This window comes from Trifolium pratense, linkage group LG2 (genome assembly GCF_020283565.1).
Source record: "Trifolium pratense cultivar HEN17-A07 linkage group LG2, ARS_RC_1.1, whole genome shotgun sequence".
Taxonomy (NCBI): Eukaryota; Viridiplantae; Streptophyta; class Magnoliopsida; order Fabales; family Fabaceae; genus Trifolium; species Trifolium pratense.
In genome coordinates, this window is record NC_060060.1 from 54,090,645 (window position 1) to 54,162,733 (window position 72,089).

Below are 72,089 nucleotides of genomic sequence, written 5' to 3' on the forward strand. Positions count from 1 at the left end.
ATTTAATTTCAAGAGAATACATTGTTAAATGTGTTTTCTAATAGATTCCTATGATTTATTTTCATATTTTTACTAGATTACCATAAATGCTGCGATTTTAAACATATCGACTTGGATTTATTTAACGTGCATAAATCTAGCTTCAGTTATAGTTATCTATATATGTCTCTTACTTTATTGCAGTCCTATTTGTTCGCGAAAGCACGTGTCATGTTAAGTTGTTTTTTCTATCCATTCGTTAATCTATTTAACGAGAATATATACGAACAAGATCTGCCTATCTAATTCTGTCAATGTTGCAAGTGACTTTTGAATCTCAGACTAATGTTTATGAACTTTGTCTTCATTACAGAAGATGCACTAAATGCATTGAAGTCATCTCTGAATGTTTCGCCTAATCAGTTTACTAACTGGAACAAAAATCAAGTAAACCCTTGTACTTGGTCTTGGTCCAATGTTTACTGCGACCGGAATAGCAATGTTGTTCAAGTGTAAGGTTTATTTTGTACTTTTTAGTTATTTAATCTAGAAAAGATGTTCACAATCTTAACCTTATTGATGGCAAAATATTTTATGCCTGCTACTGTATAATTATATAAATTACTTACCAAGAATAGGAGCTCTCAAAAGTCTTACAACTCTGTAAGTATATATCAAGTATCTACATTCCACAATGTAGTTCCTAGTCTCATCATTCTTGGTGTTTTGGGTTATATATAGTGTTGTTAACTTGTTATGATGTGAATTGGTGAAATCATATGGATACTTTTTTTTTTGGCGTTAACCCTCTGGTTCATAGGGAAAAGGGGCCCCGGTAAGCTAGTGATCGGCCGTGAGGTAAGTAAAGTCTGACCAAGAATTGTTCCCACCAGGAATCGAACTCGGATTCTCCCAAACGATTCGTCCTAAGGGAAGCTCATTAACCACTTGAGCCCAATATCTTGGTTATCATATAGATACTTTTCAGTGTTATTTTTATGCCTCCACTGAATAGTTGACTATAGTATCTTCTGTGTTTGTCATACTCATGAGTGTAATCATTGATTAATGTTAGTCATATATTCATCACACAGTTCTTTACAAGGGAATAATATCAGTGGCGACATACCAAAAGAATTTGGAAATCTTACAAGCTAATTAGTGAGATTGGATCTGGATCACAACATATTAACCGGTGAAATACCATCTTCTCTTGGTAATCTTAAAAAGCTTCAATTCTTGTAAGTATGATAGTCTGTTTCTAGGTTTTACAGATATATGATAATTCCTAGCATCTATCATCCTTGTGTAATGTTTAAAATTGTCTAATTTTGGTCCGGCTAATAGGACATTAAGTCAAAACAATCTCAATGGGACTATTCCAGAATCACTTGGCAGTCTCCCAAACTTGAGCAATATGTATACGAACTACTCCTCGATGCTTTTTATTTTTCAACTTAGTACATTTCATTATCATTTAGCATCTAATGGATTGTTCTTACTTCTCTTTTGTAGTCTGCTAGACTCAAATGATCTCAGCGGACATATTCCAGAACAGTTATTCAATGTTCCTAATTAGGTATGTTATTGAACTTTGTATTTCAATTTTTTCTGAGAGTTTTCAACTTTGTTTCACTGCGTTTCTCATCGCAGTTTCACTGGAAATAAGTTGGATTGTGGTGTAAGTTATCAACATCTTTGCACATCTGATAATGCAAATCAAGGTTACATTTCTTTCCCTAATCCCTCCCCTCTTCTCAGGCAACAGGCAAACAACTAATTTTCCTTCACTTGGCAGGTTCATAACACAAATCAAAAGTAGGTCTCATAGTTGGAACAGTTATAGGTTTAATTGTTATTCTTTTCCTTGGCGGCCTTCTGTTTTTCTGGTGCAAACTGCAAACTGCACGAGTGTGAAGTTTTTGTAGATGTGGCAGGTTTGTATTCCATTTTTGGTGTGTGCAATGTTTTGTTGATTGTTATTTTTTTTTTCTCGTCTCTTTAGGCGAAGTTGATCGGCGAATTACATAGGGTCAAATAAAAAGTTTTTCCTGGAGAGAACTACAGATAGCTACATACAACTTCAGTGAGAGAAATGTTTTAGGACAGGGAGGATTCGGAAAGGTTTATAAAGGTGTTCTAGCTGATGGGACAAAAATTGCTGTCAAAAGGCTAACTGATTATGAAAGTCCCGGTGGTGATCAAGCTTTCCAGCGTGAAGTTGAGATGATAAGTGTTGCTGTCCATAGGAACCTTTTACGGCTCATTGGGTTTTGTATTTCTCCAACTGAACGTCTCTTAGTTTATCCCTTCATGCAGAACTTAAGTGTTGCCTCTCGACTACGAGGTATTATTTTTACTTTAAAATTTGGCATATTTTTCTGTGTTTGACCATGTTGAATACTGATGCAGAACTCAAACCTGGGGAATCTGTTTTGGATTGGGCTACAAGAAAACGAGTGGCTCTTGGAACAGCTCGTGGCCTTGAATATCTTCACGAGCAATGTGATCCCAAAATTATTCATAGAGATGTAAAGGCAGCTAATATATTACTAGATGGAGATTTTGAAGCAGTCGTCGGTGACTTTGGTTTGGCAAAATTGGTCGATGTTCGAAGGACTAATGTAACCACTCAAATTCGTGGGACAATGGGCCATATAGCTCCAGAATACTTGTCTACCGGAAAATCTTCAGAAAAGACAGATGTTTTTAGTTATGGGATTATGCTTTTGGAGCTTGTTACAGGTCAACGTGCAATTGACTTTTCACGTTTGGAAGATCAAGATGATGTGTTACTGCTTGACCATGTAATACAATCTCATTTTTGTCTCGTGACCTTGTTTATTCCTCTGCGTGTCTTTGTGGCTTTGTATTATGCAGTTAGTACTTATTCAGTTTCTAAAGAGATGTGATCTTGGTTACTGTTTTTATCTAAATAATCTGTCTCTTATGTAGGCAAAGAAGCTGCAACGGGAGAAAAGACTGGATGTTATTGTCGACCGCAATCTTGATAAAAATTACAACATAGAAGAAGTTGAAGTGATAGTACAAGTTGCATTACTGTGCACGCAAGCAACGCCAGAAGATCGTCCGGCAATGTCAGAGGTTGTAAGAATGTTGGAAGGAGAGGGGCTAGCTGAAAGGTGGGAAGAATGGAGGCATCTGGAGGTTACTCGGACGCAAGACTCTGAGAGACTGCAAAGAAGATTTGCGTGGGGAGATGATTCAATTCATAACCAAGATGCAATCGAGTTGTCGGGTGGAAGATGAGAGGGGCATACATTTATACCATCATTTTTTTTTTATGTTGTCACAAATATACCCTTTCTATTGATTGATTTGATCTAGAAATATGTAGGATAGGTATCTTCATTTTTTTGGCGCCTTAGACAAACTAAATGAATAATGTCTTTTTGGTTGAACTTCAAAATTAGCCAGTGATTCGTCTAATAGTTGATGATTCGTCTAATAGTTGTCAACAATGATCAATGTCAAATTAGAAAACAAACTGTCTCCTGTACTGGATAACATCCGGTGCAATATCTACCTTTGATATTTTTTTTTTTAATAATTGAAATTTATGCGCTAAAGGAAATGAGTGGATAAGATTGCACATGACATGAAATGTCATCGGAGAGAATCTCCACCCGTCAAATTATGACATATCTACAATTGACCATTGTGACAATTTTTGAAACCAGTGTTTTGGTTCATAAAACTCTAATCCTAATACTGGTTCAAGTCCAATATATCATTTTAAACCCTAAAAACCTCACACTCACAACGCTTATTGACTTAATTGTCAGAGTGTTTGCAAGTACACTCCTCACTTTTGGAACATAAGACATGTTGAAGATGTGAATCCAATTAAACATCACCGTTCAAATGTCCAAAGAGCCTCTTCTACCGGTCCGTCATCGCCATTGTTGTGAACATGAGTTTCAAATTGGAATGCATTGTATTCTTGAAGTGGGATTGTTGGTTGGTTCAATAGTTGTCATAATTCTTTTAGCTCCAGGCATGCAAGAAACATGTTCAAAATATCTGTGATCAATTAACTATCAAACTGTGTTTGAACATTGAATTCTAATTTTATTTAAATGTGATCAATTTGGAAATAGCTATAGATGTCATCATATATCATATAGTAAAAACAAACGTGAGACAACATCATTCAAAACAAAAAACAGGTTGTAATCAAATAAAATTGTACATTAACAAAAAGCAAATTGTATTAACAAGTTTGAGTCAATAATATCATTTGCTAATCAATTACATTTGTTGGGTAAGAATTAGTGACAAACTAAAAATGTTAGTGACAATGATAACATGTGCAGAAAGAACAAATTAAATTACAAAAAAATATAGACCAAAAAATAAATTACAAAAAATAAATAAATAAAGAACACATTAATTCCTAGGTTGTTTATATAATATGATTATGATTTATGATTATCCATGATAAGAAGAATCTCAGAAACTCTAAGATTAAGTTGAGTTTGATTGTTTGATGCAACAGCTTTAACCCATTCCCTCATCTTCAATTTCACCCACTCATCATCAGTCTCAGACTTAGCCTTTGGTGGCTTTATCTTCTCCTTGTAATCCACACCAATTGCCATTGCAAATGCTGAAACTTGATATTAACTTCTATCTATACCCTCACAAAACAAAATAAATTTAATTTATAATATTTAACAGCTTAGAGAAATAAATATAAACAAATGAAAAAATAATTTTGGTACAAAAAACATGAGGGTACGTACGTGCATTAATATATAGGGCAATGTTATAACATATGGTTCTTTTTTGGCTGCTAAAAGGTTAATTAAATAGTTCACGGGATTTTCATGTAAGTGAAAAAGAAAAGCATATATTATTCTTCATTTTGCTTTTTGATTCAACTTCAAATTTCTGACTCTCATCTCATCGCACGAGTGTTAATTTCTAGAGATGGACTATATATTCTCTGACCGCATGAACGGTATAGTTGGCTAATCACATTACCCACGCAAAGGGGCAATATTAGATGACATGTTTGACACAATTTACGCTGTGAATTTCGAACTTCTTGGTCAATCTCATCTCATAATAATAAGAGTAGAGTTTAATGACAACCAACACTAAACAATTCAAGCAATAAGAATTCTAACAACATAAGTGTGAACATATACCAACCAAGCTTGTAACAAAAAAAATATATACCAACCAAGCAAAAATAACAAGAAATGATAAAGAGGAACATAACACACGGAGGACTTGTTATTCAGTTTGGTCCAACAATCACCTACGTTTGGAAGGAAGAACAATTCTTCGATTCACTGTTTCATCAATGTTTACAAAAGATAAAATGAGTTACAAGAAATTAGCTAGCTCTACAAGTTCACTAACAAACCTAGCTAATAAGAGTAATTGTGTTAATTTCGAACAATGGACTAATCTCTACCCATTTCACCTACGTTTGGAAGGAAGAACAATTCTTCGATTCACTGTTTCATCAATGTTTACAAGAGATAAAATGAGTTACAAGAAATTAGCTAGCTCTACAAGTTCACTAACAAACCTAGCTAATAAGAGTAATTCTGTTAATTTCGAACAATGGACTAATCTCTACCCATTTCTCAATCTCTTCCCTTGAATAAGATATTCAACAAAATGTATCAAAAAATGCTCACAATTGCTCTCCAAGAGCAATATTAATTTTCTCTACTTTTTTCTCTTCTCTATATGTTACAAATAAAAAAAAATAAAGACCAAAATGTTAAAAAAAAATAAAAAACAAAGGGCCAAAATGTCACAAAAGAAAAAATAAAGACCAAAGTGTTAAAAAATAAAATAAAAGATCTGCAGTATAATTTTACAATTTTTTTGCATAAACGTAATTCTATTGGCAGTACAATGTATTATAAATGTATGGGCCAGAGTTCTAATCACGATCATCTACTTATCCTTGTGATTGCATAGTTGATCTCTCCTCCTTAATTGTCTTCCTCCGTGCTCCAAAATTCCAAGTCCTTGCAAGACAAATTTGACGACCGTATATATGTTTGCATTTGCATCACTGCCTCAATCATCAATCGTACGTCATTTAATTTGTCACATGATCTATTACTGTATTATTTAGGAGCCCCTTATGAAAAGAAAATGTCCACGCGTCAATCCTATATTCATTCTTCTCCCATATTGTTTTAACAATAAATAAATGATAAACGAATTAAATGATTTACATGAATTTTCGATTTTGAAAAAACCATTAAATGAATTGCCAATGCCAAAGTAAATTTGGAATTTGAAATAAATGAATTAAATGAATTTATCCTCTCCTCACAAATTTGAAACGCGCCTGTCACTCCTCACAAATTTATTAGTTTTATGAATATTATTATATTATGTCCAAAAAAATTCATTTAATTAAAAAAAAAACGACATGTGTGTCTAACTTATGTCCAAAAAAAAAAACATGTCTTATGTTATGGTGAGTTTGTTAATAAAAAATTTCCGCTACTAAAAAAAATTTGTGATTTATGTTATGGTGAATTTGTTAATAAAATTTTTTTATTGCTAAAAAAAATAAGGGTATTGTTGGTATTTTGAAAAGTCCACACCAAAAAATATTATTACATTATGTATAGAATAGATGAAGAGCAAAATTGGCAAATAAAAATCCACATTTAAAAATGGTTATGCATGCGGTTACCAATTCCTTGAATCAACCACTCATGTATGAGAGGGTAAAGTTGGAAATAAAAAAAATCCACACAAAAAAAAAAAGTATCCTCTTTATTATATGTATAGATATAGATGAATATTTATGAATATTATTATATTATCCATCATTTTATGGTGAGCACTCTGGTACACATATTATGTGGATGTGTACCGGTACATTGTTGATGTGTATAATTTTAATTGGTCCACATATAATGATAATTTAACAAACCATTTCAAGACTTCTTTAAATAGAAGATTTCTAAATTACTCTTTTAATTTACAAAAATTCCAAATTGGGGATTATTGTAATTTAGAAACCTTAAAACATGTTTTAATAATTTCAAAAGAAAGTCAAAATTCCTTAAACATGTCTCTTTCTCTCTCGTGTGTCTTTGTTCTCCTTTCTTTAATTTGGGATTTTTAGGGTTTTAATATGCGTATTTTTTTTTACATCAATTTCTTTTATTTTTTGAAAGTATAGCACCCCTTGAATTCATTCTGATGCCTTTTTTTAAGAACAAAAAATTCTGATGTCTTTCTTTCAATTTCTCGTAAAGTTTATATTTTTTTTCATATCTCAATTTCGTGTGAAATCTGGCACGCAGTGAACACAATGCTGCACAAGATGCTATAGCACACGTTGCAGCAAGACAGTCGCAGAACACAGTAAATAAATAAATAAATTGCAGAACAATAAATAAGACAGGAAATTGTTAACCCAGTTCAGTGCAACGTCACCTACTCTGGGGGATACCAATCCAGGAATGAATCCACTATAATAGCTCTAGTTCAAAGCCCTCAACCAACACCCGGTACTTGACTTATCACCTAGACACTACCCGTGCAATCCTACCTAAGAACCTCTTAGATAATGAGACCCTGTCCCAAATTCCCTCTAACAACACGTACTATGTTGCTGTCAATAATGATTGTAAGGATGGAGACACTCTCCTAGAAACTAAACAACACTCTTGCTTAAAAGCTTATGAGTGAATCACACAAACTAACTCCGTGCTTAAAAGCTTAGGAGCAGCTTACAATAAACAACACAAACCCAGTCCTAAACTTGCATCAAAACGACACAAGGAAGGCTCGCAAAAGACACACAACCAAAACCTTAAAAACACGCACGCTTTATGAAAGACAAGGTTTTGAATACATGAGTAGAATAGCTTGAGGCTTCACATATTTATAGTCTTCAATTGTCTTGATGGGCAAGCTAGGTCTTCAAACAAATACAGCTGTGAGAATTGCGGCCCAACCCTAAATTAATTTCAAAAATATAATTTGTTTGTTTCATGTTGTACCAAACAAAAAAAACGCCAAAAATATAATATAATTATATTTTTGTTTTTAAATAACTTTCCTTTGACCGACTTCAATAAAACTTGCTGAGTAGGGCTCGTCTTGCCTAGACGCACGTGCCTGAATATATAATTGAAGCAAATCTTGACTCAGATTTGAAATAAAAATTCTGCACGAAAACAGAGCTTCAGTATGCTGTACTATAATGCTACAGCATCTCAGTCCAGCATCTGACTGGTTGGCTTTTGCAAAATGTAGCCAATCAAAACACCAACAATCTCCCCCTTTGGCAAATTTTGGCTAAAACAACCTTAGGCCAGTGCATAGAGAGATACAGTCTAAACTTTCCTTCGAGTCAACATAAGCACACAACTAGGAAAGAAAGTAGAATGATGCTAAGCTATTTAAACTTTCCTTCGAGTCAACATACGCACACAACTAGGAAAGAGAGTAAATAAATTTATCAGATGAATAGATAGCTAGCACGTAAGCATCAGAGGCATGCAACAGCGGAACATAACACATCTTAGCCTCAAAGTACAGACAGAGAGAAATAAACTCTCATATAGTGGATTCAAGATCGGAGAAATAAACTCCTTAAAATTTAAGCAACGCCACAGAGAATAGGAAAAATAAATTCCTATATAAGCATGCATATTAAAAGTAGTAGAAAAATAAATTCTACCTACTCCCCCTCAATATATGCATAAACGTTCACTCCCCCTCAAAACATGCATATCACATAAAACATGCTATACTAGATGCTATAGCATTCTTCATCACATCATGCACATTACTCCCCCTTTTTAGCCATAAATTCTGACAAATAGGAGCATAGAATAGGAGCAAAACAAAGAACCATAGAATACCAAGTAGCACAAAGTCATAGGATGTCAAAGCATAAGGAACCACATAGTACATGTTACAAACCATAAGGGCTAAGCCTTCACAAAATAACATCCAAAATAAGAAAAAGTTACAGAAGGAAACATATCATATTGAGGGACTTTCATCAGAGGCCATCTCCTCTTCTACAGTGTCACCACCTGCAAGATCATCATCATGAGAAGCGCCATGGGAAGGACCAATTCCATCCTCATTTGCCTGTGACTGCTCAAGCTCCAAGGCTTGGATTACACCATCTACCAGCTCCTTCTTCTCACCTAGCATAAAGTTCTCACCATGAGTATACAAGATCCCATAATCACATGTACCATTCACATACTTCAAAATTCTTTTCACTTGAGCAAGATGACTCATCTTTGGCTCAGCTTGGTACCTAGCACATACTCCTACAGCAAAAGTAATATCAGGCCTGCTGGCTGTAAGGTATAATAAGCTTCCTATCATGCTTCTATAAAGACTTTGATCTACATCAACTCCCTTTTCATCTTTGGTAAGCTTTAAATGGGTTGCTGCAGGTGTTCTTTTATGAGCAGCACTTTCCATACCAAACTTTTTCACTATATTTCTTGCATACTTGCTTTGGGAGATAAAAATAGTATCTTCCATCTGCTTTACTTGGAGCCCAAAAAAGTAGGTTAGTTCACCTACAAGACTCATCTCAAACTCAGACTGCATTTGCTGCACGAAATGCTGTACCATCTCACTAGACATTCCTCCAAAGACAATGTCATCAACATAGATTTGTGCTATTAGAAATTTGCCTTGATCTTCTTTCACAAATAGAGTCTTGTCATTTCCTCCTTTCCTGTAGCCTTGACTAGTAAGGAACTCAGTCAATCTTTCATACCATGCTCGAGGTGCTTGTTTTAATCCATAAAGAGCTTTCTTTAATTTGTAAACATTATTTGGAAAGCTTGGATCAACAAACCCCTTTGGTTGTTCCACATATACTTCTTCATTTAAGTACCCATTGAGGAAGACACTTTTCACATCCATTTGGAATAACTTGAACTTTAGAATGCATGCCACTCCTAGAAGTAATCTAATGGATTCAAGACGAGCAACCGGAGCAAAAGTCTCATCAAAATCTATCCCTTCAATCTGTGAGTATCCTTGTGCAACCAGCCTTGCCTTGTTTCTGGTCACAGTTCCACTTTCATCAGACTTGTTCTTGTAGACCCATTTGGTACCAATTACATTTGCATTTTCAGGTCTAGGAACCAAGTCCCAAACTTCATTCCTCTTGAACTGATTTAGCTCTTCTTGCATAGCATTTATCCAGAACTCATCAGTCAGAGCTTCCTTCACATTTTTTGGCTCAAATTTAGACACAAAACAAGCATTAGAAACTAAGTCAAGTGTCCTTCTAGTAGTAATTCTTTGATTGGGATTACCAATAATCAGGTCTGTAGGATGATTCTTTTGAGTACGAGTAGAAGGTCCTTTCTTTGGAGTAGCAGAGATTTGATCAGATGCAGTAACCTCTGTATCATTCTTTGATTCATTAGTAGTTTCACAATCTACATCACCTGTTATAGATGCTGTAGCATCTTCAGCAGTTTCACTTGAGGTGTCATCTATTACCATATTTATAGACTCCATCATGGTTTTGGTTCTATTATTATATACTCTGTAGGCTCTACTATTTGTTGAGTATCCCAAGAATATGCCCTCATCACTTTTAGGATCCATTTTGGTTCTTGGTTCTCTATCAGACAAGATGTAGCATTTACTACCAAACACATGGAAGTGCTTAACAGTAGGTTTCCTCTCCTTCCATAATTCGTATAGAGTAGTTGTTGTTCCAGATCTCAGGGTGACACGATTATGAATATAGCAGGCAGTATTCATAGCTTCTGCCCAAAACCCATGTGAAAGCTTCTTTGCATGTAACATTACCCTTGCAGACTCTTGTATAGTTCTATTTTTCCTTTCTACTACACCATTTTGTTGTGGTGTAATGGGAGATGAGAATTCATGTATGATGCCTTCAGAGGCACAGAAGTCAGAGAAACTGGAGTTCTCAAACTCCTTACCATGATCACTTCTGATCCTTAATACCACATTGTTTTTCTCCCTTTGAAGTTGAATACATAGATCTTTGAACACATCAAAGGTTTCTGATTTCTTTCTAATAAAATTTATCCAGGTGTATCTAGAAAAGTCATCAACAACAACATATGCGTACCTTTTTCCTCCCAAGCTTTCAGTTTGCATAGGACCCATCAAGTCCATGTGTAGAAGTTCAAGAACTCTGGTAGTGGTAAGATGCTGCAGCTTTGGATGTGGCATCTTGGTTTGCTTTCCAATCTGACAATCTCCACATATGCTACCTTCTTCAATTTTGAGATTTGGCAGTCCTCTGATGGCTTCTTTAGATATTTCTTTCTTCATGCTTCTTAGATTAAGATGACCAAGCTTTTGGTGCCATAGTTTTACTTCATCTTCTTTAGTGATTAAGCATGTTGACATATTTGTTTCTTCTTGGGGAACCCATAGATAGCAGTTGTCTTTTGATCTGACACCTTTCATCAAAATCTCACCTTCGTTATTTGTAACCAGACATTCAGATTTGGTGAAGTTTACTTTCATTCCTTGGTCGCATAGTTGACTAATACTTATCAAATTTGCAGTCAATCCTCTTACTAACAACACATTGTTTAGTTTAGGCAAGCTATTACTTCTGAGCTCCCCTATCCCAACAATTTCTCCTTTTGCACCATCACCAAAGGTAACAAAGCTGGTTGAATAAGACTTTATACCGACAAGAAATTTACTTATTCCGGTCATGTGTCTTGAACACCCACTATCGAAGTACCAGTCTTCCATTGATGAAGCTCTAAGTGATGTGTGAGCAATCAGAGCAGTAATCTCTTCTTCAGGTTGAGTTGTATCACTTTTCTTCTCATTTTCACCTTTAGGTTTCCATTCTTGTTGAGTAGGAGCAGTTGTGGAAACAGGTTTGTGCTGAGGACGTCTGCTAGGGTACCCATATAGCTTGTAGCAGTAAGGCCTTATGTGCCCTTTTCTACCACAGTAATGACATCTCCAAGCATGGTGCTTTCTTCTATTTCTTGACATGGGATGCTGCTGATGATGCTGCGGCTTCTGATAAGGCATCCTTTGCTTTTGAGTTTCTTTAGGCTCCATGTACATGAGGTCAGGACTGTAATTTTTGAATTTGTTGACATTCTCATAGCTAAGCCCAATATTTCTAGGCTTTCGAACATTTTTCTCTAAGATTTCCTCCAGTTGTCCATCAGCCTTATGAAGTTTGTCAAGATGCTCATCATCTTTATACAACATGTCAGAGAATTTTCTCAGCCGCCAAATGTCAGTATTTAATTTTTCAATGACTTCTTTAGCTTCTTCAAGATCAGAGGATAGATAATTTACCTTCTTTTGAAGTTCCTCCATCTTTGAGATATTCTCAAATTTTTCTGCTTTTAACTCATTGATGGTTACCTTTTGTTTCTCAATAACCCTGCAGATCTCAAGATCAGAGGACAGAAAATTTACCTTCTTTTGAAGTTCCTCCATTTTTGAGATATTCTCAGATTTTTCTGCTTTTAACTCATTGATGGTTACCTTTTGTTTCTCAATAACCCTGCAGATTTCTTCACTTTTAAGACAAAGTTCCTTGTAGGATGCAGCAAGCTCTTCATAGGTTACCTCTCCATCATCAGATTCTGTATCAGATGTAACAATACCTGTTAAGACTGAGATATGTTTAGCAGTTACAGATGCTGTATCATCTTCTGAGTCATCATCTTCAGACCAACTGACAGTTAGCCCTTTCTTTGCTCTCTTCTGATATGTTGGACACTCAGGTCTGATGTGACCATATCCTTCACATTCATGACATCGAATGTTCCTGTTTAAGTTTGATTTTTCATCACCTTTTGGTTTTCCTTGATTTTCATTGCTGCGCATAGTGCCTGGAGCATTGTTTTTGAAATTTGATCTGGGTCTCTTATCCATTCGTTTCAGAACTTTGTTGAATTGTTTTCCCAATAACACCATGGCCTCAGAGATACTCTCATTAGATTCTTCTTCATCCTCCAGTTCTTCTTCATTATTTTTAGATGAGAAGGCAATGCTCTTATTTTTCTTTTCACTTCTTCCATTTGCAACACTTTCATAAGTTTGGAGTGATCCAACCAGTTCATCCAGCTTCATCTGAGATATGTTTTTGGCTTCTTCCATAGCTGTGACTTTCATATCAAATTTCTTTGGAAGTGATCTAAGCATTTTTCTTACTAACTTTTCTTCGGGAATTTTCTCCCCCAAGGCATCAAATTGATTATCATAGTCTAGAATAGTCATATGAAAATCTTGAATTGTTTCCTCCTCCTTCATATGTAAATTTTCAAACTGAGTAGTAAGAATCTGTAATTTAGACATTTTTACCTGAGGAGTACCTTCATGAACATTTTCAAGAATCTTCCAAGCTTCCTTTGCTGAGACACATTTTTTGATTAGTTTGAAGATGTGTTTGTCTACCCCATTGTATAATGCATATAGTGCTTTTGAGTTTCCCAAAGCAAGCTCATCCTCTTCTTTAGACCAGTCCTCCTCAGCTTTTAGTTTAGGTGTTGGCTTTCCATCCTTGTCCATGACCACAGGAGGGTCCCATCCTTTCAGAACAGCCTTCCAAGTTTTGCTATCCATAGATTTTAGGAAAGCAATCATGCGTGATTTCCAATAATCATAGTTGGAGACACCAACTAGAAGCGGTGGTCTGCTTACAAGCCCTCCTTCCTTTTCAATGTTGCCAGACATTTTCCCTGGAGCTCACCCTATAACCAGAAAGGGTGCCTGCTCTGATACCAATTGAAATCTGGCACGCAGTGAACACAATGCTGCACAAGATGCTATAGCACACGTTGCAGCAAGACAGTCGCAGAACACAGTAAATAAATAAATAAATTGCAGAACAATAAATAAGACAGGAAATTGTTAACCCAGTTCAGTGCAACGTCACCTACTCTGGGGGATACCAATCCAGGAATGAATCCACTATAATAGCTCTAGTTCAAAGCCCTCGACCAACACCCGGTACTTGACTTATCACCTAGACACTACCCGTGCAATCCTACCTAAGAACCTCTTAGATAATGAGACCCTGTCCCAAATTCCCTCTAACAACACGTACTATGTTGCTGTCAATAATGATTGTAAGGATGGAGACACTCTCCTAGAAACTAGACAACACTCTTGCTTAAAAGCTTATGAGTGAATCACACAAACTAACTCCGTGCTTAAAAGCTTAGGAGCAGCTTACAATAAACAACACAAACCCAGTCCTAAACTTGCATCAAAACGACACAAGGAAGGCTCGCAAAAGACACACAACCAAAACCTTAAAAACACGCACGCTTTATGAAAGACAAGGTTTTGAATACATGAGTAGAATAGCTTGAGGCTTCACATATTTATAGTCTTCAATTGTCTTGATGGGCAAGCTAGGTCTTCAGACAAATATAGCTGTGAGAATTGCGGCCCAACCCTAAATTAATTTCAAAAATATAATTTGTTTGTTTCATGTTGTACCAAACAAAAAAAACGCCAAAAATATAATATAATTATATTTTTGTTTTTAAATAACTTTCCTTTGACCGACTTCAATAAAACTTGCTGAGTAGGGCTCGTCTTGCCTAGACGCACGTGCCTGAATATATAATTGAAGCAAATCTTGACTCAGATTTGAAATAAAAATTCTGCACGAAAACAGAGCTTCAGTATGCTGTACTATAATGCTACAGCATCTCAGTCCAGCATCTGGCTGGTTGGCTTTTGCAAAATGTAGCCAATCAAAACACCAACGTCGTGGTTTTTCAATTTTTGGGTGTTGGATTTTTTTGTTTTAGGTTATTAGGGTTCATAGAAAATTGTCCTTATCTTTGTTATTTCTAGTGGGGTTACAGTGAAACACAAAACTGGAGAATTTTGGAACCGAAAATTAGAGAGAATGGAAATATCATGATAAATTTGAAGTGGGCAAGTGACTTGGTTTTAAGACAAAAATTTGAGAATAGAAACCGTATAATTTGTCATGATAATGCATTTTCTTCACTACACTGTATTTTGTTGTGTGAATTTGTATGACTGATATCATGATTATATATTGAACGGTTGCATTTTTGAAGAAAATAAAAGTTAAAAGATGTTGTTAATTTTTATTTAGAATGGTAGTATTTCTAAAGGAAAAAATTGAAGATGTTATTGATTTTTGCTTAGAATAATAGTATTTTAAAGGAAAAAAAAATCAAAGTTAAAAGATTTTATTGATTTTTGTTTATTGTGCGCGACGGCGGAATGACATTAGGGATCTTGTTTTAGTATTAGGTTTATGGTTTATTTATTTTTTTGACGCAAGGTTTATGCTTTTTTTTTAACAATATAAAATAAAACATTAATATAATATAATAACAAACAAATTTAATTTACAAAATATCATTTAATTTGTCTTGTTGGTAAGTTATATATTTTGTTAATTTACGGTCGTGGGTTCTAATCCCTCATGGGACAATTTTTATTTTACTTTTTTTTTTAAATAAATTTTTAATAAATTATTTTTGAGCTTATAAAAAATAACTTTTACAAATAAATAATGATTAAGGGTCTGTTTGGATCAGCTTATTTTTGAGTTTATACAAGCAGTTTATGCAATTTTTATGCATTATTATAAGTTTGTTAAGGTAGTTTATGATAAAATAGCTTATAAAATAACATAAAACATAATTTATATTGCATAAGCTGTTTGCATATGCTAAAAAATAAGCTAATTCAAACGGGACCTAAATCTCAACTAACTGAACCGGCTAAAATAACAAAAAAAAAAAAAAAAAAACTAATTGGACTAACAGTTACTTAAGAATCCCTCGTGGAAATCCACTTGGGTTGGTCTAGTGGTGTTGACTTGGGTCCTTGGAGTATGATCCTCTCAAGGTGTTAGGTTTGATTCCCTCGTGTGCCAATTTCGGTGGGATAGTCCATACAGAGCAAAAAAAACTATGGCTTTCTATGGGGCCCCGCAAGTCGGCGGTGAAATTGGTCGTCTCGGATTAGTCGGTCCTAGGATCAGATACCGAGTTTTTTTTATAAAAAAAGAATCACTCGTGGATCAATTTTTTTTCTCAAACAATCCAATACCACTTAATTGGAATGACACACATAGGATTCAAACTTTCGGCAAGATAATGGTTCAATATCAACTGGTTGGATTTCCCGTGACTCAAAAAACTTAGTTCATATATGACCTGACTATTAAGTCTCAACTAATAATGCCGACTGTGATTAAAGAAATCAAAATTTATAATTTATAGATCAAACTCTTCAACTTGAAACATAGTTCATATGAAAAACCTAACTAATTATACTTGTTTTTAATTAAGGAATTCAATTTTTCTCAATCAAGTCGTTCAATATAACCTAATTGAACTAACAAATACTTATGAATTAAATTTCGACAATCAAACATTTCTTTATTGATATAAAAATTTCATTTACAAAAACTTTAGTATTTTTTAAAATGAGATGAATTAAATATGAATTTAATAAATAAAAAAAAACAAGATAAAAGTAACGAATACTTTGACCTAAAAATTAAATTTTGAGCTCCTAATTTTTGGACAAACTTTTTATAATTCTCTATACATATTTTGCAAAATCATCATAAATACACATCGACGTAACAACATGATTAAAATTACATGCATACTAGGTTTGCTCTAGTATGTTAGAGATCGTGGGATCGATCCTAAGCTCTATTGTAAATATAAAAAAAACTACATGCATAAATATTTTGTGGAGATGAAAACATGACATTTTTTATGAAGAAAAAAAAATTAAATTCAGTAACTTTACAGCGATAAAATACTACAAATCACTAAAAATTAATAATTAATATTACGCAAAATTAACATAAATTATTATTTTTTGTAAAAAAAATAAATAAATGTATTTATATATATATATATATATATATATATATATATATATATATATATATATATATATATATATATATATATATATATATATTAATTGTTAAACGGTAAATAAATATTAATCTTTATAAACTAATAATATTAAAAATATTATTTTAAAAGGTAATAATATAGAAATATTAAAATCATCCACTCATAATAATAATTAAAAAATTTGTTAAAGTCATACGTTTCTTTCTTTAGAAAATACACAATACTAAAATCATATTATTTTATAGGATATTATAATAATTAAAAAAAATATTAAAATATTTGAATCTTGTTAAAAAAAAAAAGAAGTGAAAATTTGGGTTGGAAGATTTGATACATGCTTTGATTTATTGTGGAATATGATTGATGATTATATTTATGTGATGGATTTATTTGCAAATTTTAAAAAGTAGTGTTTAATATAAAAAATTTAATAAAGAAACAAAATCTGTATTAAATGTTTTCGATTTGTTAAACACATAAGCAATGTACCGGTACATTGCCACATAATTAATATGTGTACCGAAAAATTCACCTCATTGTATAGCAACAATGTTTAAAACTGTAATAATATAGTAATATTCTTTTTAACCAGTCATAATTTCCTTTCTCAGCAATAATGTTTAAAGCAATATAAGAAAGAATATATTTTTAATAAAAATGTGTGCATGAAGATTTTTTTTGTTCCAATTACAAGCTTAAATTAAGGAAATAATTGATAATGTTACTTGCTCTCTTTGGCTATAAATATTGCTTTTGAGTTTTACGATTTTCACACCATTATGAAATTCTGAAATTCTTCTGAAAATCTTTGTCTTTCTTTTTATTAAAACGATTTTTTTATTCTTATTTGTTACATGACTCTGATTCCAAAAACTAATTCAAGTTATGTCAATATATTTTAATATTTTAGTTATATATTTTTGTCAATATGATATTATGAGTTGAATTTAGTCATTTTTTATAATATTTTATTTGCAGACATATGAGAATGATTATTGGCACAGGTGTGTAGAAGAAATATATGACGTTAACGATTTTGAGACAAAAGATGAGCCCCATAAATTAAGGCAATTACATTGGCGCAGGTGTGTAGAAGCAATATATTTTTGGAAATGTTGAATATTGAATGAACCCCATAAATTAAGGCAACTAGAGTTAGTTAATATGTTACCAAGTTGGTTAGGAGATTAGAAAGTTAGTTTGGAGTTAGTTACTCCAAATAGTCTTATAAATAAACTACTTCATTATACATTTTACTCATTCTTTTATCAATCTATATTCATTCAATATGAATTTCTATGAGTATCTTTCTCATGAATACTCTTATGACCTCTATTTTGCCGATATTTATGATATTTATCCCTTCGATTCCATGATTCATAACATCAACAATGATCAATGTCAAATTAGAAAATAGATTGTCTCCCATACTAGACAACATCCTAGCCTGTGCAATATCTACCTTTGATATTTTTTTTAAATTGAAATTTATGTGATAAAGGAAATGGGTGGAAAGTGGATGAGATTCCACGGGACACGAAATGTCAACTGGGGAGAATCTCCACCCGTCAAATTATGACATCTACAATTGACCATTGTGATAATTTTCTAAACTAGTGTTTTGGTTCATAAAACTCTAATCCCCTACTATAAAACTTAACTAATGGTTCAAGTCCAAATATATCATTTTTATCCCTAAAAATCTCACACTAACGTCGTTTATATTAATTGTCAGAGTGTTTGCAGGTACACTTCAACTTTTGGGACATAAGACATGTCGAAGACGTGAATCCTACTAAACATCACCATCCAAATGTCCAAAGAGCCTCTTCTACCGGTCCGTCATCGGCAATTTCTTCTTCGACATTGGAGGTTGAGAACTCACCGCCATTGTTGTGAACATGAGTTCCAAATTGGAATGCATTATACTCTTGGAGTGGGATTGTTGGTTAGCTCTTAACATTATGTCATAATTCTTTGAGCTCCATGCATGCAGGAAACATGTTCAAAATATCCGTGATCTCGTTAACTATCAAACCATGTGTTTGAACATTGAATTCTAATTTTATTTCAATGTGATCAATTTGGAAATAGCTATAGATATCATCATCATATAGTAAAAACAAACGTGAGACAACATCATACAAAACAAAAAACCGGTTGTAATACTAATATCAAATAAATTTGTACATTAATAAAAAAAAACAAATTGTATTAACGAGTTTGAGTACTCAATGTATCATTTGCTAATCAATTACATTTGTTGGGTAAGGATTAGTGACAAAATAAAAATGTTAGTGACAATGATAACATGTGCAGAAAGAACAAATTAAATTACAAAAAAATATATTACAAAAAAATAAATTACAAAAAATAAATAAATAAAGAACACATTAATTCCTAGGTTGTTTATATAATATGATTATGATTTATGATTATCCATGATAAGAAGAATCTCAGAAACTCTAAGATTAACTTGAGTTTGATTGTTTGATGCAACAGCTTTAACCCATTCCCTCATCTTCAATTTCACCCACTCATCATCAGTCTCAGACTTAGCCTTTGGTGGCTTTATCTTCTCCTTGTAATCCACACCAATTGCCATTACAAATGCTTCAACTTGATATTGATTTCTATACTCTCACAAAATAAATTTAATTTATAATATTTAACAGCTTAGAGAAATAAATATAAACAAATGAAAAAATAATTTTGGTACAAAACATGAGGGTACGTACGTGCATGCATTATTATATATATAGGGCAATGTTATAACATATGGTTCTTTTTTGGCTGCTAAAAGGTTAATTAAATAGTTCACGGGATTTTCATGTAAGTGAAAAAGAAAAGCATATATTATTCTTCATTTTGCTTTTTGATTCAACTTCAAATTTCTGACTCTCATCGCACGAGTGTTAATTTCTAGAGATGGGCTATATATTCTCTGACCGCATGAACGGTATAGCTGGCTAATCACATTACCCAAGCAAAGGGGCAAATATTAGATGGTTTTTTTTTCCTTCTAAATCCATTTTAATTTGGGATATTTATCCAACAACCAATAAAAGCAAGATATATACATGTGAAGATAAAAAACAATTACAAGTTAATTATGCGTACCACATGTAAATTTAAGTATGTGGCTTGTTTTTATTGGTTGTTGAATAAATACATTTAAATTTTCGAAGGGCAAAGTAAGTTTCACCTATTATGTGATATTTACCAATGCCATTTCACATACGAGATGTGTTATATTATATGAACATCTAATATTGGGACAACAATTTGACATATTCTCTCTCTTACCAATACAATTTCACATACGAGATGTGTTATATTATATGAACATCAAATCTTGGGACAAAAATTTGACATATTCTCTCTCTTCACTCACATCATGAAACTCGAGACATGCAAAAAATATTTTAAAAAGCAACAAATATATAATTATTGTATATTTGTTAGATAATAGTATATTTGAATCTCTTGTTTAATTTAATAATAAGTAATAAAAATTCTAACAACCTTACCAACCAGACAAATAACAAGAAATGGTAAAGAGGAACAAAACACATGAAAAATTTGTTACCCAATTCGGTCCAACAATACTTACTTTTGGGAGGGAGAGAAACTCTCTGATTCACTAATTCATCAATGTTTACAAGAAATAAAATGAATTATATGAAATTAGCTCCACAAGTTACCAAGAACAAAGCTAATAAGAGCAATTGTGTTAATTTTTGGCGATGGACTAATCTCTACCCATTTCTCAATTCTACCCATTTCTCAATTTCTTGCCTTTGATAAGAGATTAAACAAAAAATATCAAGAAAATGCTCACAATTGCTCTCCAAGAGCAATACCCATTTTCTCTATGTTTTCCTCTTCATTCAAGAACAAAGATGAACAATAAATCACACTCCCAATGTATTTTCCAACCTTTGATCTACCGCAAAGAGCATTTAATCATTGAATCTTGATCACTCAATGATTTCGTACGAAATTCCTCATTTTTTTTCTTCAGCATTCTATGCGCCCCACATGTAGTGTCATGCCTCTCGCATGTTGTTTAGTCATGAGGGAACCCCGAGGGATCATTTACATGTAGTGTCATGCCTCTCGCGTGTGACACGATACCAATACAGTGATACAAGAAAATTTTTAAAATTCCCGATACGATACAGTCGCAATACGTTATTTAAAAATTAAATTTAAAATTAAATATACAAATGCACAATATATAAACATAACTAAAATCGAAAATGATAATAAATTAACATTAAAATTACTCAAATTGAGCAAACAAGTGACAATTACATATCTTAAGTTAAGTAAGTACTACCCAAAAAAAACATAACTAGTACTATCTCAAAGAAGACATAGTTGGCAATCCATACAGAACATCACACTCTAACATTCACTATTTTAGAAGAAACACAGATATTGATACTTGTCTGATATGTCCTGATATGTGTATTGGTAATTTTTTTAAAAAAATAATATTAATTACTCGATACTTCTCCGATACGAATATCGGAACATATCAGACGAGTATCGATATCGAACATTTATCGAACACTATACTTCGCGATTTTTGAAATATCGGGTCTTGATAGCCTCTCATGCTCCAAAATTCCAAGTCCTTGCAAGACAAATTTGGACAGGATATACGTACGTTTGCATTTACATCACTGCCTCAATCATCAACCGTACGTCATTTAATTTGTCACATGATTCATATTAATTAGCATAATTGAGAAGAGAATTTAAGAATAAGAGTGACTTGACTAGGAGGAATATTCGTGTGTGTCATCACGAGTAGTTGAACGCCTCTGTTTTGAACAATCCCATATATAGTATAGTATAATTCCTTGTTATCATGTTTGATTTTTACAAAACCAAGTCAAATGTTAGTATAATTCCTCTGTTTACACGGTTTCTCCTTTCTATATATATCTTTGATCTTTGAAGAATACCGTACAACAAAAAGCAATCAAAAGTACACATCTTTAATTTAAATTAAAGATGGTTTCTTTAGAAGCATTAGCAATGGCAGACGCAAATGGTGTCGAATGTAGCATGGACATTGAAGAATGGGAACGTAAAGATTTGGAGCAATACCCACCACCCCATTTACTAGCCCAAGAAGAAGATTATGATGATAAAAGTAGCATCAATGGAAACAAAAAGTACACTGATCAGGACAACAATTTAAATTATGGTCATCCTAGTACTAATAACAACATAAAGGAACATGGAAAAGAAGAATATGGTGTCATTGTCGCCAATCATGAAACAAAATGGAATAAAACTGTGGAAATTAGAAGGCCAGAAAAATGCTCCAGATTAATGACAAGAGCAATTGTAATTTTAATATCATTATCTTGTGTTATAAACACAAGAGATTAATTAGTGTTCTAATTTAGTAGGTTTTTGTAAATATATAGTTATCTATAGTTATTTATATATATCATATATGGTCATGAGACTAGACTAGGATACTTTGGTTGTAAATTTTGTTTACAAAGTTGTTCAGTTAAAATAATCTTTTTAGAATTGAGAGTTTGACTTAAGTCAATCCTACAAAATTAGCTTATAAGATGAAGATTGTCTCTTACTTATAAACTCAATAAAAACCTACTCTTATCACATTCCTTCTTAACTCTTTCACACCATAAACCATTTTACTTTCTTCTGCAGTGTTGAGACTCCAGAAACATCAGCATCAAAATTACATTTAATCAATCCAGGACAAACATCATAAATGACTAAGTGCTTGTTTGGATACACGTTCTAAAGCTCAATACGTGCGTTTGCTACAGTGAAACGTGATTTGACTCAAAATTAACATGTTTGGTTTCAATTGTGTTGAATTGATTTAAGCCTCAAACTCACGTTTAATTGAAGCTAGTATTTCAAGCTTCTGCATCAACCCAAACGCAATTTTCATAATTTACTTTTGCAAGGGTATAACAAATTGAATTTATGTTTCTATTCTCGGTTGATGCGTACCTATTTTTTATTGACGTGCTTGCTATTGTGTACTATCTACTATAGGGTTAAATATATTTCTATTCTATAGTTTCCTAGAATTTCGTTTTTAATCACCGAAGATTTTTTTTGCACTTTTTAGTCTCTGAAGTTTTTTCCATCAATGTTTTTAGTTCATACTTTTAATTAAAATTTTGTAAACTTCCACATTTTTTAATGGTTTTTGGTATTCATTTTTATAATTTTATAAGAACATTTCCGATAAAAATTTAGAATTTTTTAACATAAGATATTTATGAATTTTTATGTGCCAAAAATAAAAAATTCATTATGAACTAAACATGTTTCTGTTCGTATATTTTTTTAAAAAAACATTATTATTTACTATTTTTTTTTAGTTGTCTAATGGCTAGAAATTCCATATTATGTACTTCTACTAGCTACTTTATGAATTTCTAAAAATAAATTACAAATATTTTTTTTTTTGCCATGATCCAAGTACGAGTTTCTCTTCCTTTGATCACCGGTCTCAAGACCATCCTTTTCTGTTTTTGTTGATGCTGGCTGCAATTTGAATGGCCCAACTGTTTGGGGACTTGTGCTTAAAAATCATGACAGAATTACAACTTTCAGTGCATGCAAGTGTGATGACATTGCAGTGGATCCAATTATGGCTGAAGCGTTGGGTGTTCGCTGGGCAATCCAGTTTGTCCGAGAGCAAGGTTTGCACTCTGCTTGTATTTTTTCTGATGCAGAAAATGTGGTTAACTGCATATCTAACAAGGTGAAGATTGATGCCTTAGAATTTGGTTATAAATAATGACTGTTCGGATTATAAATGTTCACAAATTCTAACTCTGACCGCAACTGATAACTGCCTTAGAATCAATGCAAATTTCTAATTTCTAATTTGTCAAAAACCATTTCACTTTAAACTCAATCTTAACTAAAAATAACTTTACATCGTGTTTTAACAATTGAGTGTTATAAGGAGGACTTGATACCTAAAGTATATAAACTAAGAAGTAAAGTGATAAAAGATGAGTAGTATTATATGAACACAAAAAAGACTGGACAAAAATATGACACAACCTTTCTCCACTCACAGCACAATTATCGAGATGTACAAAAAATATTTAAAAAAGTATAAAGTGAAACTTTGTTATATTTTTGTTAGAATATTATGTTGAAATAACAATTCTCATAAAAGATTAGAGATTCGATTTCCAGACACACGCCAAAAACTAACATTACTAACTCTAACATTGATTTAAATTAAAGTAAAAATATGCATCAACAAACTTTTTCATGCTTCCCAAGTCCTATTTCTGTATGATAATGTGCAAGCTATGAATTGGCAAAGTGATAAAACTGGAGATGGTACAACCAAAATCACACTACAATAGACTACATGATATGATACAAATCTACTAATGGAATAATAGAACAAATATCCATATTGTGCAATATCTGAATCTGATGTGAAAATAAATGCTTACAAAACCCACAAGAAATCATTATATGTTGTGAAACTAACTAACTAGCTAGTTGGTAGAAAGTTCTACGATTTGATCCCTGCAACTGTGATTGAGAAAAGACTGAAACGACTTATGCTAGAACTGACCCCAAGAACCACATTAAACTGATGGTGAAAGCCAAACTAACTAACTAGCTACCATGAAATCCCAAAACTTCCTCCAAACAATAGTTATCAATACACCCAAAATCATCAAAAAATTCTTCATCCATACCCAAATCACTTTTCTCTTTCTCCACAATAGAATCTTCAATCTCTTCCACCACCATAACTTGTTTCCCTTTCTCCTCACATTCTTCCAAAACAACAGCAGGCATATGACCCTCAAACAAAGCAACATGTCCAAACAACTTATCCTTCCTAGAAAACGTTGTCCCACAACAACATTTCCACTTACACTCATCACCACACTGTTTCATATGACTCTTCAAATCCGAAACCACTGAATATTTCTTCTTATTACAACGGTTACACGAATACATTTTCGGACAATGACTTCTCTTGAAATGATTCTTAACACAAATAACCGATTTTAAAGCCTTGAATTTCTTATGCTTCTTGTTTCTGTTACATCCTTCAAACGGACAAGAGAATAGCGTCGTCGTTCGACGACGCTGTGTTCCGTCGTTTAAAGGCTTCGCTAATGCTTCCGGCGTCTTGAATTTGTTCCCGTGTGCTCTCATATGCATCCGGAGATTCGCATCGCGTTTGAATCCTTTCCCGCAAATCTCGCAGAAATGGAGATGTTCAGCTAGTAATTCGACAGCGTCGAGTTCCACGATTTCACAATCGTCGTCGATGAGGTAGTCGTCGCAGTCGTCAACTTCATCTTTAGCTGGTTCGATCTTTGAATCGAGCTTGGAGGAGGGCGGTGGGAAGATTGAGGATCCGGGAACGGTGAGATTTTGAGAGTAAGAAACGAGGGCGGCGGCGTTGACTATGGTGTGGTGGATGGCGGAGACGATCTGGTTGGAGACGACGGTTATTTGATCGTTGGTGATAGGAGTGTTTGTGTTGATGGATTGAGATAGGAAGGTTCGTAGAGAATCGATTCTGGTTCGAACCAAGGATAGGTTCCGAAGCGGAACTTGAGGGTCGGCGGTGTTGCTATTTGGATCTTGATGCGGGTGAAGTATCTGGGTCGGGTTATTGGAATTTGGGTTTGGATTAGACATGTCTATTGTTAGTGTAAGGAAGGATATTCAACGGAAGTCGCCAGGGAAGAATTTAGAGAGATAATGGATGCAGGTAAGTGAGTGGCAAGCTGCCAAGCACTCATGTCAAAGGATTTGTATCCTCTTCGACTTAAAAATGGAAGTGAATATCACGCGGTAATTGTGTGTGTCCGTTGTAGTGTATGCAAGCCGTCTGATATTTAAGGTTGAATTGCTCATAGACCTTCATTGTTTAAAATTTGTCACACAATTTATTTTGTGTGTCCATTTATCCTCCAAATAATTATCTATATGTTACAATAATAATGACTCCCAATAATAATGAAAGAAAGAAAAAAAAAAAAAGACAAATTACGAAAAGAACAATGAATAGATATATGCTCTTTCATATTTTGCTCTAATAAAATTGCTTACAAAAGGATATATCAATACTAAAAAATGAAAAAATGAAAAATTAAATTAAAGGGGACCAACTAAAATTAAATACTCCTAAAACAAAACGGAAATTTTTCATATAATTTGTGATTGTGTTAATCCTCTAGAACTTGAAAGAGCACAACTTTTCATATATAAAAAACGTTTACAAAATTAAACATATTTGTAGTTGAGTAGTATCCTGTGTAAATGTGCAATAACCTATCCACTTTCTCACATCATGCAATTGTAATACTCATTTTGTATGTTCACTAGTCTTTAGCCCGTGCTCTCGCACGGCTCATTAATTTTTTTTTTCTTTAAAAATGTTACATCGGAAATAAAAAAAAAAAACACAATTATATTTTTTACTATATAGCATAAAAAGAAATAACAAAAAGCTACTAAAAAATTGTAACCAAAAAAAAAAAGCTACTAAAAAATAAATTTACATAATAATCCTGAGAAGATAATAACTACAAAGATGCATTCTCACCACATTCCATAATATCACATACTCAAAAAACTCATTTTAATCGGCATAATAGAAATGAAACCCGAAAAGTATCATAAAAATCAAATAAAAAAGCAAGAAGAGGTTAAAAAACATTAACCAATAAAATAATAGTTGCACTTTATTTATATTCTTTGAAATACTTCAGGATATACAACATTTATAGTGGATGTTTTCGGCTTACCGCTATCATCAGTTATAAGTATTTTTAACCCACTCTGTGATTTTACTCTAGATAAAGCTACATATAATTGACCATGAGTAAATACCGGTCTAGGAAGATACAAACCAACATGTCCTAACGTTTGCCCTTGACTTTTATTAATACTCATAGCAAAACAAACACATAACGGGAACTGTCTTCGCTGAAAACTAATAGAGACATTTGCATCAGAAGGAAACAGCCTCATGCGATGAAGATGGACTACATGACCAATATTTGTCCCAGAAGCAATACGCACTCCAATAACATGTTCTCCAAGATAAGTTACAGTGAGACGTGTACCATTACAAAGACCAGACGAAACATCAACATTTCTCAGCAACATAACAGGAACACCAACCTTTAGAATCAAACTATGATTAGATAAACCAGAACACTTAATTTCATTTAAGAACTCAGTAGTAATCCAACGATGATCAACAATAGAATCAGTGTCACTCCTTGATATTGAATCACAGCTCAAATATTCCTTAGCTTTATCAGGAATCAATGACAACACATAATCATTTACTTGCTCAACAACTTCCAATGTTGGCGCAAGAATTGCCCGATCCTCAAAGAACTTTGAAAGAGACATATTCTTGAGAATATCAGGATAAATTGCATCAACAATGTCTCCAATAGGATTCATAACATTATGAACTAAAATATCATAAGGAATCTGAACAACTGCTTCACCATCATCAACATCACCAGCCTTTCCATCACCAACATCAAGAATCCATCTAGCAAAAAGAGCCAAATTTTTATTCTCAACCTCATCAGTTGAATATTGAAGTCTCATATTTCTTGATAGTTTCAACACTCTACACTTACGCCATAAATAAGAAGAATTAATAGTGGCGTGAACAATATCACCACGAGTACCCTTGGGAACAACTGGTAATATTTGTCTAAAATCTCCACAAAAAACAACAGTTTTCCCCCCAAATAATAAATGTGAATTCCTAACATCAATATCACTCATCACATCTTGTAGTGTTCTTTCAAAGGCCTCAAAAGCAAATTTATTAATCATTGGAGCTTCATCCCAAATAATCAAACTCGCCATCATTAACAACCCAGCTTTATCACTCTTCTTTTTTATCTTGCAACACGCTTCTTTCGTTAAAACTTCTTTCGTTAAAACTAATGGCAATCCAAATTGGGAATGAGCTGTCCTACCTCCAGGAAGAAGAATAGATGCAATGCCACTAGAAGCAACATTCAAAACAATTTTACCTTCAGAACGGAGTTTATATGAAATTGTCTTCCACAAATACGTTTTACCAGTTCCACCATAACCATCAACAAAAAACATGGAACCAACACCGTTATCAACAACACTAATAATTTCTCGAAATGCAAACATTTGTTCATCATTCAAATTAGAAACGTGCTCTTCAAACAATCTCTTCATCTCATCAAGATCATATTTTAATTCATTTTCAATCAATATATTATTGAAACGACCATTATTTGAGATACGAAGTTTTGGCAAACATGTATAATCCTGGAGACTTTTTCCATTTTCCCGAAGAAAATTATCAATATCAAGCAGACAGAGTTGTTCTATATCTTCAGGTGAAATCACAAGTTCTAGAAGAAAAAAAAAAGAGTTAGATTTAAAAAAAAAAAAACCATTTTCGGATACAAAAAACATAAAACACATGAATGAACCTATCAGGATCATTTAATAGCCTCCGTTTCTGATATAAAATTCCATCCATCAAAATATCTTTCAACTTAACCCATACATTAAATGGATCACTCATTGTATTTGACGCTACTAAATTAGCAAACATCTGCCTAACAGATGATCCAGAACAAAGAAATGCAACCTCCTTAACTGCTTCTACAAACTCAAGATCATCATCCAATAAATGTAAAGCACCACAAGCTTCCCTAAATGAATCATAAACACGACCATTAACAGTTCTCAAATCATCATAGCTTGTACAACCAGTTTTAACATTCAAGAGCAACCTCAAGTAAAATAAATCTCGATTACTATGAGGCACAAAAGTCAAACGACCAATTGAAGAACCTCTCTGTCGTGGTTTCCAAAATCGTCCATCAGAATCATATGTAAACGCAGACGAAAACTGACTATAAGTTAGATGTCGACCCTGCAGATATCTTTTATTAGCCTCCATCCATGCCAGAAACATAGTAGGCCTGTTTTTATTATTTCTCAAAATGGAATTTAAATCGGAAGAGTCGCGAAAAATAATTGGTTGTTTCTGTTCCTCATGAAAAGTTAATCTAACCACCGGAGGATATCTATTATGAATACTATATCGAAAAATTCTCCATATTGATTCTGATGGACTCAAAAATCGACAATCATAATACTGCTGTATCTCATCAACACATTCATCATCCCGAAAATGTAACCTTGTGATAAGTGCCCAATTTTAGTTATATTGTATCATGAATTATGAGCACTTACCAATACTTTTATAAAGAAATCTTGATTAAAACCCCTTTTGGTGTAAATATAACATTAAATCAAAGAGGAATTAATCCCAAGGCATTTTTGTTAGGAATGGATAGAAAAGCAGGTTTTGAAGCCTTCGCTCAGCGAAGCCATAGCGAGCTACAGCGAACTAAACCAGTGGGTTAAGGGTCCATGGCGAGCTTCAGCGAGATTCAGCGAACAGGACAGCAAACTCAACGTTCGCTCAGCGAAAGTTAGCGAGAGATGGCGAGCACAACCCGGGAGGAAGGGTCTGTTAGCGAGACATAGCGAGCATCGGCGAACAAAGTGATGAGTCAAGCCTTTTGCTACGTGTCAAGAAACCCCTTGCTTAAGTAACTAGTTCGCTCAGCGAACATCATTTCGCTTAGCGAACTCCTCTGTCCTGAAAATCTATAAATAGAACTCAGAAGCCATTTTCTTAGATATATAGTTTTGTAATAGTTCAGAGATACGAGTAATATTAGTTTTAAGAGTTCTTGAAGGTGGATTCATCATTGTACTTGAGAAATCAAGAGATGTTCTTCATCCCTTTTTCTTGTAAGTTTACTTTTATCATGTCTAGCTAAATTCCTTTGTTGTTGGGATTAGATGTAGTTATTTTGTGAACATGTAGTCAATTTAATCTTAATATATGTGTTTTCTTTATCAATCATTATAAAGTGTTATCTTGTTTTGATTGTCTATTTCTAAAAGATTTGAACAACATAGACATATATTGTTTGAATCAAGAGTAAAAGATAATCACTTATTAAACTTCAATGTTTAGACATAGATGTCGAGTTTAGTAATCGCGTCAAATATCAGATCTTAATGCTATTATGTCGATTAATGATTCGAGACATCGAATGTTGATAGATATAATAGATTTCACGGCGTAATCCGGACACGGATACGTTCGATGTGTGATATGTGATAATAATGATTGGTAAATGAAATATATATAGTGAGGTTGATTGATACATGCTAGCAAGATAATGAATCTAGTTCCGACAACTTTTTATTATCCGAAAGTTTAAATCCTTTTATCCAATCGCACTTTTATGTTCTCAAAACAAATCTTACAAAAACCCATACTTAAAATCATGGAAATTGCAAATCAATCTTTGATATCACACTAGTCTCTGTGGATACGATATAACGAAAATACTTGCTTTTGTACTTTCATCAAATGGCGCCGTTGCCGGGGACTGGCGTTTGATATTGATAATTTTGATTATGATTTCTGTCGTTTTAAGCAATTTTGTACTTTTTTATTATTTATTATCCTTTGTGCACGCTAACTTGTCTGGTTAGATTGTTGTCCTGTTTATGCGAGGAAAGATTTCTGCAGAGAATTTACTTTTTGATCCAGAAATCGAAAGAACAGCAAGGAGAAAACAGCTAGCCAAACAAAAGAAGCTGCAAGAAGGAACTTCAACTTCTATTTCTTCAGCATCCTCAATCTCCGAAGAGATGGCTGACGATCCACCACGTAACGAAGGTGCCGGTATAAGGCCATGTCACAACAGTCCACGGAGACTTGCTCATCTTGCAAGGCCTCCAAGAGGTGCAAGACAAACGGAGATGAAAACCGGACTCTTGCAATTGTTATATGCTAACCCTTTTACAGGTTTGTCACATGAAGATCCGTACAACCATTTGGTCAAATTCTATGAAATTGCCGGTTCACTTGGTGCTCCTGAAGCGGAGGAGGAAGCGGTGTTCATGAGAATGTTTCCACATTCATTGATAGGAAAGGCCAAAGATTGGTACCTTGATTTACCAGCTCAAGTTATGACAAATTGGAATACCTTGGAAGAGAAGTTTCTTGATCGGTTCTTTCCACATCATAAATTCATGGAGTCAAAGACATCAATCGCGGTGTTTTCTCAAGGCTCCAATGAGACTCTATGTGAAGCATGGGATCGATACAAAGCAATGCTGCGTAAATGCCCTAATCATGGATTTGATGAACTAACCCAAATTCATATTTTTAGAAATGGTCTTTTGCAGGATTCAAAGCTCCTTTTAGATGCAACAGCAGGTGGTTCTCTTTTATCATTAAGTGCTGCAGATGCTACGACTATCATTAAGAAAATGTCACTTAGTGATCGACAAAGTGAACGCAGCAAAACTCAAAGGAAGCCTGGGATTCTTGAACTTGATCCGTCAGATGCTGTATTGGCTCAAAATAAACTTCTTACCAACACAGTGGAGGAGTTATCCAAACAAATGTCAAAATTGATGACTCTTCAAGAAGTGTCAACTAAAGCTAAACAGGTTGCAGCGTGTGAATTGTGTACCGGAGATCATCCTACAGGTCATTGTCCTCCGACTAATGAGGAAGTGAATTTCATGGGAGCTCAACAAAGGCAAGGTCAGTACCAAAATACTGGCTATCAAAGAGGTAACAATTCAAACTATGGCCAAGGTTGGAGACAAGATGTTGGTTCATCAAATAGGCAAAGACAGTATGAAAATTACAGTCAACCACCTCCACAACAGTCTCAACAAGCAAACTTAGAAGAGACTTTGAAATCGTTCATAGAGATGCAGACAAAGCATAACCAACAACAACACCAACAAATGCAGACATACCAACGAGGGAATGACGCGGTGTTAAGAAATCTTGAAACTCAGATTGGTCAAATAGCAAGAGAAATGGCCAATAACAAGAATCAAGGAGGATCATTTGCAGCAAATACCGAACCAAATCCAAAAGAGCAATGTAAGTCTGTCACAACTCGAAGTGGTAAGGAGGTAGGCAAGGGAATCGGTGACAATTTGAAAACTGAAGAGGAGGTCTTGACAAGAAAAGAAAAAGAGGGAGTAGAAGTAAGTGAGAAGGAAGTTGAAGAAAATAATGAGGGAGATTTAGTTGAAAATCAAAAAAATGAAAAAAATGAAAAAGAAGAAGAGCTTGAGGGAGAAGTAAGTGAGGAGAAGAGGAAAAAGAAACAAAAGGCAAGAGAAGAGAAAAGTATTCAGAAAAATCCACCTGTTCAACACTTACCATATCCACATGCTCCATCAAAGAAAGACAAGGAAAGGCAATATGCAAGGTTTCTCGACATATTAAAAAGATTGACACAAAAAGAAAGAAAAAGAAAAATTTGAAAGAAAAAAAAGTGTCATTGTAAAGAAAGAAAAGAATCACCAATGAAATAGGGGAGAAAGGAAAGAAAGGGAGTAAATGAATGCGAAATTTTAGATGAATTTGAAGTTCTGTAAGCTTTGTTATTGCTCTCTTATCCTTAAGGCCTTTTGAAATCCAAAGAAAAACAATGATTTTTTGTAGCCCAGCCCCGTTACAAGCTTAATAAAGTCCTTAGTGATCCACGATTGACGACATGTTTTGTGACATTGCTCTGATAAATGTTTGAATTGAATTGCTGCATGCACTTTGTTTGGATTGAGTGAAACACTTACCTTTGAGTGATATATTGGTGAGAAATTTTTGATAACACTTGAGTCTTGATTGTTTGATAAAAATGTGGAGAATTTTGCTTAGACATAGCAATCAATTCATGATCATGCTTTGTTCTTTTGAAAGTTTTAAAGAATAGTCTTGAGTAGGCATTGTTTTGCTCATGCTTAGGAAAAGAAATTTCAAAAACTTTGATTGATTACAAACCTTTCCTGAGATTTAAAATTTTGAGCTTGTTGAAATATTACCTTTTGTTTGAGGACAAACAAAGTCCTAAGTTGGGGAGATTTGATAAGTGCCCAATTTTAGTTATATTGTATCATGAATTATGAGCACTTACCAATACTTTTATAAAGAAATCTTGATTAAAACCCCTTTTGGTGTAAATATAACATTAAATCAAAGAGGAATTAATCCCAAGGCATTTTTGTTAGGAATGGCTAGAAAAGCAGGTTTTGAAGCCTTCGCTCAGCGAAGCCATAGCGAGCTACAGCGAACTAAACCAGTGGGTTAAGGGTCCATGGCGAGCTTCAGCGAGATTCAGCGAACAGGACAGCAAACTCAACGTTCGCTCAGCGAAAGTTAGCGAGAGATGGCGAGCACAACCCGGGAGGAAGGGTCTGTTAGCGAGACATAGCGAGCATCGGCGAACAAAGTGATGAGTCAAGCCTTTTGCTACGTGTCAAGAAACCCCTTGCTTAAGTAACTAGTTCGCTCATCGAACATCATTTCGCTTAGCGAACTCCTCTGTCCTGAAAATCTATAAATAGAACTCAGAAGCCATTTTCTTAGATATATAGTTTTGTAATAGTTCAGAGATACGAGTAATATTAGTTTTAAGAGTTCTTGAAGGTGGATTCATCATTGTACTTGAGAAATCAAGAGATGTTCTTCATCCCTTTTTCTTGTAAGTTTACTTTTATCATGTCTAGCTAAATTCCTTTGTTGTTGGGATTAGATGTAGTTATTTTGTGAACATGTAGTCAATTTAATCTTAATATATGTGTTTTCTTTATCAATCATTATAAAGTGTTATCTTGTTTTGATTGTCTATTTCTAAAAGATTTGAACAACATAGACATATATTGTTTGAATCAAGAGTAAAAGATAATCACTTATTAAACTTCAATGTTTAGACATAGATGTCGAGTTTAGTAATCGCGTCAAATATCAGATCTTAATGCTATTATGTCGATTAATGATTCGAGACATCGAATGTTGATAGATATAATAGATTTCACGGCGTAATCCGGACACGGATACGTTCGATGTGTGATATGTGATAATAATGATTGGTAAATGAAATATATATAGTGAGGTTGATTGATACATGCTAGCAAGATAATGAATCTAGTTCCGACAACTTTTTATTATCCGAAAGTTTAAATCCTTTTATCCAATCGCACTTTTATGTTCTCAAAACAAATCTTACAAAAACCCATACTTAAAATCATGGAAATTGCAAATCAATCTTTGATATCACACTAGTCTCTGTGGATACGATATAACGAAAATACTTGCTTTTGTACTTTCATCACCTTGCAGTGACACGATCCACGCCTTTGTTAATGTATTTGAATAAATACTTGATACAATTAGACTTATTGCAATATTCAATATTAACATGGGCTTGGTATTTCATAAGAAGCCTTGGATTATAAGGCACAACGCTTCGATTATCCAGCAATATCTCTCTTTTTATCACTGTTTGACCCATATCCCTCCGCCTATAAATAGGATATCCAGAAGCATCAAAGGACGTGCGAGAAATAAACTTTTTAGGGTAGAACTTCGAACAATGATTATCCTTCATACATGGGGAGGCTTCATATGAAATACCACATGGACCATGAATCATAAAATTCGATACAGCTGCATATAATTTTGGAAACAAATTCTTGTCTGGTAATTCAGCACAAATAACAGAATCAATCGACTCAGAAGAATGAAGCTTATCACGAGAATCCAACCATAATAGAATATGAGCATGTGGAAGACCTCTTTATTGAAATTCAATTGTATACATACCTATATATAAATAAATATAATATGATCAAAATAAATACATTAAAACACAATCAAAACTAATCAATAAAAAAATAAATAAAATAAAATTGAACTACAAAATCATATATCACTTACTCGCAGTAACTCTTCCAAAAAACAGTCCTTTCCGAAAATCAGTCATCATTTCATTCAATTTTATCTGAAACACACGACAACTAATATCTGGTCTATATACTGCATAATTTCGAGATTTATTCAAATGACGTTGAATTTCAGGCCATTTTGGGTTACAAGTAAACGTCAAAAACAAATCCGGATAACCAATCTTTTTACAAATAGCCATTGCATCTTGACAATTATTAAACATGTAACGTCTTCCTCCAGTAAAAGATGATGGCAAAATAATCCGGGAACCAATAGAAGATGCATCAACATCACCACGACTTACTGCTTCTTCTATTCCATCCAAAAAGTCGGATCGAATTTTCGGTTGATTTTGTTTTATAAATGATAGTCTTTGAGGCTCAATCATAGAATATAAATCAACCACAAATTGTTGAAACAATCTTCGACTTTTAAGAATAATAGTATCCTCTAAGTTTCTCTCCATCAATCGATATGCAATAAATGCACGCATAGATACACGAATACGTTTTTTTTTTTGAAGATGTAGTGGTCAAAGAATTAAGAGGAATATTTTCTTGATACTGGTCTTCACCAAATGGAAATAATAAAGGATACTGCAATGGTAAATATTTTGGATGCGTCTCATGTATCCTTTTTAAAAGCCCGCCAGTTTTATGAACAACTATATCCCTACCATCCTCATCATCTCCTATATCTCCAACAACCAATGCAGCAACTTCATCAAGAGAGGGAACATTATATGTGCGAGGATCATGTTGTCTACTACGAAATAAACGCAAATAAATCGGAATGGCTTGATCAATCTGAATAAAATCACGGATCATTCTAAAACCCTCAACCAGTAAATTGTTCCCATCTAATGATTCTAAAATTTCCTGAACCAGTACAGGATCAAGAGGATTTTCCGACTCAAACGATCTGCATATCAACGTACAAACTCCATTAGAATGCACAACAAAATAAAACCAGAATAATAATCACACAAATTCATTTAACAAACAATGAACAAACCTGAAATGAGATAAACGATTGTGAACCTCGTTCTGGGTATCATAAATATAGAGCTAAGCAAACTTTGGACGTTGACCAGGAGATAGAACCAATGATCCAATTTGATGATAATTCTGCCCAGAGATAACAAAATTTGGAGGCCCAGGAGCAGAATCTGATTCAATCTTTCCTCCAATTGAGGTAAACGAAAACATATTATTATATGGCCTAATATTCAACAAAAAATTTGAACTCTTTGGATGAAAACCATTGAAAAGACTTCGCAACAATGGGGGAGGTTCAATCATTGAAGGAAGAGTCACCTTCCCCTTCTTACAACAGAGTGAAATCTTAAGGTGTGGTTTTCCTTTATGTTTATCAGCCCTTTCGAGATACCAAATAAGAGCACAACAATCAACACAACAAACATCCATGTCACCAATATCCATATAATCTATATTTAAACAATAAAATATAAAATCAGATATAGCAACAAAATAAATACAGGAAAGCTCAATCAAACGAATAAATACCTTGGACTTCACTTGATCGGAAGATTACAATATTTGAATCATCATACTGAATATGATACTGATTTTCAAACAAATCATCATACTTCACTTGATCAGGTACATTGCATTTGGTACAATGAAAAGCTCCAATATACTCTTCGAAAACCTTATTGCACTTACAAATTGGATACCACCAAGGATCCATACCAACAATATCAAGCATTCTTGCATTAACAATGAAAGTACCAAGCTCTGGATCAGATTTCAATTGAGCAATATTTTTCACAGCATAACCCCTAAGAAAATGAAGCTTTTGAGAAAGAAGTGACTGTCCAGCCGAACGAAGAAGACCACCATAGTTTCTGCTACCAGTGAGAAATAAAAGCAACCTACACATAAATTTAATCCATAACCATAATTGAATGCAGATACATACTAACACAGCTCTAAGCAAGTTCCCAAAAAATGAAAAACTCACCCATTCCTAAAGTTTATCACTTCAGCAGCATCTGGATTAACATGAATCTTAGTGATATTTTCAACACCCTCCACCAATGTACCACCTGAATCACATTACAAATTCAGCAAAACACCAAAACAAATACAGCTGAAACAAAAACGCATCAAAAGATTAGGAAATAACCTTGGACAAAATGAATCTTGACAAATTGCAAAGCAACTATAGGTAAACCATCAGCTACAAACTTCACAAGCCTCTGAAATTTATCAGCAAGTTCACCAGATAGCTCACAAACAAATGATTTCCTACACCAACCCATCAAAAAATCACACAATAGCTTCAAACACGAATACAACGCAAGAAACAACCACACACAGAAAAAAATTAAAGAAAAAACCTCACACCTTTGATCATTTAGCTTAAAAGTTACAGATCTAGAAACTCTTCCATCACCATAGAAATCCTTGTTATGTTGAACATTTGTAACAACTCCAACAACATCTGAATTTAAACAAAAACATGATCACATAAACAAAACGAAAATACGAAAAAAAATGTATCCAAAACAACAAAGAACATAACAAAAAATAACACACTCACCAACCAAATACTGATAACACTTCCTATTCTCTCTTTTCCTAAGAACATCCTCAGCAGAAATTAATGACAACCCATAAGTTGGAATGAAACAATTACCAGATGGTTCCACCTTAGAATACTCATTAAACTCAAACCGAAACCTATGAAAAGTTGAGAGAACACAACCAATGTTGAATCTGACAGAAAGTGATGACATCTTATACACTCTTCCCTCAATAATCTGATCATCAAACATAGAAACAACATCTTTTGGTATAAGAGCTTCAATCTTGTGACCCTATCATGAAGACAACGCAAAAAATCAAAAATCACAACGAAATACAATAAAGATGAAAAAAATCATAATGTCCAGTTAATACATACTTATTTCACAATAGATCTAGACAAAACAACTTACATGTTTATCAATCAGAATCATTCCAGCAGAATCAAACATCCCAGCATCTAAAGAGCTAGGAACACTCCATTTCCTTAGAACTCTGACCTCAAAAACTCCATTCGGGTTAGACAACTTAACGCCTATGACAGGATCAAAACACTTCTCCCTAACCAAGTCCATGATTCTTGAACTTTCGGAAACTACAACAAAGGAAACGCAAGAATCAAATGATGAAAGGATAAAAAGACAGCTAAACAAACCGAAGCTCTATCAGCACACAACCCATCGCATCATAACATAACATAAGAGACAGATTACCACTGATAAATGACAAATGTTAAACACAAAAGTAGTACACACTCACCTGTGATATTGGAAAGAACAACTACACACTACAACCCCTAAGAACTCATTATATAAGCAAACCCAACTTTGAAAGAAACCATGACATCATCAAATACAATAAACAGTGTAAGTTGAAAAGTTGGCCTTAACATTTACACACACAACTCTTCTTTTTATCCATTAAAAGACACAAAAGAAACTTCTTTTCTAATACATTAAACTACTATATTAGAAAATGAATAGTATCTTAATGATAAAAATACTAAAAAAAAAAGAAAAAGAAAAAATCAGATACTTCATTCAATAAGCACACACGTGTACTTTGGCCAACAAATACAAATCAGACAAAAATAAATTGACACAAAATCAAAGAAAAGGACAGACATACCACTCAACAATACACACAAAAAAACCAAAACAGTGTCTGATCAATCAGACAGCCCAGATCATCCTGATCCATCAGATTCCAACGCCTGCGCCACACTGGATTACAACCTGGAGAGAGAAAAATTTGCTTTTTAAAAGTTGGACACGTGTCACACAATGGTTGGCTGGGCGTGATTTTTGTTCATTTAATACTTTGAACTCAATTATTTCGTTGTAAATTAATTTTTTATTTTTTTATTTTTATACCAAAATTCATAATTTTTTTTTGTCTACAAATAGAGACTTGGTTCGTTTGATTTGGACACAGAAAAAAAAACGCAATTTTTCACTACCTTAATCTCATTTTTTGTGTACTAAATACGTTACTTGTGTGTTGTAATTTAACACGCACCACTCAACCAACTCACTGAAACCATTATACCAGGAAAATAGTAGATAATATTCTAGAACTTTTGGTATATTTTATGAAATTTTTGGAGACCTGAAACTATTTTTAGTTAATTAAATGAGATAAAACGGTAATTAAAAACTAATGTTTGCTTCTGAAACCATTTTACTGGTAGAATGGTTGCACATAGTTATATTCTGAAACCATTTTACTGGTAGAATGGTTTCAATGAGTAATTTATTAATTGTGTTTGCTTCTGAAACCATTTATCTGGTACAATGATTTCAGAGAGTTGTAATCTGAAACCATTTTGCTGGTAGAATGGTTTCAGTAAGTTGATTATTAGTTATTTGCTTCTGAAACCATTTAGCTTGTAGAATGGTTGCACATAGTTGTATTCTGAAACCATTTTACTGGTAGAATGATTTCAGTGAGTAATTTATTAATTGTGTTTGCTTCTGAAACCATTTATCTGGTACAATGGTTTCAGAGAGTTGTAATCTGAAACCATTTTACTGGTAGAATGGTTTCAGTGAGTTGATGTAAGGTAGTGAAAAATGAGATTAAGGTAGTGAAAAATTGGGTTTTTTTTTCTGTGTCCAAATCAAACGAACCAAGTCTCTATTTGTAGAGAAAAAAAATTATGAATTTTGGTATAAAAAAAATAAATAAAAAATTAATTTACAACGAAATAATTGAGTTCAAAATATTAAATGGAAAAAAATCACGCCCAGCCAATCAGACAGCGACACATGTCCTGCTTTTAAAAAGTAGATTCTTCTCTCTCCAGGGTGTAATCCAGTGTAGTGCACGCGCTGGAATCGGATGGATTCGGATGATCTGGGCTGTCTGATTGATCAGACAGTCTTGATGAGATCAGATCTTGGCTGTCTGATGGAAATCAACAGCCTGTAACCATGGTACTGTGGTACACGCGCGACACTGGATCCGCGTCCATTGATGGTAATTTGGTTAATTAATTAAAAAGAATGGGTATTTTGGTCCAACTGAAAAGGTGCACCTTGCTAACTTAGACCCAACTGGGTCTAAGTTAGCAGCCCCCATATATATATATATATATATATATATATATATATATATAGGGTTTTGCTAACGTACACCCGCTTATTTTTAAGAAGGTGTGTGTTAGCAAGTTATAACTAAAAAATAGTTAAATACACCCTAAGGTGCATGTTGCTAATGCACACCTTCTAAAAAATAAGTGGGTGTACGTTAGCAACTCCTATAGGCATTTGCTATAATACACCTACTTAATTTTTAGAAAGTGTGTGTTAGCAAATGATAACTAAAAAGTAGTTAAATACACCTTAAGGTATATGTTGCTAATGCACACCTTCATAAAAAATAGTGGGTGTGCATTAGCAAATCCCATATATATATATATATATATATATATATATATATATATAAAATAATACAAAATTATTTACTTAAATTTTTAAGAACCTAACTTTACATTAATAATTCTAAACAGTAAATTTGTACTTGTATTTAAAATCCTATGATTAACTTTAAGTTTACAAAAAACAAAATTATACATAATTTACGTGCTACCAAAAAATAGACATCTCTAAAAGTATAAGGTAATTGAGAATCTCTAATAAAATACATCCAAGATTTTCCAAAAAAAAAAAAAAATCCATTTGAATAAATTAAAAATAGTACCCAACAAAAGAATCTTTATCAAAAAAATTAACAAATAAAAAAGATTGGAAATTGTTAAATAAAATTGGAATAATTTCGGCTGAACCCTAGAAGTGCAACACAGGTGCACCCAAAAAAAAAAATTAAAAATTAAAAAAATATATAAATTAATAAAAAAAAAACACTAAAAACCAAAAATGTAAAAATCAAGATGCTACCAAAACTCAGTAAAAAAAAAAAAACAATAAAATAAAGATGTGCCAATCATACTTAACATGTAACAATGGAAAATAAAATTAAAGAACTAAAAAATGGTAACAAACTAATAAAAAAATTAGGATTTATTCATGAATTATCAATTATAAAAGAATAAACATGGAACAGTTTCCAAAATCACCTTAAATCCAGGAAAAAAATATTTTTAGACAATGATTTTTTTTAAGCATTAATATCTTTCAAACAATTTATAAAATAACCTTGTAAAACAAAATAAAACAAAATATAAATAAAGATGTGTCAGTGATACTTATCACGTATCAAACGAAAATAATATCAAATAACTAAACAACAATAACAAACAAAACAAAAAAATTAGGATTCATTCATGAATTATCAATTATAAAAGAAAAAAGATCTAATAGATCGCAAAATAAAATTAAATCCAGGATAAAAAAATTATGATGTTGATTTTTTTTTTTTCCTTTTTCTTTTTAAGTCTTAATGTCTTTTAAACAATTTATAAAATAACCTTGATTTCACAACAAATTTCATCCAGATGATTTTTTTTTTCTCTTTAACTTTGAGTGCTCCTGAAACACATTTTTTTTGTTGTCACTCCTTGTGACCTATTTCCTATTTCCTATTATTGAAAATCTGTACTCTTTGCATTAGTCTTATACCAGATATAGTTGATTAATATCCATGGACTCAGCTGGACCAATATTTACTCCCCTGAACATAGCCATAGCTTGTTACAAAATATCACGATAAAAAAAAAGAGGCCCATCCAATGTGAAAAGGCATCGTTGATCAATACGTCCTAAGTATCAATAGTCAACAATACAAAAAATAAACAACTACTACATGTCATCATAGAGATAAAAATAAAAAAGCACTAAAAATTCAACCACCAATCTAACAGTGAGCGAATACACCAAGCTTTTATAATACATAAAGTCCCAACACCTTAAGACTGAAAACATATAACATACAATAGATACCACTACACATATCAAATACACCATTAAACTAACCCATCACTTGACAGATACAAATCTAATACATAACAACACACGAAATACATAAGTACCGACACTTAACTTGACCAACAACACAACAACTGATACAATCCAGACATCTAAACATATAAACTTGCAAATCTAATACAAAGCATCATTAATACTTAAGCATAAAGAGATCTCATTCTTTCTTGATCTTCACTTTTTTCAGACGAATACTACGTTTTGGCTTAGCAGCTCCATCAAATGCCTTAGACAGATTCCTCTTCACCACAAAAGCAGCATCAGGGTCATCATCATCAGCCTCACAAGCATCAGGTGGATTGACAATAAGATCTTTGAGAAACTGATCAACATCTTCAGCACCTTCAACACTGCGACAATCATCACTCACACCATCTGATTCAAGATCAATTATAGGAGACAACCTCTGAAACAACAACAAATTAGTTAACCAACATGAGTTAGTAAATCCAACCACAAAAAACAAATCATATTTATCTAGAAAACCTCAACATATGCAAAAAAGACACCAACCTTTGGAGTAGAGAAACCAATATCAGCCAAGAACTTTTCAACAATAACAGGATCCATACAAACTCTCTTTACCCTGAATGAACCATCATCCACAGCAGATGGCTTACCAGACTTAGAAACAACAAACAACATCCTTTTCCCAACCAAACTGTCAAACTCCATGGGATGTGGTCCAACATTTTTGCCCTGCAACACAGATAACTAACATTAAACCATGAAAAAAGCAGCCCAAAACCAATAAACCTTGCGAAATAAATTCCACCTTTGATTGAGCAACAAAAAACGCACAAGATTTCTCAACAATATAGCTCATCTCAGAATCAAACAATACAAACACACAGGAAGAATCACCATCAGCAACCTCAAACTTGACCCTAAACCTACAGAAAAGCAAACAAAACAAACAACCACAACACCAAAAAAAAATTAAAATAAGAAAACAATAAATTTCAGCATGCAAATAACCAATAAGAAATTCCACATGAAGCAAAGATAAGTAAACGACCTTGGTATGACATGAAAAACATGCCTATCACATGAACTGCAAAAATATGTCCCAGAATCAACAACAACAGCCCTGTGACATTTACATGCTGGATACCACCAATTATGTCCATCAACCACACCAACAACCTCACCACACACCACAAACACACCATCATCAACCACATCACCTAGCTCAGCAATAGTCTTCTTGGGATGCATACGAAGAAATTCCTCCTCAAAAGGAGGCTTAGGGGGTTCTCCAATCAAAGGAACATCAGCATCACAATCAATACCATGGACATCAATACTGGATTAAAACAAACAAATCCAAGAAAACAAATATAGTCAAAACAAACACCACACAACAACCCTACACAAAGATGCAATAACAACACTAACGCATAAACTTAAAATTAATCCAGCAACCTATTTTTAAAAGACTCAACTTCAGGAATATCAGGATTGATCATCAACCTTGTAGCATTCATAACATTCTGGATAGAAGCCTTTTCTGCAATAGACAAAGAAACAACAACCATAACATCACAAATCATTCACAAACAAATAACTCAAAAATAATCCCAAAACCCACCTCTGAAAATCTTCACTTTCATATACTGAACAACAACAATAGGCAAACCAGGACTGAATTTGCCAATTTTCTTGTTCAATTCATCCACATATTCACCGAACAAAGCACAATCACATTTACCACTGATAAGCAAACAAACAAAAAAACATCAACTACAGAACTAACAACTAACATAAACATCAATTCATCCAATAAATAGACCAAATTATAAACAAAACACACTTACGTGTGATCAGTTAACTCAATAGTAACCATTTTAGTGATCTTGCCATCCCTAATATACTCACGTTCAGCATGTATCCCAGTCATTACACCAATCACATCTGAACAACAACAGAATAACAAAGGAATCATACACAGATTACAAAATAAAACAAACAAATAACACAAAATCCATAAACAACAACTCACCGACGAGAAAATCATAATCACGACTATGAGAAGAAATTTCACCTATATTAGTGAAACTTAAGCCAAACTGAGATATACCAGAACTCTCACACGACCTGACCTTTGTCCTACTTTGGAAGCCAATCTTATAAGGATGAAGAGTGGTACGATACACACCATTTTCAGAAAGCACAAAAAACCCAGAAATCTCATATACCCCACCCTCTTCAAGCTTCGAATCAAACAAACCAATAAGTTGCTTCCTAACAAAAGCATGAATCTTTCCACCCTACAAATTAACCAAACAAATTGTTACAAATACATCAGTTTGCACACATATAAGCAAGAATCAACAAATACGAACATAATCCAGGCAACCAGAAACAACCAGAAAACCATACACTCGTAAGAAAAAACAAACACATATCATATAAGAAACATAACAAACAACAAACACAAAACAACAAACACCCACCTTCTCATCACCCAGAACCATCTTAAGAGAACTGGTTTCATTCGGATTCATGAAAGCAGGCACCTTCCACAGACGAAGCACCCTCACCTTAATTGTACCGACCTCCCTACCGGGGGATATCCCAGCAACATCCTCAAATTTTCCTTCCATCTTCATCCTATCGTTGAACACCATGACTCTACAACAAACAATACCCGCAACTCCCAACTTCTGCACTACAACTATCACCAATTCCCAATTTATAGACGAGTAAATCTCCACTTTAGAGGGAAAAGGTCTCCAATTCAAATTTCAAATAACCCTAATCCTGATTGGAGGGAAATTATAATCAACCAAACAAACCTTCACCAGAACGACCTCCCCAAGTTGAAACCACGACCGGAATCGATGAGAATCAAATAAGGATGAAAATCGTCCATGTTCAATGAATTCCCCTTCTCCGAACATTAGACGAGCAGGCTATTTCGAAGTAGCTGCGCCATTAAAAATAAAAAAACAAAAAACAAAAACAGCGTATCAAAGGATAACCAGTGTCCCTCAAACAGTACACCATGGACCACAATATACCATCCTACGTGGCATAGCTCAAACAAATCTACAGTATCCAAAAACCATAATCTTTGTGTCAAGTATATGGATTCTTTAATCTATCAACCTCTTTGTACTGAAATGTGTTTCTTGCTCAAAGGAACTTCAACAAGCTAAGTATCATCGTTTCAAACTCTCATTTTTTTGCGTTATGAGTATATTTTAAAGATTACATAAATTCATTAGTGTGTGTTTCTATATATATATAGTTACATTCCCAAGCATGCGACTCAATGCTTAAGAAATTGATATACATAGGTATGAGATAATTGTCTTTCATTTAAGTTTGTAAATTATAATTGTTTGATTGCTCTTATGATCTTATAAGACATCATATCTAATAACTTTTTAAATTATCTCTATCTTTTTTCAGGTTGAAAATGGTCATTTAGTGTTTTGTTCCACAGTTGCAAGCTTTAAGTAATTGTTAGAATATTGTGTTTATTTTCAATTTTCAAATCTATTTATCTATCTTCTATCTATTAAGCAAGCATTGTGATGATTTAACACCTCTAAAAAATTTCATGCAACTTCTTATTCTAGGTGAATAAATAAATAATATAACTTTTACAATTCTACAACTTTCTATCTATCTATCTATAATAAAAAAAAATTGATTTTGGATCATCATCGCTTTATTCAAACAACTATTTGATGATACTCTTCAAATTTTTCATTGGCTTTTCTTATAGGATTGAAGCTGAAGTCACTATATATTTAGATTAACCAAATCTTTTTCCATTATTTTATTTCATAATATTGTGGATATTACATTGTATATGTGCTAAAACTTTCCGGTAAAAAAAAATAAGTGCTAAAACTACAACCGTCTTTATGTTCTACATTTTTCATTCATAATCATTATGAATTATGTCTTCTAATAATTGTGGATTATGTTTTTCTATAATGGAGTTATGTGTGCAGTCAAAATCAACATGCATTTTTTGGAGCTAGATATATGACCAATAACATGTATGTGACGGTTCGTCTTCAACAAGCTGTGTATTTTACTCTTGGTTATTTTGAAGCCTCCATATTTTTGCCTATGTAGCATGCTTTAGAGAAAATTTTCTCTAGCTATATTTAAACATTACTCTAAAATTTATTTTGTGTCCATTCATCATCCAAATCATTGGTCTTGAGACTAACATAAATTACATCTAGGCAGATTATAATGGGTTTAAAACAAATGCAAATATTGTAAAAAATAAAATGCAAGTAACATAATATTACGTTTATATATGGTATATTATATCTATGCATATATACCTTGGAAGTATTGCAAATTAATAAGTAACAAATAATGTAAATTAATGGTGCTAAAATAAAAAAAGAGGATCAAAATTATAAAAGAAAAAAAATGAAAATACGTCACTAAAGTATGTATATATAAATTATATGTATGCTCAACATAAAAAATATACTATGTATATATAATGACATTTACTATTCTTATTCATTATTCAAAGGTTACATATTATTCACCTTCTATTAGAATGAAATAACTTTTTGCATTGAATACCTTATGGGTTGATGGTTACATTTCAAGTATTGGTTTTTGTGGTGGTTGATGAGTCAATCTCTTGAATATCAGGTATGTTACTCAATGATTAAAAAATTATATTAGTTTACATATATGTCTTTTATTGTTTATAAATTTCAATTTTTTATGCGTTCTCAAAATCTTTCAAGACATCAACTCTAATAATTTTCATGTGTAACCAGGTTACTGGATTTATAAATTGTATCCTTTATATTGCTTTTATGATCTTGCAAGGCTACAATTCGATCTAATAATTTTTTGTGCATAATATTTTGAGAATATGATTTAAGAGTACTGCTCTATATTATAAAATAAAAAAAGTACCCCTCTATAAAAAAAGAGTATTGCATTCTAATAAGCACTACTAAACTATACTGAAAACCCGAATAAAAATTATTCGATAGCAAAAGACAAAAAAAATGAGGGGACAAAAAAAATCATTAAAAAAAATGAAAGATAAAAAAAATGAATTAAGCATAGTAAAAAGAAGATAAATAAAACCGCTAGCTAAAAACATTATGAAAATTTTTGACCAATAAAATATGGGATATAAATATTCTACCAAGTGAATGTTTGAGAAGAAACTTCAATAGAAACAATTTATTATCAGAACAAGAATCGTCTTTTTTATAAATCTGAGAGACCTTAAATTGTGTGAAGGGGTAGAGTAAATAGTTATAATTTTTCAAGATTAAGATGAAAAATCATCAACTATATAAATTGTTGATGCTCATACGTCAAAATAAATTTTAGAAATTGTAGAAATTGTAGATATTAAAACATAATTACATACAAAATAATAAGGTGATTTAGATAATCTTATTCTTTACATATAGTGTGTGCATTTGATCTGAAATTCACTAAAATTTCCAAAATTATTGATTTGATTTAAATAATAATGCAAATATTTAAATAAAATAAGTACATATTCTATAAAGTGTTAAAAAAATGTTTAAGTTACGGCTCAAAATAAAATAGTGAGATGTTTGTAAGAAAAATATAACATTTTTTTAAGCAAATAATAAGATGACATGTGAAATTCTTCTAAAATAATAAACTTTCTTTACCTGAGCCAAATAACTAAGCCTAAATTCATATATATGAAATCATCATCCAAACTTATATATTGGCAACAAAAAATATTCACATTTATAACAAAAATAAACTAAGATCTTATAAAGAAAATCAACATCCAAACTAAGATCTTATTGAAAAAAAAATACATCAAAAATAAAAAGCAAAGTGATACATGTGACTATACAGTTGCAATTCATATAAAGAAAACTAAGATCTTATACGATTACACTATTAAAATAAAATATGATTCTAAAATATTATAAGAGATCTATTACATTAAGTTATAAACAAAACTACGATATAAATTAATGAAAAATCTCATATATCTAAACAACTTGTTTTTATTTTAATTTATACTTATATACTAATATTAAATATAATCATATTTTAAATTAATGTCTATCTTTTAACTATATATGATTATACTTATCACAATTATTATTTTTTATTTATAAAAATATTTTAATTATATATTTTAATCGAACCCGTGCAACGCACGGGTTTACCCCTAGTTTAAAAGAATGACAGAGATTGTTTCCCATTTCCGTGTTGTTTTAGATCATGACATATATCTCAATTTACAATTTTGTTCATTAATATTTTTAATTATTTATTATAAAAATTTATGATTTTTTTTTTTTAAAAAAAAAAATTATGAAAATTTTATATTTTGAAAATACTCGTCGAAACAAATTGATTATATGAATACTGCCCACGAATTTCGAACTACATTTTTTTTTTGGTTTTCACCACCAATTTAATTTGGTTCGGGGGTAAGTTATGGCATCAAGTGGTTTCAGCCCCTCCCAATCGCAGGGGATCGAATCGCGGTCCTCTCTACCAAATTCAGCACATCACCACTGAACCAACTAACGATTGGTAATTTTGAACTACATTTAAAAAAGGAACAAGAGGAAGTAGTATTTAATAGAATTTATTTATTGATGATGAGTATACAACGCAGCTTGAGTGGTAAAGTCTTGTGCTATAAACGCATAAGCAGGTAAAGAGTACATGTTGAGCTACCAAAGAAGAAATGATCCGAACGAGACTAAAGCAAGAAGTAATTGAAAATGAATTGAATTATTGATTGTGTCATAAAGACTTTTATGCCCACGCCCCAATCTACCCCCTAGAGGAATATGCGCTTCTAAAATATCTTTTATATTGTGCCCAATCTCAAAGTTAGTTCTATACATATGACCGACAATGAGAAAAAGAATTGCAATAGCTAAATGATGATGTGCCATATCGGTCAGCTCGTGAACATAGTTCAATTGGTAGGGATATTACATGTAAAATATAGTGATCGGGGTTCGAACTCATGTTAACTAATGTTCACGTGATACTAGTTAGGAAAACTAAAACTGTTTTATAATTTTGAAAATATAGACTACACAAGTTTTAAGATTATTTATTATATTAGGTTACTTAACTACTCTATTCGACCTTAATTATAAGCAAATTTCAATTTTTCAGATTTATTAGATAGTTAATGTATCTGACCTTTAATTATAGACCAGATACATTATTTGTTCAATGAATCTAAAAAGTAAAAATTTGCTTATAATTAAGGTCGAATGGAATAATGTTCTAAGGGCACTGGTTAACATTTCTTTCTTTTTTTGTTTGTATCAGGTGATATTCATTGTTTCATCTACGAACGAAAACGAGGGAGAGAGACATGGGAATATGGAGCACAAGTGGAAGTAGCCTAACAACAGACGCGTCAAATAAGGTAAACATTAGTAGGCCTAAAAGACGTTTTAGCTAAGAGAGTACGATGTCGTAATTTTGTCCAATTTTTTTGGGTTTATATAGCACATCATAGTAATAGACTTATAAAAAAAGTTTTTGCATGCTCTGTATAAAGAAATAGGTTGGCTGAACTGAGCCTATATATGTAGGCTAGACTGTAGTCCCTTATAAGCCGATCTGACCTGGCCTATTCTCAACCCTAATATGATACGTGTTGTCATGATAAAAAAACTTATAACACTCGACAAATAAAATTTTTAGAGCACATACCAATAGTCAAAACAAACCCAATTCAATCTAGAGAGGGATAGAAAGAAAACAATTTCTCTACCAAAAAAAAAAAAGAAAGAAAACAATTTAAAAGATCTTTCGATCCCTCTTCCGGTTGAAATTTTTTATGATGATCCAAAGACATGACTTTTCAATGTAAATTTGAAAGTATTACTCATAGGCTATAGCATGGTAGTTAAACCACAAATTCAGCAAAACATCCAGACTTAGAGAATGATTATACTAGTTTCTCATAATTCCATTATGCTTGTATTTATTTTTTATTTGTACTTTTTACTTGATCTATAAACTATATATACAACTTCAAAAATGATATTTAAACACAAAGGCCAACAAAAATTCAAACAAAAATACGGTACTATTCATACATTTTTTTTTCTTTCTTTTTCTTCCTTCTTCTCCGAGTCAAACACAACCTCCATCTCTTCCAATTTTTTTTCCTTTCCTTCACAATCACCGGTCACCACAACAACAGTCATCACCTCCATCACCGTCGTCGCTATCACTCTCTCTTCGATCCTTCACATTGGCCACCATCGTCGTCCTCCTCCATCTCCGACGAGCACAGATTTTACTACAACCAATTTTTGCTTCGTCCTCCACCACCTGCTTTCTTCTTGGCGTCCAACTGTGTTTACGTCGATTGAACAACAATGAAGAAGAGAGTGGCAGTGACAGTTGTGGTGACGGTGAGAGAAGAGACGGATCAGACGGTGAGCAGATCTGGTGGTGGTGGTGGAGCAAATCTGGTGGTGGTGGAATAAAAAGGAAAGGGAAAGATGAACAGTTTGGTTTGACAAAATTACCCCTCTTTTTATGAGCAAAATGACAAACATACCCCTTTGTGTTGTATATTTGTTGGAGGATTTGTGTCTGGATAACATTTCTGATACAACGTAGGACTTGGGGGAAAAAAGTTTGAAATCAATATATCATTCTAATTTGATCAAAATCTTAACTTAATCTTTCCTTTTTGATTTCAAGGGGTAATATGAGCTATATACCTTACTCAGCCTAATCAATTTTTTCACAATAACTACATGAGATTGTGTGTACAACTTTTTCTAGTATTTATAAATAATATAACCAAAAATGAACTTATTCTACCAACAATGAATTGGTCCAAATGGTAAGGGTCTTGGTCCTCTTAAGCATGTGGTCAGGGGGTTTGATTCCTGGTTCCTCGATGGAGATTAGTCATCGCTAACGGCGGTGGAAACTTCGTATCAATATCATGGCAACCCAAAAAAAAATCTAACTTTTTTTTTATATATACAAGGGAAGCCATTAGGCTAAATTACAACGGAACTCTACGATTGAAATAAAGTCCAGCACAGTCCTACCATAAGAGGTTTGTGCAACCCGGCAGAGGACTATTGAAAACATGTATACTTGTGGGTAAAATTAAAGTGTGACTCACAAGCCAATCTGCAACCTGGTTAGCCTGTCGATAGGTGTGTTGGAAGTAAATATCACATTCCTGCATCTCAAGGCGATTGATGTAGGAAATAATAGAAGCACAAGGGTGATTGTCCGGACAACCCTTCACAATAAGGTCAACGGCGACAGTAGAGTCTGCCTCCAAAATAACTTTACGGTATCCTTTCTCTGTGACAAGTTGGAGTGCTAATAGAATGCCCCAGAATTCTGCCATAAGTGCCGAACAACTCCCCAACTTTTGAGAAAAACCCCCCAACCAAGCACCTGCCTCATTTCTAAAAACTCCACCGCAACCAACTTGTTGGTTCTGAGGTACTAAAGCCCCGTCCGTATTACATTTAATCAAACCTTGCCTAAGAAAACTCCACCGGACCTGAATGGATGTATAAGCTCTTTCCATATGAGGCTAATTACTTCCAGCTCTACTAATCTCATTATAAAGGTAACTAATATGCATGGATACATCCTGCCATTCAAAAGCCTTATTCTCAGACACGTGTTGGTTTCTATGAAGCCATATGCACCACCAAACTATAATCCCAAACATTACATGTTTGTTCTGGTTCATTGGATTTAAATGCATACCTAGCCAGCTTCGCACGTTATCGCGTTCTCTCCGATCAAAAGCAAAGTCAAGTTGGTGCCAAACCGGTTTTACCAACTCGCAGTCACGCAGCAAATGCAAAGTATTCTCAGTTTCAGTCAAACAAAGAGGTCAGTTTGACTGATTAGTCAATCGACATCTGCTTCTCTTGTCGTTAGTCTTCAATCCATCATTAATCACCAACCATAAGAAAGATCTAATTTTTTGGGGACCCTCCCATTTCCATACATTATTCCAAAGAGCTCTACCTGATGCATTATCTTGAAGCAAGAAATCATAAGCTGACTCCACAGAAAACATACCATTTGATGCATATGGCCAAGTTGGTTTGTCGTCGCCTAAGTATTCAGAAGCGGATGTGCATCCATGGATTTGCTCTACAATACTCTATGGAATCAGATGCAACCCTTTGCAGCTGCCAATTACCATTTCCATCTGAAAAATAGTCCACCGTTTTACAACTAATTCTAACTCAAATTTAAAAGTTTGATATTTCAATAGCTCTTTCTTAGTCTACATTTTAAGTAGTATTGTCACACAAATTCAACGCAACTAACAAACCAGCACTACCACCCTACTTCATTTCCAATTAATTTATAAAACTCATATTTAAGCATGATCTCTGCACACTTATGCAGAATGTTTGTAGTATATAGGAAGAGAAAAATATATGATGCTTGAAATCTTAAATTTTTAAACCATCTTGCATCATTGTGGTTTTCTTAACTAGCTATCCATATTTTGTGACGACCTAAATCACTTGTCATTTTTCAAAATCAGAAGTGATAATCCTTATACCCACTTCCAAAATCTGAAAACCTTTCATCATCATTTCACAAAACAACCATGATAATCATACTTATGCAGGTATACACCAATTATATATGCACATATTCATAGGGCACAAACAAAGCATGTAGTCTAAATAACATGTTGGTCATTCACACATCAGACCTTAATTAACTCATGAAATGTTGGCTATGATACTAATCTAGAGCTTTCAAATAGAAAATCAAGTCACACAAACCTCATTATGCATGATGCAAACCACATCTCAAATATATTGAGTAGTCACCATGCATATTTATAATTGCAAAAGCTCCTAATGCAGTTTACTTTAGGGTCATCAAGACATCCTATCCCTTACAAAAATCATGCAACAAAGTAATTTTCATTAATTTTGTTTTCCCATTAATTTTCATTTCATATCCTAGACTCCTATAGTCGTTACTTACTCATGTAATCTAGAGCCATACTGTTTACTATGCACATTGAAATACATACCAGCATTGTTGACTTTGTAGCTACAGCCTGCAGGTTATGTCCAATCAGTACATCTCTGCACAAGTCCCTTCACCAAGTTTTCATCCATATCCTGAACTGCACTTCAACTGGTTCCACTTCCACACCATACATGAAAAAAAGTAGTAGAAACCTTGATTGATATATGGTTCATCTCCATTATAAGAGTTGGCGAAAATAAAATTTAAAACTTGTTTCTACATTCACTTACAGCCTAAAATATGCCTAGAAACAAATCAAAAACCTTTGATATATGGTTTAACTCCTTGACAAAGTTCCTTGCATATGTTATCCTATGTCATTGTTATCACTTGTAGACTCATAATATAAGGATGAGAGATCAAAGTTTACATCACTGCACCGGAATATTTGAAGAAATGCAAAGTTTTGAATCTGCTCCACCACTGATAAAACTATCCCCTTTCCACCAGTCAGCACACAATACCTGAGTTAAACAAATTAAAATTGGTTAGCAACCATTTTAGCCCTTTTCTAGGGTAAATAGAAGTTTGTTCCAATTTCATAATACAACAGTGCTATAGAGCTGCTATAGCCGCAATATAGCAATTTGTTTAAATTCAGTTACGCCATAACGCTGCTATAACCACCTTCCCATTCTAAAACATGTTCCATACCTTACCTTGTCACTATGATTCAATGACTGAAAGAGACCACTGCAACGGTAATGAACGAAAGTTATTGGTTAAAAACACAAAGATGATGTATAATCACGTCAAAAGTAAAAATTACTAAGTTAAAATAAGTATATATTTAATTTACCACAGTTCTCAGATCCCATAATATAACTATCCCATCATAAGATAAGATGCAGACAGTAAATGAAACGGAGAATTATCATGCCATTTGCAGCTTGATACCCAAGAAGTGTGAGAAGCAAACTGAAGAACAGGAGCAGAAGTGCCTGCAGAAAAAAAAAACTTTATAAGATACTGGCATGCATATGATTTGTGTGTGGAAGTTAGAGGGGCAATTATTTGCTTTGTTTTACTGACCTGGCTTACGAGGATCCCAAATCCTAACAACACTGTCAAAACCACCAGCAGCTATCAATGCAGAACCATCCCATCCGATGTCAAGGCAGTTAAGAGCCTTCCCGCAAAACTATACAGAGGAAAAAGTCATCTTAAAATTTAACTCTAATGTTTTGGTGCTTATCTACTTCGAATTGCATTATGAAATTATTTTCAATAATAGTTTTTTGTATGAAAAAAAATTCCATCCAGTAAATGAAGGAAAAATAAACAGATCATCAGAAAATAATGAAACATATTTATGACCGTGAACAAGGTTACACTTCCTCCAGCATGGCATATTGGCATGTACTTAAAATGGGTTATAAAACAAGATGTACAAAACATTTAAGAGAGTTCCACAAAATTGTACTAATTAAGCATAACAATGATAGCTTCATAACAGGACCAACTAGGGCTAACTCATGATAGTCATAATCATAGTAAGACTAAGGAAAATAGTTGATGAACGAGAATACACAAAATGTAAAGACTAGACAATATTATTCAGAGAAACATAAATAATCTCAAAGATACCAGAACTTTGATCATCAACAAAAGAACAAGAAAAGAAAATGACCAGCATGCCTAATCCAGTTCTAATTTACCTGCCTGTTTACACACAAATAGTTAAGACCATACAGCACTAACGAGCATGGTGTCACATCACAGCTTAATTTGACGCCAAAATCTAAACTTCAATAGCATACGATTTCAACAATTGAAAGAAAAATAGTCGTGATTTGTTAACTTACTATGTCTGACACGTATTTTCCTTTCTAAACATCCCATTTCCTAATAGAATGATCCCAAGATGCGGAATAGATTGACCCTCTTTGTGGCCAAATCACAGAAGACACAGACTGTGTATGGCCAACAAGGGTTGTAAAAGCTTCTCCCTGTGATGAAACAATGTAATTATTAAAGAAAACTCGATTGTCAACAAAAAGGACTGAATGATAAGTCAAAAAAAGGAAAGAACAAAGAACTGCTACAAAGTACGAGAATATTAGGAGTTACACAATATATAAGGTTTACACTAACAACAATATTAAGAAAATTTTGAACATGTCTCCAAATAGATGATTATACACCTTTTTAATTAGTTTCAAGAGTTTTTCCAGACCTCCAGCAGTGTAAATTTTATAATAATCTAAAATATTTTTCTTCTTATACCTAAAGATGCAGCATGAAAGAATAAGTGGACTAGAGCACAGCAAACTAAACAAGTGGAAAACATCTTTAGATATTACTATTACATGCACCAATTAAAACAAAAGTAGAGTCAAATCAAATGCTAGCATTAATGATCTCTTGGGAGTTAAAATGGATTTCTGAATACAAAATATCTGGGAGAAAAAAATGTGACTACACAAATTCAAATTTCAACAATACAAGAAGAAAAACAATAAGGTGCAAGGACACTGTTACAGACCTCCAATTGAGAGTCCTCAACTTGACCTTCAACTTTTCTCTTCTTAGACATAAAATCATTTTCTGCATTAGTGTCATTGATTCGCCAAAGGTTGATGGTGCAATCCCAAGAACCAGAACAAACCTGGTCATATGAGGCAGCAGACGAAGAATGATGTTACAGATTACACTACATAAACCAAGTGTGGAGAATCTCAAAATAGAAAAGCAGATATAAACCATTTCTCCATTACTCTGTGCTGCAACACTTTGTACAGAAGACTTGTGACCACGCAAGATTTTGTAAGCTCTAAACCTCAAAGGATGGTCGGTAGCCTCCTCCTCGGTATTGATCTATAATATAAAAAAGAAAAATATAACATAGTAAGCATAAGCGCAACATAAGGATTTCAGCTCAAAAGCTTCTTTTACTTACCTTCCATAGCCTTAGTGTCCGGTCTTTCGAAGCAGTTGCTAAAGTTACAGTTTCCACACCTGATTACAGTAAAAATTTTGATAACTTGGAAAAGTTCAAGTAAAATATTGAGTGTCTATATTTTGCCACATTATGACATGAATGACAGCAATATGAGCAAAAGTTGGCATTTTCCAACAAGCATTCCCGGCTAAAATCATAAAATGTCTATCGATGATCTGTGTTGTGCATAAAAACATAATCATTGGATTAGACTGCACAGATTTATCCAATGCTATTGGCTAGATAACGTTTTTCAATGAAATTAAAACATCTTAAGTCAATAGCAGCCTCTATTGCAGCATAACGGCTCCTGGGCGCTACGCGAAATGTCATAGCAGTTACTTCAGCGGTGATTGTGAGAATACTCTCAAATTATAGACATTACTTGTGTTTTTTTTATGGATTCTTGTCATTTCAACAAGAACTTTCTTTTCAATCGTTAGCAGAAAAGATTAAACTTATTTAGATCATACATTCAACAATTAGAGCACAGAAGATTAAACTTATTGAATACCCCCCGACATTGAAAGTATGATATTTTCTTACTTACAAATTCATATTTTGTTGCTTTGTGGCAGAAAGGCTAGCAACCTTTTTCAGTGTTATCCTCCTTATTGTCCTCATTTTCCCGGGACAATTATATTCGTAGTAGTAGAGATCCTCAACCTCTAAGCCATCATAGTTATGAGAATTTCCTCCATTGATCTCCAACATGCAGATCAAGCATCCTTCAACAACATAAGTATATTAGTTCATAGGCTAATCCAACACACTTCATAACATTATATTTGCACAATCACTTTATATAGTAGTTGCATTTAGATACTAAAGTTTATAAGCTACAATAGATATACACATATCCATATTAAAGTGGATTATTGTCATCCTTCAACTATCAGACTACGGCTTCATCTGAGATTTTAGGGTCATCAACACATTTCGCTATTAAAAAAAATCATTGAGCAAAGTATGTTCATCTTTCAGTTGAAGTTGGGGTTATTAAACTCACGCATACCACCCCATAGTTAGATTAAGAAAACATATTGTATCTCACAATGGCAATTCACAATACATAATTGCAAAACTCAGGGTTTAATAAGCAAAACTCAAGAAGCAAAAAATATCCATTGATTCCTGCAATCAAACTCAGGGTTATAATTGCATTTAGGGTCAAAAAAACAATATATCATTCTTAATACTTACAAAACTCAAGAAGCAAAAAATATCTATTGATTCCTGCAATCAAACTCAGGGTTATTAGGCTCATATATACCACCCCTTTCATGGAATATGATCCCATCTCATAGTGGCAAGTCACAGTCAAGAATTGTGTTTAGAATCATAAAAGCTTACAATAGATATTATCCATTACATTATGAATAAAAATTCATATCAAGTAATCATCCGACTTTTAAGTAAAATGTTCGCAATGCTTCTTTTAGAGGGTCGTCTACGCAGCTAATACTTACAAAATTAATTGAACCACTAATACTTGGATTCCTTCCCAGTCATCAAGACTTCCCAACAAAATGGAGCAAATTATGTTTCTCAGTGGTCATTCACATTATAGTATGGCATTCAAACTTATAAAAGCACAATATATATCATCGCTTATTGCTTATATTATAAATACAAATTCATACTCATACCAATATAATATTTAATGCATCATCCAACTTTTAGAACAAAAATTTCATAATGATTCATATAGGATCATAGAAGAAATAAATTATATCAATTCCTTTCTGGTCATTAAGGTAACCAAACAATTACAAAACATATGATCATGTTACGTTAATATATTGGCAATTCTCATACTAGAATTCATTTTCATAAAAACACAATAAATATCATTCCTAAGGGTCAATAAGGCATCCCATCACTTGCCAAATTTATAGAACAATACTTTTAAATTATGAGTTATGAGTAAAATGTTCATAATATTGCTTTTAGGATCAAGGAGGCATCTCGCAACATCTAAATTCATGGAAGCATCTCATATTTCATTTTATAGTGGCAATTTATATTTTAGAATTGCATTCAATTCAGGTCATAAAAAGCACAACAGATTCATCTCTTATATTATGAATCAAATTTCATATCAATATCTCATTTACATCAGCATCCAACTTTTACATTATGAGTAAGATTTTCCTTTAGGGTCAAATCAGGCATACCAACATTTCAAAATTCATGGAACAAATAATATAAATGATTCATTTCAAATCATCGAGACATCTCATGTTCTATCTCAAGCGACAATTCTCAATCTAGGATTGCAGTAAAAATCAGAAAGCACAATAGATTCATCCAAATTCAATTCATATAATATAACATTGAAGGTATCCGGCACCTTTTAAATTATAAGTAAGCTGACAATGCTTCCTTTAGTGTCATTGAGGCATCCCATATTTTATCTCACGGCGACAGTTCATATGCTATTATTGCATTTAGGGTCATTATATGATTTATATCTCAACGAATCCATCTCTTATATTATGAATGAATAAAATTCAATTCATACCAAATCGCATTGAACGGCATCATACAACGTTTATATTGTGAAGAAAGTGATTATAATGTTTCTTTAGGGTCAACGAGACATACTAACAACATTTTATGGAATATATAATATATAATATCCATGCTTCATTTCGGGCCATCGAGGCATCCAATAATCCATCTCACTTCGGAAATTCAGAATCGATCCTTATATTATGAATGAACAAAATTCAATTCATATCAATACCACATTGAAGGCATCAAACAACTTTTACATTATGAAGGAAGTGTTCATAATGTTTCTTTAGGGTCAACGAGGCATCCAAATACTAACAACATTTTATAGAATAAATAATATCCGTGATTCGCTTCAGGTCATCGAGGCATCCAATAATCCGTCCCTTATATTATGAATGAATCAAATTCAATTCATATCGATATCACATCGAAGGCATCAGACAACTTTTACATTATGAGTAAAGTGTTCAATAATGTTTTTAACGGTCAATGAGGCTTCCAAATACTAGCAACAGTTTATATAACAAATACTAATATTCATCGATTCCTTTCGGGTCATCAAGGCAGCGTATAGTCTCAAAATTTAGGCTCATATTTATATTCATTGATTCCTTTCGGGTCATCGAGGCATCCAATCCATCCCTTATATTATGAATGAATCAAATTCAATTCATATATCACATCGAAGGCATCAGGCAATTTTTACATTATGAGTAAAGTGTTCATAATGTTTTTTTACAGTCAATGAGGCTTCCAAATACTAGCAACAGTTTAGATAACTCTTAGAATTGGGAGACTTCTTAACAATAACAAATAATATTCATCGATTCCTTTCAGGTCAGGTCATTGAGGCAGCCTATAGTCTCAAAATTTAGGCTCATATTTTATCTCGCAGTATAGAATTGCATTCAAGTCACAAAATTTAGGCTCATATTTTATAAATAAAGTACATTTAAAGAATCATACACTTTTCTTTAAAATCACTTGGGCATCCCAACAATTACAAAATTTTGGAGCAAAAAAATATTCATCGATTCCTACCATCAAACTTGGGGGTTATATCATCCTTATTCAAATTGCAAACAGAGAATTCAAATCACGTGTACAATTCAAATTGATTCAAGAATGACAAAATTGGTAGCCAACAGCAGAAGATTTGAAACATGTACCAACTATAAATCGAAGGGGCAAATCTTTTGTAACGAAATTCCAACATTACAATTAAAGATCGAAATTGTATTACCTGAAAAGATGAATAAATTGGTTTTCGAAACTCAGCGTACGTTTGAACACTTAGCGCTGAAATCTTCGAAGAGGAACGCAAATTTGTGACACTGCAAGAATTTGAAGATTCCACGCAAGTTTTAGAGATGATCGAGAGACACAAGATTTAGGGTTTGGAGATGATCGAGAGATACAATTTTGTTAACTCTAATTTTGATTTTTAGGGTTTCTCTTCAGAAATCGTCTTTAACCTTTTCTTTGAAGAAAAATTAAAATTTCGGTTAGCTCTAAGAACTTAAGAAGAAACACGGAATGAATTTTTAGGGTGTACTGTACGCTATTTATAGGAAAACTTTACCCCATATACGGCCATACCTACCAACACACACTTATCCCCTTATTATCCCAACATTTTATTTTAAAAAATTCAAAAATTTCAAATCTGCCCCTTATTTTTAACATTTCGCTTTACAAATTTTCACCCCAACCCAATTTTACCAGGAAACTTTGCACCCAGACCCCTTCCCCAGGCGATCCTACATTGTAGCTAGAGGTGGAAATAGGCTAGGCCGAGCTAGGCTTTGCCAAGCCTGAGCCTGGCCTGTCAAAAAATCGAAGGTCTGAGCCTGGCCTGTGGCCTATCATAGGCTTAAATTCTAGGCCTGAGCCTGACCTTTTGAAAGTCTGATGTGGCCTGTTAGCCTGTTTAAAAGCCTATTTCATATGAACATATTTAAATAAATAATTATATTTATTTTGAAATATACTTATGAACTAATAAAATAATGTTTCATTTGATATTTTAGAGAATTTGACTCTATATGTCATCATATTTCAATTCTAGTTTATAATAATACATTTATATATGTTAAAAACTAATGTAGATTAATAAACTTAAATTACTTAAAAAGTTAATAGATTTATAATTTAATCAAAGTATAAATTTTAATATATAAATAATAATCGTAATAAAAATATTATTCATGTTAACTTAAATAAGCCGGCCTAGTAAGCCTCAAAGGCTTTTTTAATGGCCTGCGGCCTGGCCTTTTTAGCTAAATAGGCTTATAAAAAAGCATTGGCCTGCTCTATTTAAAGAAATAGGCTGGCCTGGCCTGAGCCTATGTAGGCTAGGCCTTAAGGCCATGTAGGCCGGCCTGGCCTGTTCCCACCTCTTGTACCTCATGATCTTCTCCACTCATATGTCTAGTAAAATTTTTGTTTTTCGTAGAAATTGAACCAAGTATCCTGCGGTTCAAGAACATGTTCAATTCATTCTCACTAGCTCAATTGATAGTCGGTTAGACACTATCAGTAACCTTTTTTTATATATATTATCTCTGTCCCTAATTGTAAGATCCTGTTTGACAAAAATGTACTATTCATTTACCTTGTTTTGACCGTATTTTTTTAATAATATATAAATGTAAATATTAGCATATAAGATCTTGTTCAACTTGTTTTGATGAGTATTTTCAAAATATTAAATTTTTATAATTTTTACTATTATACAATAAAAGATATTAGTAATCAAAATCGTGCATTGGCGTTCTTGCTGTGGTCAAACAGGGTCTTATAATTAGGGACGAAGGTAGTACATTTGAGAGATAAAGTCACACTACCGGTAACCTTAATGGCTCAAACTTTCACGTAGTTTAATTAAATAATATTATCGGTAATGTTATCAGGAAACATTTGGTTTCGCTTCGAAATTAAAAAAACAATATTATCGGGTATCGAAAACCTTGAAACAAGTTTACCAGTAGCTCAAATAACACTACCGACAAACTTGAACTAAGTTTACCGGTAGGCATAATTCTTTTAGAAACCAACATGTGATCTTGGTAAACTTGTGCTCATATTTTCAGTTGGCAAAAATTTTCATGTTTCCGGTAATCTTAATCCAACCTCATTGGTTGATATTTTTAATTCGTTTTTAAATGAGGGTAAAATAGGTATTTCCTATCAAATGTTGGGGTACAAGGGAAATTTTTCTATTTATAGACTTTATTGGGATTTTTTATTTTAAAGGAATGGTTGGCTTCGGGCGGAAATATATAGTCTTTTTTTGTTTAAGTTGAAGAGGTAAACCATTGAAATTAAATTAACGCATAACTTTAAAGTTTCGGGTTCGAATTCGGATCATGGTATTCTACCTTACAATTTCTTGAACAAACCCCACTCCTTCATATACGTCAGGCGTCCATTGATGAGAAGGGGCCGGAGAAAGCTTGAACCCAATTCCTACTGTAATTATAAGTACAATTGAAATTTTTGGAGAGTTATACATTTTTGTATTGATAAGACCATTTACCATTTCTTGAAGTTCTATCTCTCCCTCGAATAAACCATATAGCCAAGAGAAACCATGAACCAAAATAGAAAAACTTGACCCGCTCATGAGTAAATATTTCATAGTAGCTCATTATTATTTTTTTCCATCTATATTTTTAAAGCTTTAAAGGGGTGATGAGATTTGAATTTTTAAGTAAGTTCCACTAATTAGGTCTAATATTATGTGCGAGAACAACTTTACTGAAAAGGTTAAGGTAAGATTTTTAGAAGGATTTTATGTACGTGTCGGTCCATAAAGACCAAAGTGATGTTAATAGTATTTTTATTTTTAACCTTAAATAAACAAAGGTGTTTTTCTTTTTAACCTTTGTCCTTTGTCTCTAAATACTAGTATAAAGGTTCTAAAATGTTGAATCACAAGTGCTGCATTGTGTAGATATGAGTTGAGGGTCCAAAGCTGGAGATTTTCTTTTGCAGCATTGTGTAGATATAAGTAAGCAAGGTAAGCTTCCGCCTTCGGAGGTGGGAAGATGGTGGTTTTATGAAATACTCCTTCCTGTTCTTTTTATAATAAACATTTTGGAGAAAAAATTTAGTCATTTATATAAGAAATTTTGAATAAATTTCAAATGTTTTAAATGTTTAATTTCACTTATGCCCTTATTTATTATAAGAGATAATATAAAAAATAAGTAAGTTAGTTGAATTAAGAGTAATTAAATAAGGGTATACATGGAATAAATTTAAATTTATAAGAGTATTAAATAAAAATAGCTATTTACAATATGCTTCATTGATTTGTGTAATTTTTTCAAAGTGCTCTTAGAAAAAGAACCGGAGAAAGTATATACATAAAATTAACATTATGACTACTCCTTACATGAGAGTTAAATTTGTAAGAATTAAATACTTATACTTTAATAAGTAAGTCTATCTTTCTCCTCCCAATAATAATGGAGAAGAAATTCAAATGATAATAATCATAGATTTGAATTCTCTCCATTTAAAATTTCTAAATTCATCTATATTCACTTGTATTTAGTATAAAAGTATTAGGAGAGAGAACGAAGAGAGATAATATGATATGTGATAATGACAAAATCAACCTTAAAAATAAACTAAATGTAGGTGAATGTAAAATTTTTGAATGTAGAAAATTCAAATCCGTCATATCAACAACTACCAAAAAAATAATTGACTTTAAAAGATTCCTCGGGTGATTGTATATTTTCTCATCATTATCATTCTCGTCATATTGTTTTTTCTAAAGCTACGTCTCTTTGTTTGAAGTGTCGGCTTTATACTCGTATATCAAATAAAAGACTTTTGACATTATACTTTTCATTTTTTCATTGTAATCCAATGTACATTAATTTAGATTGTAACTTCTTATATATATTATTGTAAATATAAACCTAAAATATATTTAAATTTAAAATCTTTAAAAGATATTTAGGCATATTATTTTCAACACCTAAGAATTTTGGTATTTTTAGGGACCCCTAAAAGCAATTATTTTGGGCCCCTAATTTTTAAGGACCTAGAGCAGTCACCCTCTTCGCCCTCCCTCGGATACGACTCTTGTGGTGGATGTATAAATTGATTGGAAAAATTGTCAAACAAAACCTCACTCTAGCTAAAAAGAATCTCACTACTCATCAGGGACGGACACACTTATAAGGGGTTGTGTGTGGCTAAAGCCACACCAGATTTTTCATTTTTTTTTTTTTTTATAAAAATATATGTAGTGAAAGAGAAAAATTGTGTAAGTAGTTATCGTGTGGCATTGGTTAGCCCAACAACCATTTTGCATGATTATTTTCATTCTTTATATAATATTAGTTGGTATAAGTTGGATACAGTCTTTTTCATTATTATTATTATTATTGTTATTCATCAAATACATCATTTAGTTTTTTAGGACATATCGTTTGGTAGAATTCGAGTTCGATTTTTAGTGGGAACAATTCTTAGCCAGATTTTTCTAACCTCGCGGCCAGACTCTATATTATCGGACTCCCTTCGCCCGGAAATCAGAGGACTAATGCCAAAAAAAATATATCATTTATTCAATTAGTTTAAAAAGTTAATATTTGATTATAATTAAAGTAGGAGAAAATAGTTTCTTAAAAATATACAATTTTTAGTCATAACGAAAATAATTGTACCACTTTAGTTCTTATGTTCGAGAGGACACAAATTTTGCAAATTTAAAAGGACTTTTAGATCTTTGTGCAAAACTTGTGTAAACAAATAAGTGCAATACATATGATTTGGTTTATAAGCTTTTGAAGTTGGCTTCAGCTATGAATTAATTTAGTAAAGATATAGTTTGCTATGTAACAAAATGAGTGATCAATGATTAAATAACCGTCTTGTAACTCTTATAGAAAGAGATGTTCTTGCAACAATTGACAATGATGTCAGTTTAATTAGCTCATTTGCAACAAATGAATGGTAGATGATTTTCGTTGTAAATGTATTGTACTTAACAATATTATATCTTATTTTCAGTATAATTTAGTTCATTGTTTCTTCATTTTTATATTTTTTTTTGTCACATTTTCTTTAAGATTTTAGCCACACCAGATTTTCATGTCTATATCCGTCCCTGCTACCCATATGTAAGACTCTGATTTTTAGAGCGTTGAAGATGGAATCCAACCTCTAAAATATGGGATAATTTTGAAAGTAAATATATTTTCTCTTAAATAAGCCGGTCTTACACTTGACAGAATAACTAATTGTCACGATATAACGAATTATTGGTTAAGCCACTAAGATTGGTCCAGTTGTGAGGAGTTTGAGTAATATGTTGTAGGTCATGGTTAAGCCACTAAAAAAAGTTATATTGGTTATTATGCATGCAAGTAAGGAACTGAATCAAAACTTTTTCAAAAATAAAAGGTAGGGTTCAAATCTAACAACTGCGATATGATAGATCCATAGTTTTTATGGTAAAGAAAGTTTGCTAACTACATGCAAGAACTCCATTTGCATGTAAAACTAAGATCCTTAAGATTATCTTTATTTATTTGTTTTTTTATTTTTAAGAAGCTAAATTAGCCCACCTAAATTGGCGTCAGAGAGAATCAAATATCCAATGTTTTAAAAACTGGACCGGACCGGCCGGTCCGACCGGTTGAACCGGGAACCGGAGGGTATTCATAGGGTAAAGCAGCATTTGACTGGAATACCCGGGGATACTGAAATTTGCAAGGATGTGCCTCCAGAAGTTCGTTTTTTGGTGAAACAAAATTATGATGAAAATAGCAAGAAAAGAAAAGCCTCAGAAGCGGGTGAAGTTTCAGCCACCGCAGAGGGGGTGGATTACAACAAGTAGAAGCAAACTCAACACCGACAACTTCTAAAAAAGGAAAGAATGTTGGTCGAATTGGTACTTATTTTTTACCTAGAACAACACCGGGAGCTCAACCTACTTTAAAAAGTGTGATACAAAGTAAAGAAGTGGTAGAAAGGTGTGATCTTGCTATTGCGAAGTGGTTTATTGATGCATCTCTTCCTTTCAACGCTGCAAATTCCCCTTATTTTCAACCTGCAGTTGATGCTCTTTGTTGCATGGGTCCTGGATATAAAGTACCTACTATGCATGCCCTTCGTGGTAACTTGTTAAATAAGTGGGTTGTTGATGTGAAGAAACAAATAGAGGAATATCGTACTTATTGGAAAGATACGGGCTGTACTCTTATGGCAGATGGTTGGACCGATCGATGCAGGAGAACTCTTATCAACTTTTTAGTTTATTGCCCTAAAGGAATAGTTTTCATCAAGTCTGTTGATGCTTCTCAACATTCTAAGACTGCAGACATGTTGTTTAAGCTTTTCAAGGAAGTAGTGTTATATGTTGGCCCTGAAAATGTTGTTCAATTCGTCACGGATAATGCTGCGAATTACGTTGCTGCTGGAAAGTTGTTGGAAAATGAGTTTCCGAGATTGTATTGGTCTCCTTGTGCAGCACACTGTATCAATTTAATGTTGCAAGACATGGGTAAATTAGAGGAAGTAAAGGAGGCGGTGTCACATGCTTCAAAAATTACCAAATTCATATATAATCATTGTTTTGCATTGTATTTGATGAGGCAATGCACAAGAGGAAGAAAATACTTCGTCCTGCTCCAACTCGCTTTGCTACTAATTTCATTGCTTTGCAAAGTATTTTGAATCATAAAGATGCTTTGAGAACCATGGTAACATCCAAAGAATGGACAAGCACACATTATTCCAAAGATGCCAAGGCAAAACAATTTGTGGAACAAGTCTTAGACTCAAAATTCTGGTCTGAATGTGCTGACATAGTGAAAATCACAGAACCACTTGTACGTGTGTTACGTATTGTTGATAGTGAAGATAAGCCTGCTATGGGATATCTCTACCGAGCTATGTATAAACCAAGAGAGGAGATTGAGAAGAGGTTTAAAGAAATAAGATGAAGGTGGAGCCTTATTTGAAGATTTTGGATAACCGTTGGGATGCACAACTTCGCAAAAATCTTCATGCTGCTGGTTATTGGTTAAATCCTTCATGTAGATTCAGTCCAGAATATGAAAACCACGAGAACACCACATCTGCCACGTTGGATGTCATTGAAAAGTATGCTTATGATAGTAGAGAACTTCGTGCAAAATTAACAGCTGAGATGAGATCGTTCGGAAATTGTCGAGGTAGTTTTGGAAGGAAAACAGCAGTAGAAGATCGAACTAAAGTGTTACCAGGTAAAATAAATTGATAATCTCTTTTTGTATTTTAGTTCAATGTCAATATGTAATATGTATTTTAAAATGTTTTTATTTTTTATTTTATCACATAATATTGTAGATCAATGGTGGGAAATGTATGGGACTGAAGCACCCCATTTGAAAAAATTGGCTATTCGGATTTTGAGTCAAACTTGTAGTGCCTCCGGTTGCGAAAGAAATTAGAGTGTGTTTGAGCACATTCATTCAAAGAAAAAGGAATAGGTTGGAGCATCAAAAACTTAATGATCTCGTCTTTGTTCGTTACAACTTAAGGCTACAAAATAGGTATTACAAATTTACAATTATTATGCACAAATTTATAATTCATATATAATCAGTTTGGGACTGCTGGTTTTTTTTTTCTTTTGGTGCGGTTTTGCCTTTGTTAGGGGACAACCTTGGCTTTTTAATAGCTACTCTAGCACTTGTTGATTATTATAGCAAATGGAAACATTAATCTATAAAGCTGTTGGTGATGCATTTTGATAAATTATGAGTTCCAACTGTTACACCAGTAGCACCATTTGAAACTTGTTTTTCCAAAATGAGACCTGGTGTGCCTTTTATTGATTTGGTTTTGCATAGTGAGAATGTGAGCTGCTATTGTTAGTGATTCTGTTTAGAACTTCAATATTCTGGTTTATGTGAAATCTATAGTTAGTGAATAAGTGAGCTGCTATTGATGTATTGCCTCCAAAGTTTAATTTCTTTTTGCAAAATAAATACTAGTATAAATACTTATATCTTTTCTTGTATACTGATTTTTTATTTGTAGCATATAATCAAATTCTCTTTCTAATGATTTGTAGAAATCAGAAGAAACAAAATTATGACCCTATCAATTTTGAAACACTCGGTGACCATTCTGATTGGGTGTTGGAGGATTCACCACCATTTTTAACTATTGAGGAAGTGGAAGCACTACACACCGAGCTTGCTAGTATGACAATTGAACCTGTTTCGAATGATATTGGTAAGTTAGTTATTGTGATTGCATTTTTCTTATTTTAATTCATTACTATGTCAATTGCTAAAATAAATCTCTAAATTGATTTTATTGTAGATTTGAATTTGGATGAAGTTGAAGATGATACATGGTGACGGATCGTCACACTCTCTAATCCATGCCTATTTTAGCAACATTAGATGCATTTTATTAGGTTTTAAGCAATAAATGTAAGAGAAATCTATTCATAAGCATGATTACTTGTTTTGCAAGAAAACAGGAAAAATTGCAGGAAATTGCTGATTTTCACTACGCTGGGGGCGTAGCCCATCACGCGCTGCGTGATGGAGTTCACAGGGAGCCAAGTTTTTCACCATGATCACGCGCGGCGTGATGCCTGACCACGTGCGGCGTGAAGCTTTGATCAGAATTGGATTGCTCTCTGCCTTGATCACGCGCGGCGTAGCACTTTAGTCTCTCGATGTGTGATATCCATTCATGTATTGTCTCTCGATTTTGCTTGTCGTCTTTTTATTTGATTGGTACTTTTGTAGCACACACGAGGCATGTTCCTTGGTACCTTTGAGCTTTTCTATCCACCCTTACATAGTATTATCCTTTGCTTAACCAATTTGAGCTGAAAAAGAAAATGTTATTTTGCACAACCTTAAGAAATGTTTGATGTAAAAAAAGGAATGACTTTCTTGGAGGTTAGGCACCTAATTAGTGGTTGATGCGCATTGCTAACCACTAAGTTTGGGGTTGCTCTTTGGAATTAGCAACAAATAAAGTTTGGGGTGAGGGTACTAGAGAACTTATACAAAGTTTTGATTGAAAAATTTCAAAAAATTTTGCAAGGCTTTAGTCATGAGAAAGATAGAAGAAAAGTATGAAAAAGAGAAAAAAAAAAAAAAAAAAAAAAAAGGGGCATGAACATGGAAAAAAGAAAAGAAATATTGAAAAAAGAAGTACAAAAAGAAGTGATAGCCTTGATTTCAAAAGAATTACAAAACTTTATTTGATGAATTGAAAAAGTTCTCTAGTCCACTATAGTTCAAAAGAAGAAGTTGGTTTATGAAAATTTTTGACCTTAGGGGGATCTAACTCCAAGTTTTTCTACTACTTATCCCAAAAATGTCACCATCCACCCTAGCCAAGCCACGTTATAACCCTAAAAGACCTCTAAAGTGTGTGCACAAAGTGAACCGAATGAATTCTTAGACTACTTGCAAAATTATTGTTGACTTGCATTGATGTGTTGATTTGAGTGAATTACCAAAATTGAAGAGTGTATGCGAGTAGTGTGATGGAATCATAGAGCCTTGGTTGAAAAGTGTGAATTACTTGAAAATGCCTTGCGGGAACGATTGTGCAATTGAGAATTGTTTGCAGGTGGATCATTGATCATCAGGTGATTCTCACGTATGTATGATTCGAGTGAATCTAAGGAAAATGCCAAGGTCTTGACACAAAAGCTTGAGGTAAAAGTTGTTTCCTTGAGGACAAGGAAAGGTTTAAGTTTGGGGTTGTGATGACGGATCGTCACACTCTCTAATCCATGCCTATTTTAGCAACATTAGATGCATTTTATTAGGTTTTAAGCAATAAATGTAAGAGAAATCTATTCATACGCATGATTACTTGTTTTGCAAGAAAACAAGAAAAATTGCAGGAAATTGCTGATTTTCACTACGCTGGGGGCGTAGCCCATCACGCGCTGCGTGATGGAGTTCACAGGGAGCCAAGTTTTTCACCATGATCACGCGTGGCGTGAAGCTTTGATCAGAATTGGATTGCTCTCTGCCTTGATCACGCGCGGCGTAGCACTGACCACGCGCGGCGTGAAGAAAGGAAAGACAACTACGCCGGGGGCGTGGAGCTATCACGCGCGGCGTGAAGATTGCAGAGTTGAAGATCAGAGACCTCAGATTTGATCACGCGCCGCGTGATACCGTTACACGCACGGCGTAGTTGAAGGATTTGCAACCACGCGCGGCGTGGTTGCGATTATTATATAAGGATTCTGCATTTTCTGTGAAAGGGGTTGGAAAATCTGCTACATTCATCTACTTTCTGGTTTTGGAAGCTTTAAGAGTTGGATCGAGACCTTTATAGGATAGCTTCAAGCTCCTCAATAGCATGGAATCTCAAGCCATGAAGTTGAAGCTAGGACGCGATCGAAGCAACATGAGGAGCTAAATTCCTTGTGGAGGTAGGATCTAGGATAGCTTAGGATGTAGTTGAATCTCATGTAATCTGCTCAATTGTAAGGATTTACTCTGTTAACAGTGTTTACTTAATGCAATTCTTCTCTTAATGCTTTATGATCCTTCATTAGTGTTGTAATGATTTTGAGTTAAGTCACGTATGAGAATATTGATTTAATGTCTGAACTGAATTGCATTGAGCACTCGAGTGTTTCCGGTCGAGAGATTGAAACATAGAGTGTAGCGAACGATCGACGCGCTTTCATATCATTCGTTGTAGGTAGCATCCGCCCGAGAGATCGGGGAAGTATCGACAACGAATAGAGTGGATTTTGACAAGAGATTGCGATTCACTAATTTGTTGATCCAGTTGTGAACACTTGAGTAAATTCGTATGATGCGGTAGATTGCATGTGATTTAGCTATAGACTAGGTGATTCCGATGATTCTACCTCGTTTTTCCACTTATCACAAAGCACGTTTTCTAACAATTCATCACTCAACATACCCCCAATTTATGTGTATTTCTTGCATAATGTTTATGAACACTATTAGACTAGTTTAATCACACAATCCCTGTGGATCGATATTTTATTACTACGTGGTATTTCGTTCACTTGCGAAAATTATCCATCAATACACAACTCAATTCCGGAGAAAACTTGGAACAAAGGGATAATATTGTTGATGGGGGACATGATGTGGATGCTTTTGATGTGGATGCTTTTGATGAAGGAGAGCCCCAACATTGAAACAACTATGCTGCCTCCTTGGAATTAAATTTATTAGACACCGTTTATGTTTTATGTTTAAAACTTATTTGGATTTTTATTTTGTACTATTTTAATGTGTGTGATGTGATGACAATGTTTAAGATTTTAATTTAAGAACTTGTGACATTGTGAGTTTATGGCAGTTTCAAATTTTTATATTTTTTATGCTTTTTTTTCAAAGACCGATTTATCTTATTCGACCGGTTTAATACCTATATAGTATTATTATAGAGACCGGTTCATTCTGCCGGTTTAATCCGGTTTGTCATGCGGTTCGACCAGTGACCCAATGGTTCGACCAGTGAACCAGTGCCCTCGTCAGTTCGATGTCCGGTCCGGTTTTTAAAACACTACAAATATCTTTATTTATCTTTATTTATCTGTAACACGAGCATTAAAACATATAAATCAATTTTTTATACAAGATCATTTATAAGTCTCATGAACAAATATAACGATGCAAATATCTTTATTTATCTTTATTTATCTGTAACACGAGCATTAAAACATATAAATCAATTTTTTATACAAGATCATTTATAAGTCTCATGAACAAATATAACGATTTGCCCTCTTTGTTCTTCCAACTCTCGTAGAAATGAAATTTCTCCATAATTAACCATAAACAATATTTTCAATTAAGTACAAATGTCAAAACCCAACTTTCTAGCTCATAATCAAAACAAGTTGGTAAAAAGTGAAAACTTTATGATCTACCATTTAAAAAATATATGCATGATTCAGAGATTAAACATATTACCGTTTATTTAAGGAGTTTAAATTTCTTACCATTTACATCAATTTATTGTTAATATATAAAATATTTTACTCGCAGGGACAGATGCATTAAGAGGCATGGTGTGGCTAAAGCCACACCAGATTTTTTGATATTTTATTTATACACATGTATATAAATATATATTGTGTTAAATACTATTTTTCGTTACTAGTTAAGTGTATTAATAAAGAAATTTATGTCGTATTTTATGCGTTTAATACTTTAAAAATATACTACTAAAAAATTATTTTTTTAATATTAATTTTATCTTTGATTTTCTCTTTGGTTACTAGTATGCTTAACAAGTGCCCCGGGGCACTGTTTAACATGACTCATAAAAAAAAGTTAAATTGGACAATTGGGCCTTAACTTATTTATGGGTTTCGTATTGGTCTCTTAACTAATTAACGTTACAAATCGGTCTCTTAACTAATTAAAGTTACAAATTGATTTCTTAACATTAATTATGTTGGGCATATTTGTCATTTCCTTTAATTTTACTCAAAAAAACGTTAACTTTATCTTCGGTCTAAGAAAGAGGTCTGAACTCGTAATTATATTTCTTAGCATGCCTATCAATATTACTCATAAATAAATTATTTATGAGTACATATAACGAATAACATAAAACAATGTTAACTTTTTTGAGAAAAACTAACGAAAATGACCAATATGACAAACAAAATTAAAGTTAATTGGTCAATTTGTAACGTTAATTAATTAAAGGACCAATATGAAACCAATAAATAAGTTAAAAAACCAATTGTCCAATTTGGCCAAAAAAAAAAACACATTGTCTTCAATTGAAGTAGTAAACACAAAACACGTATGTTTCTCTCCCTCTTCATCAATCAACTTC

At 33.1% G+C, this 72,089-nt stretch overlaps 2 protein-coding genes, 1 long non-coding RNA gene and 3 pseudogenes across 4 annotated transcripts; 2 read left to right on the plus strand and 4 right to left on the minus strand.

Moving 5' to 3' along the window:
- Positions 1–3,478, plus strand: part of LOC123904943 — a 3,786-nt pseudogene extending 308 nt beyond the window's left edge.
- Positions 3,479–23,489: 20,011 nt separating this feature from the next.
- On the minus strand, positions 23,490–25,755 carry LOC123906257 (protein SENSITIVE TO PROTON RHIZOTOXICITY 1-like). The gene has a single exon (XM_045956124.1). It carries the CDS (start codon positions 25,587–25,589, stop codon positions 24,546–24,548), a length of 1,044 nt encoding a protein of 347 aa, XP_045812080.1. The 5' UTR covers positions 25,590–25,755; the 3' UTR covers positions 23,490–24,545.
- An 887-nt stretch (positions 25,756–26,642) lies between these two features.
- LOC123904944 lies at positions 26,643–37,882 on the minus strand (annotated as a pseudogene).
- Positions 37,883–41,670: 3,788 nt separating this feature from the next.
- On the minus strand, positions 41,671–44,809 carry LOC123904946 (replication protein A 70 kDa DNA-binding subunit C-like). The gene is made up of 9 exons (XM_045954550.1): positions 44,206–44,809; positions 43,752–44,019; positions 43,567–43,663; positions 43,341–43,462; positions 43,175–43,259; positions 42,768–43,055; positions 42,525–42,642; positions 42,263–42,448; positions 41,671–42,155 (listed from the first exon to the last, which is right to left on the minus strand). Exons 1-9 carry the CDS (start codon positions 44,377–44,379, stop codon positions 41,907–41,909), a joined length of 1,587 nt encoding a protein of 528 aa, XP_045810506.1. The 5' UTR covers positions 44,380–44,809; the 3' UTR covers positions 41,671–41,906.
- A 5,032-nt stretch (positions 44,810–49,841) lies between these two features.
- Positions 49,842–56,063, minus strand: LOC123904947 (annotated as a pseudogene).
- Positions 56,064–64,934: 8,871 nt separating this feature from the next.
- Positions 64,935–67,621, plus strand: LOC123908804. Of its 2 annotated transcripts, XR_006809716.1 has the most exons (5): positions 64,935–65,778; positions 66,026–66,502; positions 66,606–66,811; positions 67,336–67,499; positions 67,590–67,621. It is a non-coding gene; the product is annotated as an uncharacterized LOC123908804 (long non-coding RNA). The 2 variants fall into 2 exon arrangements; XR_006809715.1 differs by having other exon boundaries at positions 64,935–66,502.
- The last annotated feature ends 4,468 nt before the right edge of the window (positions 67,622–72,089 follow it).

What these genes read in the sequence shown, in the direction of transcription:
- LOC123906257 (XM_045956124.1), bottom strand. Translation starts at nt 25,589, where the DNA reads ATGTCTAATCCAAACCCAAATTCCAATAACCCGACCCAGATACTTCAC.
- LOC123904946 (XM_045954550.1), bottom strand. Translation starts at nt 44,379, where the DNA reads ATGGTGTTCAACGATAGGATGAAGATGGAAGGAAAATTTGAGGATGTT. An exon ending in GTTTTTCATGTCATACCAAG is followed by an intron (nt 42,643 to 42,767) that starts GTCGTTTACTTA and finishes GCTTTTCTGTAG; the next exon opens with GTTTAGGGTCAAGTTTGAGG. An exon ending in TTTTTGTTGCTCAATCAAAG is followed by an intron (nt 42,449 to 42,524) that starts GTGGAATTTATT and finishes TCTGTGTTGCAG; the next exon opens with GGCAAAAATGTTGGACCACA.